We start from the raw sequence: 63434 nt of genomic DNA on the forward strand, positions 1-63434 counted from the left end.
CTTCTGTGTCAAGAAATATTAAAAGCTAAAAAAAGTCGGATCAAAGATCATAATGGAATTGCCTTAGTTTGATCAAGTTTGAATGAGATATTAATGTTTATAATTTTAAAAACTGATAATTTTCAACTGAAGTTTCTCTACATAGTGAATCGCTCAGTTTTACTGCAAGAAAACATGTAAAGGACTTCTCAGAAGAAAACTTTCCCAAACCTAGAGAAACCAGAGAAAATTTTACTCATTACTGATGAGATAAAGGTTTTAAGGATACCGTTGTGTAACGGTTGTCGCTATATTTGCACTGAGAGTCGCTTAGGCATACAGTCCCTTTAAATTATATTATTTTTCCTATTTAGATCTCCTGACATTGACGAGAACGGTATGAGGCGCGGGGACGGACCCAGCGGCGCTAAGGAACTAAAACCTGTCAAATTGTTGGTTGATTGATTGGTTTCTTTATGGTTGGTCTAATATATGGATTTATTGATGGTTAATTGATTTCTTTATGGTTGGTCTAATATGTAGATTTATTGATGATTAGTTGATTGCTTTATGGTTGTTCTAACATGTGAATTGGTTGATGATTGATTAATTTCTTTATGGTTTTTTTATTAGCCTGATACATTTTTTTAATGATTCATTATTTTATAATTTTTCTGATAAGTCCCTTAAATGTCAATTGAGAACTATAAACGATCTAATATGATGTGGGACACCCTGTCTAGTTTATATTATTAGTTATACATACACCTGGGCTCCTTCCCCTCCCCCCCCACTCACCTCTCATGTCGATACTGTAAATTATTGTTTCGACATAGATTGAGTGTAAACAGATCGCTAAACCAGTTTTTAGACACCGAAACCGAGTTCATGAGTGTATTCCAGATGGAATAAATAACTTCTCTTATGGGTTTAGGTTAAAAAATGTTATTTTCCTGTTTATTGGTGGATTTTAGAATACTATTACTAACTAATCTTAATCGTTCAATGTTTTTCCAGATTTTTAGATTATTTTTCCTTGATGTGATATTGAATATCAAGGAACATTATTGAATGATATCTTGCCTGATTGGTTTATTGAATGATTGGTTGACCGATTTGCGTCGGTATCTAAAAGTATAATAGATCAAAACTTATTGAGATTGATTGATTGATTGATTGATTGATTGATTGATTGATTGATTGATTGATTGATTGATTGACCGGTTTTTGTCGGTATCTAGAGTATAACAGATCTAACTAAGCGTATAGAGAAAGTGTGGGAGGGAGGACTGATCCTAAAGAATTCTCTGTTCCCTACTAAACTGCTGATAACGGAAGGAGATATCGATGTTGTGGACCAACTTATGAAGGTGAGCTCCTCCTGTTCTCCACCCCTCTTAGAAAGGGGCCGGGGTGCAGGGACGCCATGAGCCCGCAAAATGGTCTCGAAGTATCTGAATTCGCAAATGAATATTAAAAATGACCTAGCGCTACCTTTAGAATGAATATTATAATAGATATGTATTAAACAAAAATTGGAACACTTATTTGATATTTTAATAGTTATGCATTTTTTGGATATTTAAGAAAACGCTTTAATATTTATTTATTCTAAAATTTACGAATAGCGCCAGGTCCGAATACGGGGCTTGGAGACCATTTTGCGGGGCTCAATGCGACCCTGTACCCCCCCTCCCTATACCACCCCGTCTTAGTCCATGTGCACATATCCCCCCCCCCCCTCTCCTGATTCTAAAATTAGTTTTCTAACACCAGTTTTTGATAATTTTTTGCTGCAATAGAAACACATTGGGGTTAATAAATAAGTTTGACCTATTTCTCCCTTAATATCTATTTACCAGAATAGTAATGTATAAACATGGTGTCCCATATCATATAAGATCGTCAATGCGTCTGAATTACGGTTTTCGGGACAAATCAGAAAAAAAGAAGATTAAATCATTTTGTAAAATTAAATAAGACTTAAATGAAAATTTTCTTCTAGAAAATGCTAGGTTTTTAGATTATTATGTATTTATTTTGGCGTTAAAGCTTGGAGATAATCTAATATGATACGGGACGCTCTGTATACCCCTGTCCTAACTTATAAGAATGTTAGTTTACAGATTTCGTTAGAGCTATAAGTTTTATTAAACAAACATTTTCTCTCGGATTTTAACTTTTTTTCGCTACATTTTTCTTGCAAACTTGAGGAGCTAACAAACATGTTGGCTTAATCTTTAACTTGAGGGAGCTAACAAACATGTTGGCTTTATCTTTAACTTGAGGGAGCTAACTAACATGTTAGCTTAATCTTTAACTTGAGGGAGCTAACAAACATGTTGGCTTAATCTTTATCTTGAGGGAGCTAACAAACATGTTGGCTTAATCTTTATCTTGAGGGAGCTAACAAACATGTTGGCTTTATCTTTAACTTTTTAACTTGAGGGAGCTAACTAACATGTTGGCTTAATCTTTAACTTGAGGGAGCTAACAAACATGTTGGCTTAATCTTTAACTTGAGGGAGCTAACAAACATGTTGGCTTTATCTTTAACTTGAGGGAGCTATCAAACATGTTGGCTTAATCTTACTTGAGGGAGCTAACAAACATGTTGGCTTTATCTTACTTGAGGGAGCTAACAAACATGTTGGCTTTATCTTACTTGAGGGAGCTAACAAATGTTAGCTTAATCTTTAACTTGAGGGAGCTAACAAACATGTTGGCTTTAATCTTACTTGAGGGAGCTAACAAACATGTTGGCTTTATCTTACTTGAGGGAGCTAACAAACATGTTGGCTTTATCTTACTTGAGGGAGCTAACAAACATGTTGGCTTTGTAATATATTTAAATATACACCACTGCTTACTTTGCCATAGCGATATTTTCTAAAATGATTCCCTCCAGGTTGTTTTTTAATCTAATCCTTAAGTGCTTAGGGTCCGGATTCGCAAGATTTTGGTTTCTTTGATCCGGATCCGCAAAACTATGCGGATCCACGGATCCGGATCTAAGGGGCAACATATCGAAAAACTTGTTAACCCAAACCCAAATCTGAACTGTTGAAAAAAAAGATAATACAAATTTCATGATCTCTGAATGGTTCATCAAGTTGTATTATAAAAATAAGCGAAAAATAATTTGACAATTCTGCTTTGTAAAAAAATAAATCAGTAAATCTGAAAGAAATGTTCATGACCTGGATGCGGATCCAGGATCCGGATCTGTATCAAAATTATGCAATGTAACCCTTATTCTAGGACGAGGCTGGTCGACCTCACCTGAAGATCACCCAGAGGCTGCGGCTAGATCAGACCAAACTGGAGGATGTATCGAAACGTATTTCAAGTTCCAGTTCTCACGCCATTTTCCTAGCCCTAGCTCTTAGTAGTACACAGGTTCCACTAGCAGATACACCAGACGTTAACTCCAGACCTCTTAGGTGAGTTCGGTTGGGTTGGGTTGGTTTGATTGGGTTATATTTTGTTTGTATTTTATTTGATTTTTGATTTGACTTCTAATATCAACCTCGGCATCGAGTTTTGAATCGATTTCTAATAAAAGGTGACGATTAAATGATTAGATTTTTAAAATGATTAAATTTGTAATATGATTGCTTGATAGATAGATAGATATAGATTGTTTGATTGATTTATTGATTGATTGATTGATTAATTGATTGATTGTTTAGAAACCTTGTGAGCTACCTGAAGCAGAAGGAGGCAGCTGGAGTAATTACTCTGCAGTCCCAGCACTCTGAGCAGACAGGGGTTCTGTATGCTTTCCCACCTTGCGAGTTCAGGTACTATTCATTCTTCTTGTCATTCATTCTTAAATTCATTTATTCATTCTTTCATTCATCCTTTCATTCTTTCAGTCACTTATTCATTCATTTCATTCATATATTCATATTTTCATTCTTTTATTCATTCTTTCCATTCATTTTTTCATCCTCTCATTTATCAGCATTCTTTTATCATCATTCTTTTCTTTTGAGTGATCAGTCATTTTTTAAATTCTTATCTATGTTTAAACTGTTAATTTAAAAAAGGAAATCAGTTGAAATATTTTCAGACTATGTCTGTCAACAATATCTTTAATGCTTTGTTTATCTAGCTTTCATCCATGACAGATGAATATTAAACAAGACTTGTACCCTGTCGCCTAGCACATAAATTGGAAATTAAATCTTTGTTTTATTGAAAAGACCGTAATTTGTAATTTGAGTAGTTTGAACGAACTGTAATCTTAATCTGATCAAAAAATTTAAAGCTACTGTCACTTTCTGAATACAAAAGTGTTTAATTCCAAAAAATTCTCATTACTTTTAAACAAGAAATGTGCAAGTCATATTCGTTAAGAAACCGCAAATGAAAATGAACAGTTGAAAGAATCTAAAACATGAATATCTAGTTCATACTTGATTAGACAAAGGTATCAAGAGTACCTTTGTGAATCTAAGATGTCCTTTTTTCACTTGAAACGACGGTATAACGTGAGTTTAAATATTATTTTGTTTCAGTATGGGACTGTTACGACGTGAGTCTCCCGGTTTATCAGACGAGGGCAGCAAAGACGATCATCTCGTAGTTGTCGTTGTCCGTGGTGGGTGATGGGATGGGGGCCTTGATCAGGGTTTCCAGAAGGTGCTGGAACAGCCCTGCCAGGGCTCCTTACATGGACACACTGAGAGGGGGAGGATGCTGCCCCCGCCACATTGCAATGTTGTGCCCCCTTCTCAGTTAGAGTTAAAAATATCTCGGTTAACTCTCTGATCAAATCAAATCGAATTCACCTTAAAATTATTTTTTAAACTTGTTTTCAGCGTTTTCTTAAGGGCATGACATAATCCTTTAGAAAGACAATTAATGGATCTTTCCATTTTAAAAAGTTTGGCGGTTTTTGACCTGATCAAATGGCGGATTTCTTCCATGTCGTCTTTTCCCGCCATATTTTTGTCAAATCCCGCATTAATTGTGTATACTGTACGAAATCTCCCATCATTATATAATATTCTTTCTGTACAAATAATAAATCTGGAGCTCTCTAATATAACCTTTTATTGTTTGTGTGAATGTCTGTTTGTGCAGTGTCCCATGGAAATTAAGAGAAAGTGAAATTGAAAATTGCCTTCTTTTTCTGATAGTTTATAAATGACTAAAAGTGTACAAAATAAAGACTGAACGTCCTATAATGAGCTTTTGAAAATGTGGCCTGTTTTTATTGTATCTTCAAAATTTACTGAGGAATTGATTTTTGTACAAGTTAAAAGATTTCGATGGTTAACAAAAAAAGAATCGGGACAGATCTCTTTATATCTCTGTCAATTTTGAAGGTGCAAATGTAGTAAACCACATTTTTGAATTCTCAAGACTAGAAGTTCAAATTATTAACTGTTCACGCGCGGATGAATGACGATATAAAAGTTGTCACTTAATTCCCATGTTTATTGGGACAGGGTATGAAATGTTAATCGCCGTGAACGCAGTTTTAGAAAAAAACGATATAATTTCCAAGATTTTGTTAGAGTTTAGTTTTACAATATATTAATACTAAAAAACAAATTGGAAAAATTATCAATTCAACACGTCATTTTTTTATCGTATTTGCAGATAAAAAAGCCTTTTAAAATTATGGTGACAATACGGCAATAATAAAAAACGGTTTTTCAAACAGTTTAAAAATTTGTAAAAAATTAATATGCATAGTAGAAAGCATATCTATCAGTGGGAAGGATGAGAATTTTGAGGTGGCTCGGACGAGAAAATGAGGACGATGTGGCTCGGACAAGAAATTGTTGTGGTTGGCCTTCCTCCCTCCGGTGAAGTATCTTGGCAGGCTTAATAAACACCAAGTGGTCTAATAATAGCATTGCACAAGTTTAAAAAAAAACTAGGCCATTATCAATTTTTAATTTTAAGTATTTTCTCTTCGTATACATTATTTAACAAATAACGGATTTTTTTCGTGGATTTTCAAAATTTACTTAAATAAACAAAGTTTGGAGGCACATTTTTAAAATTACGAAAATCAAAACTTTTAGGGCACATTTGTGAAATTCGAATAATCTACATCGTGTATAACTAAAAGGAGGCCCGATCGGTTCAGCCATTTTGACGTTTAATGGACACAGTAAATTTGTATATGTATATATAAATGTAAAAGATTTTTTTTACATGGCATGACAAACATATTTTTCTAGATGAGCAGGATCCGCCAAACCTGAAATGGTTGTTAGATAATTTCAAAAGGTTGAGCCTAAAAGAGGTTATGTTTTGATAGAAGATGTATGCGTATTTTCTTTAAAGGGACTTATCTTTGAAAGTTGATCATTTTCAATAATGGTTTCTCAAAGCAGTTAGGAGAAAATAAGACACTTCCCGCTAGTTACAGAAACGACGATATCTTCCACATTGTTGGTCAGATAAAGAGTTGTGCTGCCCCTCTTCATGCTTTAAAACAACATCAAATACACAGGATTGTTTAAATGTCGTCTTCATATTCAACAGTTGTATAAGGATGGGAAAATTAACGATCATGATTTATTAGCGACACTCCATTAGATAAAGCAGGGCATGACCGATTTACCACGGTACCCTACAAACATTTCTCTGATCATCGACGGAAGAGCAACGAGGTTATAGTGTATAGAGTGATGATGTACGCTGATTTTACTAATTGTACAGGCCATAAACTAGACCGATAGCGTGCTGAATATTTGTTTATTATAAGGAGATTCTGGTCTAACCTTTAGTACAGGGTGTCCCAAAAAACATGGGAATTTAGTGACGAAATGGATATCGTCTTTGTTATGAATTAGCATTGTAATACCTAATTTCAAAAGCCATGTCTGCTCGAGTTTATTTTATGAAAAGGTAAAAGACTGTAAAGATGTGTCTATAATGTCTCCGCAAGATGAACAGTGAATTGACGGACTTAAGTTTACTCTGTTTCTGTACTGCAATTTTCTTGTTTTACTAAGTACAACCGTATGCAGTCAAAACATAAACAAGCTAAATGTGAACATAGCAGACGAAACTCTTACAGATTACAGCTTTCGCAGTAGGTATCACTATACTAAATTAAAGAATTATCTAAAAAGACGATATCTAATTCGTCACTGAATTCCCATGTTTATTGGGACACCCTGTATATCAATATTAGTAAACAGTTGTAAGTTTACAGTACAGCCAACTGAGCACACAGGTAGAGAACTATCATCCCCCCTGCGGGAGAGTGATCCGTTTTTTAACTGACATTACATATTTCGTTATTTTCGTAAATAAACGATTGTTTTTCCAGTTCTTTCGAAAAAATCTTTTATTTTCATTCGTTCGGTGCAAAATAAATTTTTTTTTTCAAGTTTGTTCGAACGACAGATTTTGAAAACGGTTTGAACAGGGATACAGACCCCCAATATATGCTGAGAAATGGCGAAGACTTTGCAATTCCACGATTACAGTACCATGAAGTGTACTGTCCGTTTGTGATTAAATCGGATATGTGCCTTGAAAGTAAATATGTTCCAGTAAGTGTACTGTCTGTTTGTGATTGAATCGGATATGTACATTGAAAGTACATATATTCCATTAAGTGTACTCTCTGTTTGTGATTAAATCGAATATGTGCCTTGAAAGTACATATGTTCCATTAAGTGTACTGTCTGTTTGTGATTGATATGTGCCTTGAAAGTACATATGTTCCAGTAAGTGTACTGTCTGTTTGTGATTGAATCGGATATGTGCCTTGAAAGTACATATGTTCCGGTGTACTTTCTGTTTGTGATTGAGTCGGATATGTGCCTTGAAAGTAAATATGTTCCAGTAAGTGTACTGTCTGTTTGTGATTAAATCGGATATGTACATTGAAAGTACATATATTCCATTAAGTGTACTCTCTGTTTGTGATTAAATCGAATATGTGCCTTGAAAGTACATATGTTCCATTAAGTGTACTGTCTGTTTGTGATTGAGTCGGATATGTCCCTTGAAAGTACATGTGTTCCATTAAGTGTAATGTCTGTTTGTGATTGAGTCGGATATGTCCCTTGAAAGTACATATGTTCCAGTAAGTGTACTGTCTGTTTGTGATTGAATCGGATATGTGCCTTGAAAGTACATATGTTCCGGTGTACTTTCTGTTTGTGATTGAGTCGGATATGTGCCTTGAAAGTACATATGTTCCAGTAAGTGTACTGTCTGTTTGTGATTAAATCGGATATGTACCTTGAAAGTACATATATTCCATTAAGTGTACTCTCTGTTTGTGATTAAATCGTATATGTCCCTTGAAAGTAAATATGTTCCATTAAGTGTACTGTCTGTTTGTGATTGAGTCGGATATGTCCCTTGAAAGTACATGTGTTCCATTAAGTGTAATGTCTGTTTGTGATTGAGTCGGATATGTCCCTTGAAAGTACATGTGTTCCATTAAGTGTACTGTCTGTTTGTGATTAAATCGGATATGTCCCTTGAAAGTACATATGTTCCATTAAGTGTACTGTCTGTTTGTGATTGAGTCGGACATGTCCCTTGAAAGTACATATGTTCCATTAAGTGTGCTGTCTGTTTGTGATTAATCTGATATGTTCTTGAAAATACACATGTTCCATTAAGAATATGTTTGTATGATTAGTGGGATATTAAAAGAAATAATAAATAAGATAAGGTGTTAACTGTACAAGGTAAAGTCATAACCAATAAAAAGTGGAATACAAGGCGTATTTATTTATTTATTTGTTTTGTTTTTAGTTTAAAACGTTTAAGGTTTTGGTATTTTTAAAAAATTCTTGTTCAGGGTGTCCCAATAAGTGATGGACCAAACCTCTGTAGAGTAAAAAAGTAGATGTTAGTTCCACATTTATTGAAAATATATTTCGGTCTGGGTTGACCCTCGTCAGTTCTTGAGATTGTTTCTGTCACAAAGGTTAAAAACAAACATTTTTTTCTTTCTATGTCTCATATAAGTAAAAAATCTGAACAAGTTAAAAAATATTTGCCAAGATGGGTTAGATCAAATATTTCTAATAAAAAAACTATAGCTGTGAAATATACCGATTGATTTCCTAAAAGAAATCATTTAAAATAATTCTTGTTGACTGGGCAAAGTTCTTATGGACTATGGAGAAACTGTAGGTTTTTTTTTTTGTTTAATGCTAATTCTAATTTTTTATTGCTCAAGCCCTAGAAATAAATATTGCTATTTCAAAATTTTTCCTTTTAAAAAAATTCAGACCAACAGCTTATTTTAAAATGGTTTTCACGAAAATCTGCTATTTTTCATATTTAATGAACAAATTAAGATAAAATTTGAAAAAATTAAATCTGAAAAATCCAGGAAATCGAATTTCGACTTGTAAACTGGGTATATGAACTCCTATATTTAGGAAGTGCAATGTTGAAGTGGGTATATAAAGTCCTTTATTTAGGAAGTGCAATGTTGAAGTGATAAAGGTCCTATATTTAGGAAGTGTAATGATGAAGTGTGTACATAGATGTACTAATGTTCAGATGTACTCAAAGAGGGGACTGTAACACAAAAAGTATGAGGCAAAGGAAGACCAAGTTAATATAGCTGAAATATGAGCTTTGAAGCTTTGAATGTGAAAATTAAAAAAAAGTGTTTACGCATAACCCAATAACCTCTCTGCAATTTTTTTTGGAGTCCCTGTACATTTAAATATTTATACATTTATGCATTGATCATTTTATATCTTATTATATACTTTGCTTGTCTGTATATATGTAAATATAAAAATATATATTATTGTATAAATGTAAAAAATAAATATATGAGTACATATTTGTAAAAATGTATGAATGTAATATGTATATGTATTAATGTTTAGGTTTCAGTATCCAAAGCACTGCAGATACTAGAGAGTAGAGTGGTGTTGATAGATAGATCGATAGATAGATAGATAGATAGATAGATAGATAGATAGATAGATAGATAGATAGATAGATAGATAGATATTGATAGATAGATCGATAGATAGATAGATAGATAGATAGATAGATAGATAGATAGATAGATAGATAGATAGATAGATAGATAGATAGATAGATCGATAGATAGATAGATCGATAGATAGATAGATAGGACCTGTGCAACTCCTATCCCAGGCTCCAAGCAGTAGTCAAGGTTCTTTGAGTATTAGTGTTGAGAAATGTAGTAAGCAGCACGATTTGCCTAGTCTGAGGAGCTCTGGTTGTGTTCCATAATTTCATCTGTAAATAATGTACATGTTTTTTTAAGTACAACCCTTATAATATATCTGAACCATGACGTTATGTATGTAAATAAAAAAGAAAAAATAGTTTGAAATTTCACCGCTAGATGTTCCCTAAATCAAACCCTGTACTAACTTTATATCTTCAACATGAAAACTTTAGTACTTTAAAACGTTTTCCAGCAGACAAATATAAATTATGTAAAATTGTATAAGTTCTATATTTTAAAATTTACACAACTTTGCTAAATCTGAAAAATTTGAGTTTAATAAAGCTCCTTTATAGAACAATTGTCGACGGTCGGGGTGGAAGTGAGCCTTCCAGGCCTTACCAGGCCTTAGTGCTACATATTTTATAATGATTCAAGTGTTCATGGAACACAGAATTCAAGTCTACTAGATTATCAGGAGGGCTTAAATTAATATTTTAAGTGCTACATGAGAACAATAATGCCCCCATTAGGGTTTCCACCGGAATTCCGGGTTACGGTTTACGTACGGAAATGATCCGGAAATTTTTTCAATTTCCATTATGGAAAAGGTTCCGGAATTCCGGAACGATTTTTTTTTCGTAAAACGGAAATTTCAGGAACGGTATTCCGGAATATCGTTCCGGAAAATCGTTCCGGAAATTTCCGGTTTCCGGAACATTTGGTACCAGAATTACATTAAAGTCTTACATATGTAAATACAACACCAGTTAGTAACACTAACAATATATGAATGGATGCCGGACGGTAGAAAAAGTTATACTCAATAATCAATATTCAACCGGAAACCGGAAATTTTTCCGGTTTACGAAATGGAAACTGGAAATTTTTCCGGTTTACGTGACGTAAACCGGAAAATTTCCGGTTTCCATTTATACTGGAATTATCCCGGAATTCCGGTTTACGCAACAAATTTCCGGATCATTCCATTTCCAAAATAGAATTTTTTTTCCGGAAAAATGGAAACCCTAGCCCCCATTAAGTGTATAAAGACGAATCTGTATATAATATGCTTACAGCATTTTTTGTTTTGCCCTCTGTATAGCTGAAGTTGGACGCCAATAATTCTTTATCTTCTCAAATCCTAAAGTGTGTTTATTTTCTCAAAAAAAATGGCTTAACATTTGATGATAGTGGAGATAAAATAATTGTTAAATATATTGCTTGCAGGGGAAGTGGATTTCGCAAAAAGATTAGCCTAGCTGTGGTAAAGCTTTGTGTGGGAATTTGTTCGAAATTTCACCGCTATATGTTCCCTAAGTTAAACCTGTATTAATATAGTATCTTCAACATGAAAACTAAAATACTTTTACAAGTTTTCAGAAGAAACTTACTCTATTTTGGTAATATTACAATACGAATAACTTTATATTTTGTCAAGCTGTAAAACATTGTCTGTAAAATAATCATGGTCACCCCGAATCAACCAGAGAGAGAAGCATTCTGTCTTTAGACTTACAGATTTGTTTATTTTATACTATTTCATTCAAAGTTTATATGCCAACAAAAAATATTTATAATAAAAGGCTATAAAATTATGTAAAAGGGGTCAAATTGTGATCGAAAGTCACAGTTTTCTGAAATATTGACAGAACCGTTAAATCCACGTGTGGTGCTCTATTAATTATTATATTATAGAGGACGTGAGTCAGACTCTAATAAAACGCATAAATAACTTCCAGTATATATATTTCTTATAACTTATTACTAGAGGGTTCAGAACTAGAGTCAATATCGATATCGCACGTGTAGACTGTAGAGATGATATCAGTACTAATGCCCCGTATCCGTTCTATATAATTCTGTTGAATCTTGTGGAACTAGTTTAACGCGGCCAGGCATCGTCTTCCACAATATTTTCAAATTCACAGATAGCAGGGGTGATATCTACATCTCAGTTAATGTTTGCTAATTTTTGAGGCTGTAGACTTTGAATTCACAGTCACTTAATGGAACAGAGTTCATAGCCAATTATTTCTATTAAATCAGCATTACTAAATAATAAATTTATTTGAGATAAAACCTTAAAATAGATGACATTTTAAATATAAAATACATGGCATTTTAAATCCAAAATAAATGACATTTTAAATCTAAATAAATGACATTTTAAATCTAAATAAATAACATTTTAAATATAAAATAAATTACATTTTAAATCTTAAAAAAATGACATTTTAAACCTAAAATAAAGTACAACAAATGTACAGGGTGTCCCATTAAACTGGAAATTCATTTACGAATTCGATATCGTCTTTGTTATGAATTAGCATTGTAATACCTAATTTCTAAAACCATAATATTATTAGGTCTGCTATAGAGTTTATTTAATGAAAACGGTAAATGGCTGTAAAGATGTCTCTATAATGTCTCTGCAAGAGGAACAGTGAAGACGGACAAGTTTACCTTGCTTGTATACTTTAGTTTTCTTGCTTTATTAAGTACAACCGTATACAGTCAAAACAAAAACAAACAAATTGTAACAGACGAAAATCTTACGGATTTCGCTTTCTCAGTAGGTATCACTAAACTAAATCAAAGAATTATTTAAAAAGACGATATCGAATTCGTCACTGAATTCCCATGTTTATTGGGACAACCTGTATGAAACCAAGATTGTACGTCTTATGAGCTCTTTAAAATGTGGTCAAATTGAAATCTGGACATATATATATATATATATATATATATATATATTTATGTATATTTCAGAAAACCCCATTTTGAAGATGGAAAAATGGCTGACCACATTTTTGAAATCCCAAGACTAGAGTTTCGGTGTTAATATTTTAACTGGGATACTACAGTTAAAACTGTAGAAAACTGAAAGACGACATTCAAGGAATGTTATTTGTATTTTTATGTTTTAATAGTAGTTTGAGAATCAAGTTATGAAGTAGAATGAGGCTGTGTATGTACACGACACAATTATTCTGGGTTTCATATCAATTAGACTATTTAATATAGCATTTAACACGAGTTTTAAACAAAAATCTAGAAAGCTTTGCAAAAATATAAAAACAAAGAGTAATCAATATTTATCTTGAAAATTATGAGAGGGATTAAATGCGAAAAACCCAGTCGTATATCGTGTGTATAAATTTCATAATAAAAAATAAAAAGAATAAAATTTTATTAGCTTATTTGCGTTTGTGTAATGTGTATCCACCATCCTAAATACCCTATATTTTAATTTATCTCTACATAAATCAGTAATCTCACCCTGCCACAGATCACCTGACAATCTCCTTCCTTCCGATCAACTCCTTACCTATCCAAAAACATAACTTGATATGTGTAACCAATTTGTTAACAAATTCAAGAAAACACGAAGACGATTACTACTGTGTAGCGAAGTTGACCGCGCAAGATTCACAATACATAATACTATATCCGCTCAAAATGTGTCTCCTCATGTTCCCACCCCCTTTACCGCCTCTACTTGTGGAGAACAGCGTCAGTTACCTTTAGAACGTCGAGATGTGAACACCTCCGATCAGGAACTACTAACTCCTTTATGATGATGGCGCAGATACTCAGTAAGCAGCAGACGTGCTTACCCAAAGGGTTCCCAGTTTATCATGTAAACCAGAGACAACATGAAGCTCCACCTCATGATAAAACCGCGATCACTGCCTACTAGGTTGGATAAGCCCTGCTGTTTCAGTTCCTGTTGATCTGCTCCACCAACATGAAGCTCCAACTGTTCCATTCCTTTCAACACTAATAATCAATGTTATTTCATTTTTAACCGTTTAGATACTCCCAATTAAGGGTCAATATTTTTAAACTTTGCTTTTATTTCTCATTTCATGCTATTATTCAATAAAGTTACCGAATATCCCTTTTGTTCTTTTATTTGTGTCAACACAATTATATTCAGTATAGTTAACTAACTTCGGGCCAACCACCCCTCAAAACAACCTACCCTGGTTAGGCGGGTCCAAACTTCATAGTAAATTGTGATTGCTTATTTGTAATATCTCATGCTTTGTAGTTGAATAAAAAAATGAATATGAATGAATGAGTCTAACATTAGTATTCCTATTCCACAGTTTTATGGGTCTACACTCTACTAAAGTTGTGTTCACGAAATAATTGCGGAGTGGTACAATTCTCATGCTTTATTGTATACCACAAAGAACTCAGTTTTGCCACAAAATCAAATTTTCTAATCCCTAAATCTTTGCAACTTGATGGACGATGGTGTAGACCTTTGTTATTTCAGACTTAGACTATTTGATCTAACAGAATTATTAGTATTAAATATAAAAGGTCTGCAAAATTGGGTTGCAAAGAAACAGTGATTTGCAAATTTGAGTTTGTGGCAAAAAGTTCGGATTATCGATTGTTTGACATCCTTTTCTTCAAATACAATAATTTGTTTACCTTTTAAACAATATTACGGAATAATTTGTTTACCTTTTAAACAATATTACGGAATAATTTGTTTACCTTTTAAACAATATTACGGAATTTTTCAGAATTAAACACACGCACACAATAAAGTAAATTATTTTGAATAAAGTGAATGATTCAAGTCTTATCTCGGCGTTTATTTTGTAATTTAGCTTCCTTCTTCAGTCTGACGGTCGGGCCTGCTCTTATCAGAGTTGTATAAATTATAATCCTTGAGTATATTTTTCACAGAAAATTGATAAGAAGAATTGTATTTCTTGAAATACTTGATTTATAAATAAAAATTATTCTTTAAGGGTTCATTGTTCATTTTCAATTATTGTTTCAGCAAATAACAATATTTTTATGTTATTTTTTCATCAAGAACTTTTTTTGGCAAATGATTTGAGTCTTTACAACAAACTCTGATTTAATAACCTAATTTTTCGCTGGAAAGAACTTTTATATTTTAAACTATAAATCCTGTTAGATCAATAATCTAAGTTTGAAATATCAAAGGTTTACATGGTCAGGTTGTAAAGGGATTAGATAATTTGAGATTGTGGCAAAGACTTGATTCGGGGACTATTTTTTTTAAGTGGATTTCTACAATTTTCGATTTAAGCTTTATATATGTTACTTTAGCTGCAAATATTCTTCTTTTTACATTTAACATTTTTTTTTCTCTGTTATTTGAGTGATCAAACTTTGATTTTCTAATCCTTATATCTTTGCAACCTCAAGGCGTAGACATCAGAATGAAAAACAATTAGAGTAAGAGGAGAGCAATTAGTTTCTATCACAAATTTTCATGTTTTTTGATGGATTTTTACAGCTTAATCATTAATTTGCTGGAAAGCTGTTTTTTTTCGGTGTTCATCAGAAGTTAGAACTTGAAATGTTATCTAATAAATAATAATCAAAATTTGTTATTTTTTTAGTGTTCAAACTAAGATATAGTTCTTTTAAAATGTTCTAAAATGTGGTTATTATAGCTGATCTGAAAACAAGAAAATGTTGTTTTATGTGTCTCTTGTTCTCTTTGCTGCAGTTGGTAAGTTTTATTTTAGTGGGGTAAACTTTTTAATTGTGTACTTCAGGGACCGTTGATTTTTTGTAAATTCACTTAGGCAACCTTATCCTAGCAACTATATAATTGGAGATATCGCTGTTTTCTATCTGAAAAAGTGGTACAGATCCTGTCTAGGGTTTTTAAAGGAAAAGAAAAATGGTTTGTGTTGCTAGGAATTGCTTTGTCAAAAATGCAGAATTCAGCACAAAAGCTTGCAGAATACTCAAGCAAATTTACTTCCGCTTGAAACCCTAATTCTGTCTTTCTGGAACACATATTAGCGAATACTTTTATGAAGAAATTAATTGAAAATTTTATATTTTAGATTAAAAAACAAAATATTCTTGAATTTCTTTACAAACAAAGGTTTAACAGGAACATGTGTAAATAAAATGTCACTTGAAACTCGTCAACCGGTTGGACTGTATTGGACTGTGTAAGAGAGTTGCACGGGGAGCCGTAGAACATTTGAATTTCCGATACGGGTCAACCTTTCCGGTCCCAGTTTGTACTGCACCGCACGGACATTGGGTTGAAAAAAAAGACAATCAACAGGAATAGCTGGTGCAAAAAGGTTGGCACGGGCTGACATTATGCTTTATATTGGTTCAATTTACTTTTACTAAAGGTTGAGAGGTGCGTGGTTGGGATATTAATTTACTAAAGGTTGAGAGGTGCGTGGTTGGGATATTAATTTACTAAAGGTTGAGAGGTGCGTGGTTGGGATATTAATTTACTAAAGGTTGAGAGGTGCGTGGTTGGGATATTAATTTAATAAAATAAATGGATCGTGTACTTAATCATCATCAAATAGTCTTTCTTCGTTTTTACAGTAATAATTTCACTTGAGTGTAAGAAAACGGGAAAATTTATTTGATAAAATAAAATTAGGTTTATTACAAGCATTTTAGAACATACATTTTCGATTTTATTACAAGCATTTTAGAACATACATTTTCGATTTTATTACAAGCATTTTAGAACATACATTTTCGATTTTATTACAAGCATTTTAGAACATACATTTTCGATTTTATTACAAGCATTTTAGAACATACATTTTCGATTTTATTACAAGTATTTTAGAACATACATTTTCGATTTTATTACAAGCATTTTAGAACACACATTTTCGAAATGCATTTTTATTTTTTTCGCAAAAAAAGCAAGACCCAAAAATGTTTCAGACAGAGGATTGACTGAAGAAGATCTGGTTTTTATAACTGGCGGTTTTGTTCCAGATTCAAACCAAATTATGGACAGTTATGAAATTTATACAGGTTAGTTAATACCAGTAGTTGGTGTTCAAACTTCAACAGAATATATAGACAAACCATCTTCAACATTTTTTTTTAAATACACATTTTTTCGTTAACACAGGTTTTGTAGTAAACCAGTTGAAACAGCTAGTATATGACACTCCTAGTCATGAAACTAGTAAACTGTAAACCCATGATGACTGTGCAGTGTGCACAGACCTTGCTTAAAAATTTAATTGACTGAATTTCTATTACTAATTTAGCTGATTTCTTTGATTTTTCAAATAAAATGGTTCATCAGTAATATAAAAAAAACTCCCTCCAGAAATAAATGTTTTAAACTAAATCTGTGAGTTTACAAAAGACCCGAAACTCTAAATCTTTCTAATACAGTAGCCGGTATTATATCAATGCAATGAAGACTAAACTTAATCAAATCTCTAACAATCATTTTTTTAAAATAGGGGGTTAAAAAATAAACAAAAAGGAGAAGTTGTCAATTACAACTTCGCGTTGTTATGTGTCTCTGCTGTTAGATAGATAAATAGATATATATATTTGACAAAATATTTTAATTAATAACAATTACAGGAACTCAGTTTTTACATTTTAATTTAGCCAGGATCTCTCTATCCATTGCTGGTAGTTTTGAATGAAAGGTTCTTTTGCAACGATAAATACATGTTAAATCAAAATAAAACTAAATGAAGCAAAAACAATTTAGAACAAAAGGAAAGCAACGTGATGTGGAGGAGAAGGAGTAGATAGAGGAAAAGGTATTGAAGAATAGAGAGGATAAAAGAAGAAGAAAGCAACGTGATGTGAAGGAGATGGAAAAGGAGTAGATAAGGAAAAGGTATTGAAGAATAGAAAGGAAAAGAAGAAGAAAGCAACGTGATGTGGAGTAGAAGGAAAAGGAGTAGATAAGGAAAAGGTATTGAAGGATAGAGAGGAAAAGAAGAAGAAAGCAACGTGATGTGGAGGAGAAAGAAAATGAGTAGATAGAGGAAAAGGTATTGAAGAATAGAAAGGCAAAAGAAGAAGAAAGCAACGTAATGAGGAGGAGAAGGAAAAGGAGTAGATAGAGGGAAAGGTATTGAAGAATAGAGAGGAAAAGAAGAAGAAAGCAACGTGATGAGGAGGAGAAGGAAAAGGAGTAGATAAGGAAAAGGTATTGAAGAATAAAGAGGAAAAGAAGAATAGAGGAATGTAAGGGAGGGGGGACAACCCAGCACTCAAAGTTTATATTGTTGTATGTTTTATTATGTCATGTTATTATTACTTGTTGATGTGTTTCTACTGTTTGAAATATCGAGATAGAAATCAAAATTGAAATAGATATACATATAAGACAACAACTGGACATTTTTTGTCCCACCCTATATCCTATTTTTTTCAGGGCATTTGGGAGAAAATTATGAGCTCTGTGAATATAAACTGGACAAAGTTAACGATGCAGCTGCCGGTTCAGCAGGTATGGTTTACAATTAAAAAACCTTCATTTTTGCATTTTTGTATCCTTTTTGTTTCTGTTTTGGGTCATATTTTTAATGGTTTTACAATTTTTTAGAATAAATAGTTTGCAATTGCAAATTTGATGAAAGCAAACTTTAAAATAATACAGTAGAGTGACATATCTGATTTAAAACAATTCCCATGAAACCTTTATCTGATCAATAGTGTGGAAGATATTGTTGTTTTTCTAAGTATAAAGTATAGAATTCATGTTTGTTTTCCTTTAGTATAAATATGCAAGTCACTTGTAAAGTTTTCACAATTGAAAATAATCAGTTTTCAAAATTATGAACAATGCCGAGTCCATTAGCGCCTGATCCAATCAGGGTTCAGTTATGTGTTTGGTGTCTATTCTGATCCAATAGAAATTGCATGGCGGTAACATCTATCTTTCTATCTCACATCATCCAATTAGAGATAAATCATTAAATCGGCGCTATACACTAAATGGAAATATTTACTTCTTCTGAAACTATAGTGATTAATATCTAATTTAATACAATTGATCAGACAAAGCTTTTTTTAAGGGTTCCGAATTGTGAATCAAGGGTAATAGAATTACACTTTAAATTGTGTGTCAACAGTTGGTTGACGAGTCAAAGGAATTTCAAGTGTCACTAAATCTTTAGAGTCACATACAAATTCAAAACTGTATGTTTTAAACCCTTAATTGAGTAACTATGAGGAGGATATCTTCGTTTCCCACTCCTGTATGCCGAGTTCATTAGCGCCTGATCCAATCAGGGTTCAGTCTTGTGTTTTGTGTCTATTCTGAACCAATAGAAATAGTTTGGCGGTAACATCTATCTATCTATCTATCTCATTATCTAATTAGAGTTATGAATCCTTTAACATTATAACATTAAATGGAAATATTTACTTCTACTCAAACTATGGTGTTCCCTTCTTTAAAAAACATATTCTGTCAAGTTCCTTCCTTTATTCTACCGCAAATATCCGCGGGTCATTTTTTTTATAAACAGCAATTATAACTCGGAAAAGGATTAAAATGTTATAATTCTAAAAGTTAATGTTTCAGGAATTTATCTCCCCAATCATGGATTGTTTATCTGCGGAGGTGTTAAAGAAGATGGTCGATTTGCTCAATGCTCTAACAACAATTTAGGTAGCCAAAATCGTGTTTCAAAGAAACATTAGATTGGGCCTTTTTTTCTTAGACTGTCAATAACCTCTACAGAAATCTTAAAACTATACAAACAAATATTGATAGTTTTTAAAAGTGACCTTTTGAAGAAAAATAGGAAAATAAGTAATGGAAAGATAAATCATAAGATTCTTGAGAAAAAAAGTAATCACTGTAATGATTACTTTTTCTTACTTAATTTTAAAATCTAAGAATATATAAAAATTGCTTTTGTTCAATATTTTTGTATATTTCAGAAGAATGGGCCTATTTTAACTATTCTTCTAGTACTGGTCTCCAAAACGGTAAACATGGATTGATCAATCGATCTTTGATTGATCAATCGATCTTTGATTGATCAATCGATCTTTGATTAATCAATCATTATTATTAAGAGTTGATATCGTGAATGATCATAGAATTCTGTTCACTGACTCGGTAAAAACTGGGATTCAAAAAGTTTAAGTCGAGTTTATGCACCCAGATTTCACCCAGTTAGTGACTGGAATTCAATAGTGGAAATAAAGTCGAGTTTAAGTGGAGTTTAGAACAACTAGTTGACATCTAGTTGTATCATCCACTTCTGTTTCCTGGGAACTGTTCACATGTGTTGATCTTCTAGGGAGCTTATCTTTAAATGTTTTTTCAAAACGCTATAATTCCACCACTTATATTTATTTATAACATTATTATTTTGGTTTTCAATACAGTTTTTAGACAGAAATTTGTCAAGTCTTTTTTAGATTTTATTTTGCCCCGAGTTCTACTCTATTTTACCGTTAATAGTTTATTTTAATTAAATTTTACAATATTTTTAAATTTCAATATGATATCAGATGAAAACATTTTGAGACTTATATATTTCTTGTTTTTCATTCTTTCTTCTTGATGGTCCATTCCTTGTCCATCCTTCATTCATACTTTGGCTAATTTTGAAAATAAAAATAAATGAATTTTTTTGATGTTTTTTGCAGCTAGCCAGATTGCAGAGGCAGAACTATTTTTTGGAGCCCTGTTCTACTCTATAACATGTCGCTCTTGCCAAAATAATTGTGTACTTATATTAAATGATTGTGTACTTGTTTTGATGCAGTCATTATTTCTAGATATGATAAGTTTTGTTTTATTTTCATTTAAATATTCTAGGATTATCCAAAAAATCCTGGATCCAATCATAAATAAACATACAGCTAATTTAACTTTGTAGCAAGGTGATTACTTTATAGCATGTCAATGATAAAAATCTTCATGAAGTAAGTGTGAATGATAGTGTACAGAAAATTTTTGACCAGGCTTTCCATGGAAGTGGCTGACAAATTAAATATCTATCTATCATATAGCTATAATGATAAAACAAAACATTTGTTTCGCTACTTAGCGATTTCCCTAAAGACCTAATATATGTACCGTGTGGTATTTCTCAGGATTGGATCGTAAGACTCCCTTCTCTCAACGCTCTTCATAATAAAAAGGAAGATAGTAAGGTTCCGAACGTTTATTTCTCTGAGCCTTCAATCTAAACAAGTTTAATAAACCCACAGAAAAAGCTTTGAGTGAAAATCATACAATTACAACAAATTATCCACTCAGGCATTAAAAAACTGTGGCTAGGAACCAATAAACATATACACAATTATCAATCATACTAGAATCAACCGATAAGCATAAATATATATAAAATAATTACCACGGTGATCCCAGAATTCTGAACACGGATAATACTTGCAAAACGAATAAACATATACTGATATAAATTTAACTACTACTCCGCGAGAAATCTTGCGTCTGCGCAGTCGGACTGTAAACAGTTCCTAAACTAGTTCTTTCACAATACATTCCGTACAGATCTTCAGGAGAAACTCAGAAATACGCAGGGGCGACAAGCAGACTTTCTACACGCAGCATGGCTCGCGTAACAACATTCATATATATGTTCTTTATGGTCGGCCAAACGGCTGGACCGAATGGGCTGAATTTGTTTTGGACAGTCATGGGTAGCCTGGGAGTGACAAACTTTTTTTATTACGGGCAACGCCGGGTCCTTCAGTTAGTATTGTAAACCCATCCAGAAATGTATACGTTGATTCTAGTTTATTCAACCCAAGCTAAGTTTTATCATGAGTTGAGAACTGGACAAACAAATAACAATGATTGTATTTAACCCGTTACTACTATTAACAAAAATTAAATGAAATTTATACAGGTGTCACTGAAAGTCAAATGCTTCTCTTTAAAAATTCAAAATTAGACCCAGGTAAATGATCCATATGTATAATGTGATAATGAAGCAACGTTAAAAAACACACAAAATTATTTTTGCGTATATAGCATTTTTTGGCGATTTTGTATAAATTAAAAAAAATAGGCTCCTTAAATGTTATTGGTTATATTTGAAAAGAGAGAACATTTCTCAAATTTTTATTTTCTAATCTCATTGTAATGTCAAATGGGATTTTTCTGATTTACAATCATTGTCCAATGATGCAAGCATGGACTTTATTTACGTCATTTTAAATTGTGTTTAATACTGATAATTCCTACATTTTTTTCACTCAGCAGAAATGCACAAAGTCAATTTTGCAGGAAAACTTTTCCATTGACAATAATCAGAATTTAAAATTTTTAACATTAATATGTAATTTATTGGTGAGAAAAAACTTTTAAGGGTACCGTTGTAAATCAAAGTTCACAAACATCTTTTTTTGTTGTTGTAAAATTACCAAATATCATCAAAAATTGAAAAAATAATGACAAAATATTTTATAAGGTTTTCTGCATATAGGAGGACAATCTACAGAAGGTAATCTTTACATTCAAAAAAAAAAACAATTTTTTAACATTTTAATAATTCAGTAAAAAACCTTAATAAGTTGAGTTTTAACAAATATTTTTTTTCTCCAGAATATCACAGTTCAGTCTTTGCTTTTGAGCCAAAGTAAGTAAAAAAAAGAACAAAAAAAGTTAAAAAGACTGAAAACGAGTATTTTCAAATCACCCTTCATTTAAACAAACCTTTGTTCACACTGGGCTTGGGTCAATTTGAATTTGAACCGGACCAACTCCTTGTACCGGCCTTAGCAACGTACAGGCCTATTCTTTATTTGCCCGGTTTAAACTTTCAAGGGGCGGCCAGACTTTTCATTGTATACGACCTACGCCATTAGCTTAGTCTAGTGTGTCTTTGTTCATCCGATGACAAAGGATAAAGGGTCACTTGAATTTCCGTATTCAGTCCCTTTAAGTTCATAGGTTGAAACTTTTGTCAAGGGATAAAAAAAAATTTTCCATTCTCAGATTGTTTCTACGTAAAATAGACAACCTTATTAGTTTTGGTAATTTAATCTAGAAATGCATTCCCATTCCAAATACAGCTTATTAGTCCGGAATAAAGATTAGTTAATAATCAATCATTTAAAACTTTGTTGTTAACAAGCAAAGACCTTCTCTACTAAATCAAAGTGTGTAGTGATGTCCATGTCAGGGTTTTTTGGACTTTATTTCATTTTAAGGTCAAAATTTTGCAAAGTGTAAGATTAAAAACTTTTTAGATTATGTATTATAAACATTTGGTTTTCTTACACTACAGAGAAAATATTTGCAAAAAAGTAACCAAAAACAAATGTGTTACAATTTTTTTAATTTTAATTAAATTTTTTTATTGTTTTACAATTTTTTAACTTTTAATATAATTTTCTAATTGTTATACAATTTTTTAATTTTTAATTTAATTTTTTAATTGTTTTACAATTTTTTAATTGTTTTACAATTTTTTAATTGTTTTACAATTTTTTAATTTTTAATTAAATTTTTTAATTGTTTTATAATTTTTTAATTTTTTATTTAATTTTTTAAGTGTTTTACAATTTTTTAATTTTTGATTTAATTTTTAAATTGTTTTACAATTTTTAGAATAAAGTAAACCTTAACAGAATACTTTTTTAAATAAAGTTTTATTTAAAATTTTTTTCAAAATAAACTAAAACTGTTAACAACACTTAAAGTGGACACACCTTTTTCTGTTTTCAACTAGTGTATCCCTTAAAAACTAATTTAATTTTAAAAGAAAGGGAAATAATGCTACAGCGTGGAATAAGATAGGATCATTTACCAATACAAATGAAGGCAGAGTGTTTGCTACAACCATTTTCAGGAACATGAGATTCATAACTAATTGATGATTGGTATTCAACCATTTAGATAGTTGCCTCTGAATCAAGGAAGCTTACACTTTTTATTAGAGATGGGCATTGTTGTTGTGAACAAAGAAAATGTTTCAAAACAAATTAAATTTGTCTTGAATGATGGTGTCGTCCAGAAAAATTAACGAACAATGAAAGAACGATTGTTCTGAAAATATTAAAACGATTGCTTTTTAAAAAACAAAAAAATTAAGGTTTGTTCAGTAACAAACAAAAAGAAAACTACATATTATTTTTTTTCGAACGAACAATGTTAATGAACAAATAATTTTACTGATTGAACAATCTAACTGAACAGACGATAAAATTGAACAATCCTTCAGAAAGCTAAATTAAAATTTTCTCGTTAAAAACGATGAAAATTAAAATTGAATTTGTAAGCACCCATCCCTACTTCTGATAGACATTTTGACCCAATTTATCCTTCTAATAAGTTGTGGACACCTTCCCTAGATGACCAGCCAAGTTTTCTTGGCTTACTTCTTTCCACTTCTAACCACACTTTATGCATAAATAAAGTACATCTTACTTTATTCAGACTTGACCATGATGGAATGTTATTTTCTGTAAGACAGGGGTGCCTAGTTTTTTTGAAAATTATTTCCCCTCAGAAGTTTTTTGGGGGGGAAACTTATTTGATGAGGGGGGGCTAATTCTTAAAAGCATACACCCTCTGCTACAAGATTACACTAAGCTAACATTTCCCTTCTTAAGTTTTTGAATCTTTATATGTTATATAGTTCTGAATTTAATAAAGTTGCGCACCTAATCTTCACTCCTAATTCAATAACAGCCTGTTATTGCATGACTGAAGTCAAATTTTGTGATGCTGATGAGAAGAATTGGAATTGTGTAGAATTTAAAGAAGAATTTAAACATCCTGCAGGCGTCACAACTATTAGAATTAGGAAAGCATTTATATGATAAATCAATGTGGGGATTTTTTTAACATCAATTAATCTTTTTAAATAAACTATTTCAAGTAAAATGAATGCTGTTAATTATTCATTTTAATTTTAACAGGGAGGTTCACTAGAAATTATGCTTACGGTCTCTTTAAAGTGAGTCTAAAGAGTAGATAAGCACAAAACAATTGTATTTATGCCTTTCCTTAATGAGGACAGCAGTAATGACGAGGAGGCAGCAGTTTTACTAACATCTAGTGGAAACTATTTGGTCACAATCAGGGGAACAATTCACACCTTTCAATATTTCACATTCTGTTTTGCTTTTAATGTAAAACAGATGATAATTGTCAACTGTGAAATTATTCACTCAATGCATTCTTTTAAATAAGGAAATCAGATCTTTAAAATTTGGACAAAATTATTGAATGTAAATTGAACTTTATATTAGAGATTGGAAATATTTGAAGCCAATATTAAACCTTACTCTTATCTCAGCTGGAGGACTAAGAAATGAAGGGTCCCTCGTGACCATCAATGAAGTTGCAACATATTTTGGAACTGATGTCATCAATGATGAAAAAGTGTATAATGCAGTTATTCAATATGATTACACAACAGATAAATGGAACAGACTTGAATCCACGGTATCGTCAAGACGGGATCAAACTGTTGTGGTCATTCCAGAATCATGGCTTTGTAAACACACAGGTCAGCCCAGTCATGTAATTTTTTCAATATATTTATTTTAATTTTTTATGAAACAAATTTATTGATACATGTATTTAATGCAGATCGCATATTATAATTTTTTCCAATCTTCTTGTTTTCTGGCTGTCCTGCTTTGCTTATTAAATGAGCTGCATACCCCCCCCCCCTCAGGATAGTTAATTATGCAGTTTTGATAGCTGACCAGGAAATTTGTAGTATTACAATATCAGCTCTTGAGTTTTAGTATTTATTCCAGTTGTGTTTGATATTTGTCATCTATACATTTTTATTGCTGACATTGTTGTATAATGAGAACTTCCCGTTGTCAGCTGCATTAAATGTATCAGTGTCTTGCAGTAATTTAGAACAAAAAATTAAAAGACCTCCTAGCCTTAACTGCATTTGGGTAGGTTTAAGGTGATTTAGATGTACCCACTTGGAAAAGAACACCTATGATACCAATGATGATCTCTCTCTGAAAGTTTTGATTAAGATTCCACAGCAAAGCAGTTTCTAAGTTCCACTATATCTGCTTGTGAAGTAGGATAAGGTTGGATTTAAAGAGGTAGGAGGATGAGGATGGGGTTGTAAGGGTAACCGGAATGAGATTTACCATAGTCCTCACTGTTAACATGTATTCCCAAGTGGACAGATTTTTTAAAGAAAATATAACCTGTTAAGCATGCTGTCCCATCGCTTTAAAACACAGGGAGTGTGTCTTTTGCCTATCATTGTCAGAGGTCTGCCATGAGTAGTCCAGTTTCTGTTGTGAGAAGGGTAAAATATCTAGATTACTATACAAGTACAACGCACATAGCGCCCTTTCTCTCAACAGGCTTAGAAAGCTCTACTGACACCCTTCCTCTGGGAGGTTCGGATACACACTGCCAGTCATGTAAATATGTTTTGCAATTTCTCAAAATGCTTGAAGTCAATTCCATCTTGAAATATCTCAATATACATATAAGAGCCATACATTATATCTACATATAAGGGCCTGAATGTAAGGCCATGGATTTCACATTCATGTAAAAAATGATTGTTTCAATATTCTTTTTAACAGAATTCGTTCTTTTTCACTGGAGAGATTTGTTGGTACATTATAGCTTTAATAGTGCCATCAATATTTTCAATTGTACTTTTTGACCCAGATTAAATCATGGGTTTCATCTTATTTTTTTGTAGATTACTAGGCTTTTATGGCGCTTCCTGCCCATCTTCTATTTAAATTGTTTCATGTTATTTTTGTTTACATTAAAAAACAAAGAAGAAAAAATTTTGCAGATTTTTAAAAAAAGATTTTCAAGAATTTAATTTTTTTTAAATTTAAAACCTTTAAAACATATTTTTTTATTTTTATCATTCATAAACCTTCCCTGCGGTCATGTGATGTTCCACAAGAAATTTGGGCCCGATCGGTTCAGCCGTTTTGACGTTTATTGGATACAAACAAACAGACAAGCCAAATTTATATATAGATTTATGTATCAAAGTTTTCTCAGAGTTTAATGCAAGTTGTCTAAGACTATAACAACATTGTACATTTTACATTTTACACTGGATTGCAATTTTCTATTTTCTAAATAAGAAAAAATATCTAATAATATTATTATTCCAGCTACTACAGCTTCTCCAAGCACTACTGCAGCATGTCCTATGGCCGGAACATGTTTAAAACAAGATTCTAGAGGAATACTCTGGGAAGCAAATTTTGGTGAAAGAGTGTCAAAGAACTGTTTTTTAGAAAGTCAAGGTAGCCATCGAATGCTGTTAAATTTATTCTTAAAAATTTTATCAACTTCTAATGCTCAACTATTTCTAAAGTGTTCATTTTTAGAGGAGGGTGCAGAAGCCTTTTGGTATTGTGACGGTTGTATTGGTGGGTTTAGTACTTCTGAACCAGACAGATCTGCTTGCATTGACCCATGGATCATGAATGTAGAGGAAATGCTTTCAAATGGATCATCTGCATTCAGCATATCTGTAAGTCTGGTTAATAACCTTGCCATTAACAAGGATTCATATGGTGGAAGCATCTTAAAACTTGGTGATGCTTTGACTAAAGTGTTGGATAAGAGGAAAAATGAGGATATTGATGACAATGACATGTTTACTTCAAACCTCATCAACTCAACAGATTTGATTTTTGGAACTTCCACTGGATGGAAGGAAATTGTGGTAGAGGAGGAGAGAAGTGGAGTTGTATCTAAGTACCTCGAAGCGTTAGACTATACAGGGTTTCTGTGGGCGGAAAAGAAGTTAACCAGATCCAGATCGGAATGTAATGTAAAAAATTCATTTCTTTTCAGTAACTTAAACTTAATAGCAAAAGTAGCTGAGGTGAATGAGAACAATGAAATTGAAGAAGAGTGTTTCAGCTTTGGGCCTGGGACTATTTGTATTCCTCTGACTAAAGTTCAGGTAATCATTATTATAAACAAATCACAACATCTTTAAATGGACCTTATGAAGAAAACACTTACATAAAAAATTCTCAAACAAATTTTGACTATCAATGTCAACCCACGGCTACAATCCAGAATACTATCAATGCCACTACCACTGGGTGCAATTTTGTTTGATATGTCAACCGGACAATAGCAATCTATTGATCAATGTCTCAAACAGGACTTGATCCACACACCAACAATCCCATGAACTATCAATGCCACTACCACTGGGTTTGATCTCATTTACTATGTCAACTGGGCAATAGAAATCTATTGATCAATGTTTCAAACAAGACACAATCTCAACTCAAAAAAAAAATTACTCTTAACACTGCAATCATAGCGAAGTTTCTGTATCAACTAACTTATATTTCTTCCGGTTAAATATGAATTGGGCCCTTAACAGTGTATTTACAAGTTATACCCTGTTATATATCAGGTAGTTAAGCAATAACAATATGGGTATAATGTCGAGTTCTATATATTTACCTACATTGAATGGGTTAATCACAATACATGATTATGCATACAGACCCTTTAACTATCTAATTTTCATGTCAGGAAAAGGACATGGTAAAGTGCAATGTTCTTGTGGCAACTATGATCACAACAAAAGAAGATAAGGAACAAGATTCATCATTCATTTTCCCAAATGCTTTGCCAAGTAAGTTTTAGTTTTTTTTTTTACTCACATGAATAATTATCTTTTTAAACTTTCTGAATTTATTTATCCTTCTTTAGATAATCCATACAGGGAAGATGAGGCACAGAACGAGAACTACTATGAAGGAAAAAGTGTGCTTGGCAAAGAATTAATTGGTCTAACAATTAATAACAAAACCCATCCCATCTCACCATCTGATGATAGTCCTATCAAAATTACATTTAATCATCAACTTTACTTGGTAACATTTATTCTAGATTAAAAATTGTTACAATATGAAACCTGAGCCGGAAACTATTGTATTGTGGATCAATGCTTGTTTTGGTAATCTGCAGATTAATTTAATTAATTTAAAGAGAAATGATCAGCCAATCAGAAAAAAAGAAATTTTATGTGCATTGGTCTGAACCAAGTATGGATATCAAAAAAGAGAGGATTAAGCAGAAAATCAAAAGTGTTCAATTGGGATTGAGGGAATCCAATGTAAATGTTCTCAGCTCTGATGTTTTTCTGCAATTATGCTTACTTAATTTTCAGAATAAGGAGGGTTGTTTATTTACCCCACGCACTCCAGCTTGTGTATTTTGGAGTCTAGAAACTAGCACATGGTCATCTTTAGGATGCAAGGTATTTAATCAAAACTAGCCTGTCCCAGCACCAGCACTAGGCCAAGAAATTTTCTTGACCTAGCCTAACCTAACCTAACCTAACCCTAAAAAATACAAAAAACCTGTCATTTGTCAAATATTGCATTGCATTAAATTCAGAAGATACATCAAAATAAATGTGCCACAACAACGACAAGTATATAAAAGTCATTATTGCTCAAATTAAAAACAAACGATTATATTCAACACTTATTCCTATGTAAAAGACTGTTTTTATTGTAAGCGACAATTTTTATAGAATCCTGCTAGTCTAAAAACTGATAAGGTCCATGTTAAAACCACCTCTTTACGAAAGAATGTCATTCACTCTCAGAAAATTTGTATCAATGGAAAGTAGAACCCCCCAAGGATTCAATGATAAGCCCTTGGGTTACGCCTTAGGGGTTTAGATTTCCATTGGTTCGAATATTTCTGAGAGTAAATGGAACATTGATTAAATAAATAATTTGTTAAAACAAAGCTATGAAGAGATAATTTTGAATTAAAACTGAGTAAGATGGATAGATCTGATAAACTGTGTGTTCATGATCAAACAAATCACACTCATTCTCTATATTTTTTCAATTCGTTCCCTCACGTTTGTTCCTCGTTAAACAACCCATTTCCTTCGTTTTTCTCTCAGTAATTTAGAAAAAATTGGATCTCGTTTGTTCTCATCTTAATTCATTAGTTTATTTTCTCTGATTGATCCAAATTGTTTACTCGTCTTTAGATAATATGTCTGAAGGATACCCATTTCTAATTGTAATATTATTATAAGGTTGATCCATTGTCTACAAGAGATGAGACTATATGCCTTTGCAATCATCTGACAAACTTTGGAATTATGCTGGATTGGGAGGGAGATGCTCCTGCCAATGATCAAAGTAATGCTGTCTTCCTCATCAACAAATACTTGATTTCTATTGAGTTTACAGAATGTACTGCATTTACGGGTTCTTTACAGAATTTTGTTGTGCGGAATTGCACAGAATTGCTTGGAATTGTGTGTAATTGTGTGGAATTGTGCAGAATTGCGTGAAATTAAAATCTACTTTCATTGGAAACCCTAACAGCATTGCATTTACATCTTTAGTGATAGAAATAGTTTCTTTCACTAATTACTAATATATTTCTGAAGAATGTACATGACTTTATTTCTAAGTTAATGTAAACTCATTGGAATTAACTATTTTCTATTTTCAGCCTTAAATGGGATAACTTCATTTCTTCTTGTTTTCTCATGCATCGCTTTGATTATGACAGAGGTTCTATTACGATGTCAGAGGTAAGAGATACAAATCATATAAAGCACAACAATTTTACAGATATCAAAAGCTACGAAGTTACACGTGTCCAAATCAATCAAATATACTGGATTGGTAGGACATATTAAATATTTATTAAGGAAGGATGCTAGAAACCAGCTCAGAAAAGTTGCTGAGACAAACAGAAATATTCTGCTTTTTATTGCACAGACAGCTTTTCTTTTTATGGCAGGTAAAGGACACTTCTTTTTTAATAAGTTTCAACCATAAATAACCCACAAAAGCTGTGATGTCTCATTTTTGAGCGTTATCAAAATTGCACAGCCCTCTGAGTTCTGCGTTTTCCATGGTGTATTCTCCCAAAAATTGGGTTTGTATTTGTTAACCATGTCATTATGTCTGGTAGCTCACTCTTATATACAGCTTTCTCCGTCTGGTCTCTCTGTTTATAAGCAGACCAGGAGGAACTGATTGATTGTGCTGCTTTCTCCATAATATATCCTTGATTAGTATATCCTCAAAAATGTATCCTCAATAGTGTATCCTCAATAGTGTATCCTCAATAGTGTATCCTCAATAGTGTATCCTCAATAGTGAATCCTCAATAGAGTATCCTCAATAGTGTATCCTTAATTAGTATATCCTCAATAGTATTTCCTAAATACTGTATCCTCAATAGTTTATCCTTAATTAGTATATCCTCTATAGTGTATCTTCAAAAGTGTATCCTCAATATTGTATCCTCAAAAGTGTATTCTCAATAGTGTATCCTCAATAGTATATCCTCAATGGTGTATCCGCAATAGTGAATCTATATTAATGCATCCTCCATTGCGCATCCTCGAAAGTGTGTTCTCATGCCCAGCTGCCATTAGAGACATAATTTTAGTAAGTGGATCCAGGATCCAAATCTGAAATAAAATTGAATGGATTCTAAGCACTTATGTACCCTTAGTACTAATTATATTTTGATAGGCAGTTACTCCTCTGTGTCCTGCACAGCGTGCCAAGTTTTTGGAGGGATGATTCACTTCTTTTGGTTGACATTCTTTGCATGGACAGGTGTAATTAGTGTGACAAAAAAGATGTACAGTGTCCATATATAATGAATTTGATCCACGTCTAAAATCCGCCAAAAACTGGTTTTAGTAGAGCGCCGGCTTAAATCTTGAAACAATGAATATGATTTTAAGTGGAAACAATTTGAGCCGCAGCTTACATTTAAGCCGCGACTTAAATTCTTTAAATTCGGTCTCAGGAAGATTAAGCGTAAGATGGCAATGACCGATTCACAACCGTAACCTTGAAACCTTTATCTTTTACTTTGCTTGTCTATTTGGGTGTCTGTCTGTTTGTGTCTAGTAAACATTAAAACGGCTGAGCCGATCGGGACCAAATTTTGTGTGGGACATCACATGACCCCAGGGAAGGTTTATGGATGATTAAAATTTCAAAAAATTTGCCTCCAACAAAATTAGATTTACATAAACCCGAGTAGAATCTTAGAGTCGGGAACCTAGTCTTAGGCGCCGGGCCGACTTTCTCCGACCCTCTGTTTTTGGAAAAAAATATCAAATTTCACCAAATATATGTAATATGAGCAAAAACCATTAAAATATTTGAGCATTCCTTTGAAGACAACGGATCACAAGCTCCAGGCAACCAAGACCAGCTAGTTCGTCGGAGTAAAGTAAGATAATTAATGAATTAATATTAAAAAAAAATTTGACAATTAAATAAAGATTTGATATTTAAGAAATAAATTCAGGCCTCGTGGATAAACTGCAGAATTAAAAATAAATCTGATAAAATTCTATAATTATAGACTCACTATAAGTTAAACAAATTGAAGACGACATCTGGGACGGTCCTTCAGTTCACGATGTACATACTGTACAGTACTGTTACACGTTTCCTCTCCCCACATGGACTCTCTCTCTCTCTCTATGTCTCTACCTGACTCTCGTTTACTACTCATTACCTTCTAGACCTCTACGCCGATCAGTTATTTCAGATCAGATATTACAGGATAGTTACAGTTTACTTATTTTTAAATTTCCTTGTATTCTTTAATTATTTTAAAGTGATTAATTAGTTAATTTCGTTTATTTATTTATTATTGCCTTTGTCTTTTACTAGTTTATTTATTTATTATTGCTTTGTCTATTACTAGTTTTTAATGCTCAATTTAATCTCTTTTAGAGATTTCTTTATTTTATAGAATTTAATTATCAGTTTAAACTTATTTTAATTTTAGTTAATACCTACGTTGTCTATTGCTAGTTATTGATTCTATGATTAGTCATCTTTTACTGTTTTCCCTATTTATCAAAATTAATTAATCAGTTTAGCTCCTTTGTTATAATTTATTCATCCGGTTTTTACGATTAAAAATTTCTTTTTGAACAGTTTTCTTTATCTTTAATTTTAATTCTACAGTTTTGATTAAGTTTCCCTTCTATCATTTCCTATCTCTTATTTATTTATTCCTTATTTCTTATTTCTTATTTATTTATTCCTTAGTCCTATTCTTAACTTTTATTATTCTTTCTTACCTCTTCTCTAATTTTATTCTTTTCAGCCATGCCTCCGGGTGTCCCTGACAGGACTGTTATCTCCAGTGCTACCTTTTACAACCCTGACGATCTCTCAGCAGAAGATTTTGTAGCGTTGTCCGTCAACTCGACAGCTGATTTCCCTACTGTGCTACTGAACAATATTAACTGGAACGGCGGCATCATAGGATGCTTATCTATTAATTAATAATTAGTTTCCGTTCATAAATTTATCCATAAATGAATCCTGTAAATCCACAATATGCTTAGAATGTCGTTTTTGTTAAATCTACTTATTGTAGCGTTGTCCGTCAACTCGACAGCTGATTTCCCTACTGTGCTACTGAACAATATTAACTGGAACGGCGGCATCATAGGATGCTTATCTATTACTCTCAGCCCGGACAACCTCAGAGTGGCTTCTGCCTCCTTTCACTTACTTGGTTCCCTTTGGACCGATAAGTCCTTCAGCACTGCCAACTACTGGACCACCTCTACTCCTACTCAGCTGGTCTTGACCATCGAGGACCTGTCTATATTCAAGTTCCCGCCAGGAGCTCTCTGTTCCGCTTACGTCAGCTCCTTGGACCTTGATTTCCGGTTCACTCAGGGTAACTCTAATGTTCCAGCAGCTCTCATGTCTCAAGCTGGTCTGTCAGAGTTCTGCCTAAGGGCTTTCTGTTATCCTACCTCTGACTCCTTTGCTAAGCTGGTTGTTCTACTTTTTCCGCTCTCTGAAACCCAACTAGCGGAGAACCCTCTCTACCTGGATCCTTACTTCCCTGGTATTCGCCTGTTTGACTCAGAGTTCTCCCTTTCTCCCCCCTCCTCGCAGTCCCCAATTGCTGCTCCTTGGGGCTTCCCCCTAGCTCCGGCTGTGTTCCCTGGAGCTAGCTGGGATGATGCGCCAGGCTTTCCTTCTGGCTTAAGAGTTAGAGTCGCCCTCAGTAAGCTCCTCAGAACGGCTATTAAACCTGATGTCAAGGCCAACCTTCTTACCTTTCAACAGAGGGTTGATGACCTACTAGAAAGAGGACCTGGAGCTCTACAAGTTAGGTTCCCCCTTCTTCTCTGGCCAGAGGCCTCTACTGTTCCTCCTACGGACCTTCCGTCTCAAGGTTGGGTTTCTTATTTTGTTTATTTCCTTAATTATTTCTTTTCCTTCTGCCCAACGTCCTTAGCTTTACAAATTCTAAGTCTTTTCCCTTGTACTTATTATATTTATTAATGTTGTTATCATTTATTATTGTGTCACCTACTTTACTAATATGATCCCAGGTCGATATTACAGTCTTATCCCAGGTGGATATCCACTCCCATATTCTTATCCCAGCTGGATTTTACTATCTTATCCCAGGTGGATACTACAGTCTTGTCCCAGGGGCATATCAATCCACCTATATATTATCCCAGGTGGATACTACAGTCTTATCCCAGGGGGATATCTATTTACCTATATATTATCCCAGGTGGATATTACATTCTTGTCCCGGATGGATATCGTTAACTATATATTATCGATTTTACAGTCTTATCCCAAGGGGATATCGACTCACCAATTTATTATCCCAGCTGGATATTACTATCTTATCCCAGGTGGATACCACAGTCTTATCCCAGGGAGATATCAATTTAACAATATTTTATCTCAGGTGGATATTACAATCTTTCCCAGATGGATATCGTTTTAACCATATATTATACCACAGTCTTATCCCAGGGAGATATCAATTTAACAATATTTTATCCCAGGTGGATATTACAATCTTTCCCAGATGGATATCGTTTTAACCATATATTATCCCAGGTGGATATCGAATTACCTATATATTATCCCAGGTGGATATTACAGTCATATCCCAGGTGGATATCATAACACCTATATATTATCCCAGGTGGATTTTACAGTCATATCCCAGGTGGATATCATAACACCTATATATTATCCCAGTCTTTCAATTATCCCAGATAGATATTACAGTCATATCCCATCATTATCCTACAGCTTTATTACAATTTATATCCTTTATGCATAACTATTTTGTTATCCTACTTCTCTGTTACAATTATATATATCCTTTAATGCATAACTATTTCTTTTTCTTACATTTCTTTTGATAATCTATTGCTCTTTCAGCTGCCAGCCTACCGACTTTTATCCCAGCCAAAATTACTGGTTCTTCTAAATATGGCCCAGCTGGACTTTTCTCTCCCTCTACATTTTCGCAATTTAACCTACAACCTGCTGTGGCCAGCTCTTTGAGCGCTTTAGCCAACCACTCACTATCTAAACAAACCTGGTCTTCCTACAAAACAGCAACAAAAATGCTTAAACTATGTTTTAAAGATCAGGACATTCCTTTCCCAATTCCTGAATCTTATATTATGACTTTTGTTTCATGGTTGAATGGCAGGAATCTCAGTGCTTCCACTATTAATTCTTACTTAGCTGGCCTTCGCCAATTGCACCTTACCAAAGGATTGCAAATTCCTAATATCAGATCTGATCTTGTAAACCAAATTCTCACTGGAAAGAAAAATGTTGATTTACTACACCCTGTGATTAAACCTACTCGCATCCCGGTTACTCCAACCATTCTTCGGATTGTAGATTGGTTCGGGCCAATCTAAATTTTGGGTAAATGTCAGGATTAAATTACTTTATCATCCCTTTCAGATCCAGAGTTACCCACAATGGATTAGACNAGGGCAAATTAAAACACTAAATAACTTATCAAAACCTAAAATCGAGTATTATATGTACATATTTTGACGTTCAAACTTGGAAATAATCTTAATATTTACAGGGTATACTCTGTTCATGAAAACGAGGCTAAGTCCATATCAAAGACGACATTGTTTTTTGAAGACGAAGTTAAGAATGCCGCGTCCACAAAGTATTATAAACAACGCACTGAGAGGGAAAATTCAAAATTCAAATCAAACAGTGCAATTCAGTCAGTTATTAATTAACTCAATAATTTTATCTTCATTATTAGTTCAGTTTTTGAAATGAATAACTAATGTATATAATTAATCGATTATTTTTCATGGACAATGACAAATTTTTACAATGCGTTAACTCTATGAAACCAGTGCAGAATGAAATAATTTACAGGTAAGCTGGGTCTGTCCTAGTGAACAAATTTTGGCCCCCCCCCCTCCCCCATCCTATCACTTTTGTACATGAGGAAATTAATATTAGTATTTATTTGTTAATATTTAGGGTTAGGTTAGGTTAAGATACTTTTTGGGCCGAGCGCTCCGGCCACGGATTAGGTTAGTTAAGACACTTTCTGGGCTGAGGGCTGTGGCTAGGACAGGCTAGGGGGCCGAGCGCTGCGGCCACATGGTCAATCATATCCATATCCATTTTAAAATTGAAATTTTTATTTTAACTGCATACTTAAATCAAGTTCAGTGTTTTATTTTAAAACTNCAAAAACTTTTACTATCATGAAAATAGTCGTCTTTACACAAGTGCAGACTAATCAATAGGGAATGTATTTTTTTTTGAAGGGAAGGGGTCAAGGCAACTGGAACTGTTACTTGTAGAGGCAGCAAATGGAGTAACCCCTGCTATTCAGGGCCTGAAAATATGTTCAGGGGTAATTACCCCTAGAATTCTAGGGGGGAGATTTAACACCAGGATTCTAGGGGGGGTATTTACCCCCAGGATTCTAGGGGGGGGGGTATTTACCCCCAGGATTCTAGGGGGGGTAAATAACCCCAATAACCCCCCTTATGTTACAGAGCTATCTTATTTAGCTTTATGGAGCTATTGACTTTGCAGAGCTATTAACTTGCGGAGCTATTAACTCGCGGAGCTATTAACTTTGCAGAGCTATGTATTGGGTTTAGCTGTGTTGAACTATATATTCTAGTCTGTTGATGTAGAGCTAGATATTTATAGCTAGCTATACAGAGTTAGATCTTAGTTAGATTAACCTTATTTAGCTTTGCGGAGCTATTAACTTTGCGGAGCTATGTATTGGGTTTAGCTATGCAGAATTATATATCCTTGCTTGTCTATGCTAAGATAGATATCTATAACTAGCTATTCAGAGTTGAATATATTTATCAGGCTATGTTATGTTAATAGTCTGATTTATGAATCGGTAAGAGTTGGGAGCTGCACTTGACCTAAGGTAGAAGATTATATTTGTATTATAATTCTTTCCAGATTACTACAAATGGCCGCTTAATAAATGAAGAACAGAAATTTTTGACCTTTATTTAAATGTGAATTCCAGAATTTTTAACGCCTGTTTTAATTGGTTGTTTTTAAAAACAATTCTTTAATTTATTTAAAATTTGGTAATGGTGATGGACCAAACCTCTGTAGATTAAAATAAGAAGATGGACAAAACTTTATAAATCAACAATAGATGGCATGAAAATCTGTGTAATGGGCATGGTAAACTGTGTTTGGTTTGGTAAGTGGGAGTTTTCTTCAATCAATACAGCCCTGTCCCTGCATGACATATAAGAAAACGATTCAGAATTAAACCGCTAGTTGTACCTAGTGGTTATGTTTCATATTTAGTTTTGTGTATTGAATTTCATAACACTTGAAATTATAAATAAAAAACCAAAATTGAATTGAAACTTTTTCGCCAACAGAAAAATTACGTTTCATTTTATTGCATGAAAAAGTGTTTCTAAAAGGAACAACTTGGTAAAAAGGAGGGGTATTAATAGGCCTAATATTCTGCTCAGTTTATTTTCTAACAAATTTTTTTAAGCAAACAATAAATATCTATTTTAGATATGATTAAAATAACTTTAATATTCTGTACATTCCTTTTCATTTTATTCTCTACCCAATCCTACCAATATCTATTATAAACCAAATTAAAATATATAGTTTAAACATTTTTGTTAAATCTTTAATTTTATAACATATAAGTGTATGTTTTATTTTAAGGATCCTAAAGAAGAAATTTGAAAAAGTAGATGCATAGTTCATTAAAATAAATAAAGATTTATCACAAATGTTTAAACTATATATTTTAATTTGTTATAATCTAATTTAATTTATTTATTTTATAAAAGCCTCAGTTGTGGACATTTCTATTACTTTTAAGTTTCTACATATGTTTCTCCTTGAGAGGATGGACAAATACTGATCTATTCGAAGCCTTGCCGATACATGAAATAACGGTTAATATATCTGATATCGTTAATTTAGTCTACTCTGTCGGATTTACTACTACAGCAGTGTATTCATCGTATCTGCGACAGGTTACTATGGGGGGGAAAATTTTGTAAATACTACAGCGGTTCAGAATTTCCGAAGTCGTATATACGACAGATGTACTATGGCGGGGAAAATTTTGTATATATACTACAGCGGTTGAGAATTTCCGAAGTCGTATATACGACAATTATACTATGGCGGGGAAAATTTTGTTTCTACTACAGAGGTTCAGAATTCCCCGCCATCGAAACTGCGACAATTGCACTATAGCGGGGACATATAGTATATACTATTGCGGTACAGTATACCCCCCGCCATCGCATTTACGATGGCAGAAAACCAACTCTGGCGAAGATTTAATGTTAGCTGGGCCGCTATAATTATTTCTGAGAATTAACCCATTAGTGATGAGACAAATAATTCTTTCTGATCTTGCTGAAATTCACAGGGTTAACTCATTATACTGTCCATAGAGTGTAGATCTATAGTTTCAATTTTTTTTCAATGAAGGGTTGTGGAGATACAAAACCCAGCACATTTTGTCCGTCTCGGCATCGGTCAAAATTGACCGGGTCAATTTTGACCGTCTGCAGCAGGAAGCAGTCAATTTTGTCCGTCTCGGCTATGTAGGAAGGATCTGGAATAAAACGAGACGACATTTGGTTTAAAAATGAAGGCGCTAAAAAATAAAAACCTTACCCAGTCAAAATTGACCGTCCCGTCACTAATGGGTTAATATGTACTTTTTTATTACGGAATTGTTTCGTATTACATAATTTCGCGCAATTACGCATTAATTACGCGAAACTAGAATTTCTTTTGTAAACGTAATAAACGCGTAATTACGCGTTATGCTCCTGCTTAAGTGAAAGAAAGTGTTACGTGTAATTACTGGAAACCCTACAAGGTGAACACAGGTTCCCTAAAAAAAATTTTTGTGAGGGGGCAGTTTTTACCCTCCTTAAATATTTTTTTTATTTTTGGGTAAACCCCGTCTTGAAAGAGTCCTGTACAAACCAGCAGGACGTTCTAGAAGACGTCAGTCAGTAAGAGAAATTTTTTTTGGGGGGGATTTTTTATTGGGGGGGGGGGAATACATAACCGTTTTTTAAATACACGACAGGGTCTAGATGTCCTGAAAAGACATACCAAGATGACGTCCTGAGCCAACGGGTGGGGTGGGGGGTGGATAACAGCCAAACATACTCACGATAATAAATACGGACGAACATAAGAGACCCCCTGCTCGGAACTTTCACATGTGTAACATGATACCAAGCGAATTGAACAGGGACGGATTCATGGTTGTAACAGTCTAAAAACCACTTGACTCTTAAGTAGAGATACAAGGTCTGGTTGGCGTTCGTTATTCTGTCGTGCGAGTCGTTTTACAACCCCTTTACAGGATCAAAGGTTCCTTACGGGTAATGGTTTGCAATTTTAATTGATGTTTGTGTGTTTTTAATTTGTTAGAAACACACAAAGATAAAGTTGTGTCTGAAGTCAGTGTGAATTAGATATACGTTTTTGAGAAGCATTAGTTGTTACAATTATACAACTTACTTCCACAAAGAAAACTAGATTTTCAAAACCTTTTTCTGAAATTATCTCGAGTAAATCTTCCTAAAAATTTATTACTGTGTAAAATTTTCAAAAACAAAACAGAACAAAATTAGGATGTACCGTAGAGTTTACAAAAATTGCAGTGTTCATAATTTTCATAATGTCAGGATTAGGAGATGCCATCATAAAATCATAATTGACATTATACTCTGGGTCCCAAATAAGGGTCTAAAAATGCACGGAAGTGAGTATAATTTTTATGTTGGATTAAAAGAAGTTACCATTTCTCTCTCTGCAATTTGAGCTGATGAGTCCATAAAGGTTTCCCAAGATGGAGATAGTAATATTGCTCTGAATGAAAGTCAACTACCATTTCGAATAGAGTCACTGTCATTAGCAGTTTGAAACAGTTCCCTCTTAATTTCAATGATATACTTCATTCTAAGTGCTCCATTGAATAATTAAGGATGTGGGATTTCATTCGCAATGAAAATTCAAAATATTTTTTTCATTGTGTAACACTTTTGCAAAAACAAGCAATAGAACAGTCATAACTTAAGAAGTTTTTAGTTAAAAGTTGAGGTGGAGATGGTTGGAGGGGTGATATTTCGCAAAAATATGGTCATAAGGGACACTTTAAATGCATGGATTCAAAGAAATAAAGTTCTAGCCACAAGTTTAGTTCCTTTACCCATTGCTTTGCTTTCTAACTTACCCCCCAAAAAGGAGACAATATTTCATTTTTTTGATAATGATAATGATACTTACCTGAGTGTGCTGTTAAATCCCAGAGATATAATTGTAGAGGCAAATGCCCAGGTCATCAGCATTATACTTCCAGAGTATACTAAATTAACACAAGATTTTGCAAATTTTTGCATTTAATTGTTGATACACTCATACAAATATCTAATTAAATAATATTTTTTGTTAATTTAAAATTGAGAAAGATCAGTATTTCAGTGGTGAGTAGAGACCTCTTTTTTGCGTAAAAAGGAACCAGTCGGGCATGGCTTCAGCATTCAGCAATGAAAAGGGCATCAGAACAACTATTATTCGGTCTGGCTGGAAAAAAAAGAATAATGTTACACCAACACTTAAAAACAATTCTTTGTGATTAAGTTTTACCTGAACTTAAAATGTTAATTAATTATGATATAATTATAAAAAAAAACACAAAACATTTAGTTTTGTTTAAAAGATATTTTGTATAGTTAAAACAAATGCCAAAGGATCGAGAGACTAGCCAGGTATGGTAGATTTAGTTAACGCCAATGGAGGCAGCAATTAAGAAAATGGTCAAAATTGGAAATTCCCGATATACCTAGGAATCTGAAGAATTCCCAAAATGCTTGGGAATAGTGGGAAATTCCACAAATACCCGGCAATCTGAGGAATTCCCCAAATTTATTTTTCAATTATAGAAAATTTCTCAAATGCCTAGCTTTTTATGAAATTTCCCAAATACCCAGACATTTTGGGAATTCCCCAAATATCCAGTCATTCAAGAAATTTCCAAATCTCAATAAAATACCACCCTGAAATTCCACAAGGAATTTGGGAAAATTTCAGGAATACCTCAAATGCCTGGGAATCTGGGAAATTCCCCAAATGCCTAAGAATTTGCCTAATTCCCCAAATACCAGGGAATCTGACTAATTCCCCAAGTACCTGGGAATCAGGGGAATTCCCCAAATTCTCTAGAAAATCTGAGGGCAGTTTATTTTTCAATCTATATATAAATTTGGCTTGTCTGTCTGTCTGTCTGTTTGTTTGTATCCAATAAATGTCAAAACGGCTGAACCGATCGGGCCAAAATTTTTTGTGGGACATCTAGGGACTCCAGGGAAGGTTTATGAATCATCAAAATTTCAAATATTTGTCTCCATCAAAATTCGATCGTCATTAAATTTTTAAAAATTTTGAAAATCCGCGAAATTTTTTGTGAAAATCCGCGAATTATTTTTGTTTTGTTTTACGATGTACACAAAGAGAACATGTTCACAATTAATTTAGGAGATGGCCACGAAGCGCCCTCTAAGACTAGAAAGAAGGGCGCGAAGCGCCTTGAATTTCTAGTTATAGTAAATTTCTCAAATGCCTCACTGATGTTATTTATGAAATTTGCCAAAAACCCAGACATTTGGGGAATTTCCCAAATATCCAGTAATTTGAGAAATTTCCAAAATCTTAAAATTTGTGAAATTTTGGGAATTCCCCAAATGCCTGGGAATCTGGGAAATTCTCCAAATTTCTGGGAATCTGGCAAATTCACCAAATTCCTTTATAATCACTGTCACGTCACGCAGAAATGAGACATTTTACAATGTGTAATTTCATAATAAGAGTAAACAACGTCTCTGTCAAATTTCACCAGATGGGATGATTAATTAAGAGGTGTCCATAGAAGTATAATTTTTGTTTCACAATTATTGAATAAAAATTGTTACAAAATATGTAAAGAATATTTTACTGAAAACCAATGGCATAAATAGGAACAGGTTAAGAAAAAAAGAACTCATCATTGGAAATATGTTATTTTAGATCATTTCACAAGGTTGATTCAAAGACAATTTTTAAAGAAATCTGTAAAGAATATTGTAGAAACAGTAAAAAAATGATGATAAAGAAATAATTCTTTAAGAAATGTGATCCTAATCAGCAAATTAGTTTGAAGAGTAATTGTTGTTATATTTTCCATCCAGGTTATTAAATAATCGTAAAACACAATTCTTTTCCATCCAGCTCTTAACCCTATCCCTGCTGGGGTACTTGAAAACTAGGATATGCTGGGGGGGTGAATTTGACCCCCCCCCCCTCTAAATCCCATGTTTTATTTCCAAATATGACAAATTATACATCATTAGAAAGCTTTTGTGCTCTACTTTTAGAATCTGCAAAAAAATTTGCAAATTTGCAAAAATTGAATTTTTTATCGCAAATCCAGTTATATAGTAAAAATGTTTGCAAAAAAATTTGTCCAAAAGATGAAAAATTATACATTTTGACCATGCCATTTTAAATATGCAAAAATTTTTGCAAAATTTTAAATAACCTGATTTTTAATCAAGAAAAACTAAAAATGTGCAAATTTCCTTTGACAGGTTGTTTGTAAAAAATTTGCAATTTTTTTCGCAAAACTTGTGCAATCCGTTTCCTTATGTCATGGGCTTTCCAAAAAGCTAAATTTTATCAAAATCTGACAAGTGAAAGTGGGTCAAAACAAAGATTTAGTTTGTTACAGGCAAAAGCAGTCATTCAGGCAGTGTGCCTGAGGACTCAGGCAGTTAGTATTAAAGCCCGGTCTAAGGCCTAAAGGGAGGGCTTTGGGTTTGTAAGAAAAGTCAAAAAATTTCAACAGCCTCACACCAATACTTTTTGAGCAGCAGGAATAGGGTTAATTATTCTTTCTGGTGAGATTTTACAAAAGAGTTTTTTGTTCTTACTCAGAAAACATACACCAAAAACGACTAATTGGTATAAAATGGATCCTAAAATTTGGCTTTGACCAACCTGCTTAAAACCAAGACTTTTTAAAATATCAGAAACAACTAACACAACCAGACTGGCCAAGGTTAAACTTAATTTGAAATAGGATTAGATTATTTGTTATTTTCTAAAAATTTTCAGGAAATTACCTTACAAGAATTGCAATCCACGTATACAGATCAAACACCTTTTTAAATAAATTTTTCTGTTTCTCTGCATTCTTAAATTTCAATGTTTCATATACATTTTAAATACTTACTTTGAAAATATTGTAAGTAGCAGATATTTTCTCTGGATACTAAAAAGACAAAAATTATCTAGGGATATACTGCGAAAAAAGCTCTGCTACCAAAATGAATAAATCTATCACAGGGTTATTACAGTTAAAATCATTCTGTTCCATTCTAGAACGAAGGCCTCTAGCTAGAATGTTCCTTTCTTGTTCCTTTTTTTCCCAATTGTTTCGTTCTTGTTCCGTTCCATCCAATTTTGTTCTCAGTCAAAGAACCATCATCCCGTTCTCTTCTGTTCTTGGTGTTCTTAGTCAAAAAACCATTCCTTCCCCTGTTCTGTTCTTAGTCAAGAAGATAGAAGGTGGGGCGGAGGGCAGGCTTGTAGCCAGGATATTACCAAGGGGGGTGCAACATGGTGCACTGATTTTATCATTTTTTTTTTAACAATGCTTGGTAATGGTTTGTGTTTACAGTGGTATATGGTTGTTTTTATTACATTGTCAATGCACACTAAAGACTAACCTTTTAACAAGTGCATTTGAGCTTTAAAGGGTTACATATTAGTGTCTGAAACTTTTAAGTTTACATATACAATATACATAAAAAATAAATGAATGCTACTTTAGCTTAAGGAACAAATGCATTATTTTAAATCAATGCTTCTTGTCCCTTGGCCTCATCATGATAATATTAAGATGAATAAAAAATAATACTAATTTCTAATATTTTGTTTAAAAAGAGTTTATTATTGACATTGAGATGCTGAGAAATTCTTACTCGGACTATATAATTGATTACTAGATTTTGGAAAATTATGAGAAACCATTTCTTTTATATGGGACTAGGGGGGTGCAAATTTGTCATTGCACCCCCCTTTCAGACATAAGGGGGATGCACCTGACCCCCTGGCCATGGGCCTGATGGGGGGGGGGGGATCCCCTCCCTCACAAGAGAAGGAGGCTGGGAAGGTTTAGAGTGGAGGGGGGGATAAAAAAAATCTCTTAATTATTTTTAGATGATTTAGAACGAATTCCTAATTTTAAATGCGTTCCTGACTTAAAATGTGTTCTTGATAATAACAGGTTCCTGATTCAAAGCGTTCTTTTTAAGCAATTTCAGTTTAGTTCCTTTAAGTTCTTTTACTAATGGTTTCAATATTTTTAAGAACAATAATAGCAAAGTGTTAATAACCCTGATCCTATATAGGATCATTAGCGGGATCTGTCAAGACCTTCTTAATCTTGGCAAGCTTGGATCCCATCCTCAGGAGGAAGGTCAAACCCTCTGATAATACCTTATCTTCCGGGGCTTGTTGAAATCACCGCTGTTCTTCCAGATACCTCATCATCCTCTGGACCTGTAAGAACAAGACCTCCAATATCTCCTCCCTTGTGTTATGGGGGAACTCAGGCAGCTGTGTTCCATGATGTTCAGGAGGATCCCAGATACTAGGGAGGTGGGGCGGAGTAAGTGCCCATTCATTAAATGGCTGAGGGGTCAGTCTCCAAAGTTGGGATACTTCCGTCCTCAGGCTCACTCTTGTCCTCGGAGGCTGGGGCTGTAACTATAGGAGCCAGGCAGCTCTTTAATGGAGGCAGATCTAAGGGATCTATCTCATCTTCATCATCATCTTCAGAGCTCTCAAGGTAGACTAGCTTCCTAATTACTGGTCTCTCTTTGCTCATTTTCAAGGGGACTCACCCTAACTCTAAATAATCTGTGCACTGTATAAAGCACAGGACCCAGAGTGGTAATGTGAAGGAGACTTGTGTCTACTGCTACTGCTTGGGTTGCACTGCCTCATATCTAGATCCCTCAGTGTATTTCAGGGACTGTTTACCCTTTTCTGAATCAGTCCTGAATAAGGACTACCCACATGCTAAAATCTGGCATCAGAAATATATTAAAAAACTCATTAAAATTTAGAGCTCTAAATGAATGAAGAAAATTAAAGAAAACAAATCTACTTTAATCTGAAATATGATATTATTTTAACTAAATTTCATCATTTTGCATTTAAATGCTTGAAGTAAAAAAAAGTAAGGAGAAAATCTAAGCAACATCTAAAGTTTCAATGTAACCTTCCATTCCATCAAATTTTATTCTATAGTAATAAAGAAACTTGCTCACAGAAACTTAATAATTGAATATACTTCAACTATATGTACACAAATATTACAAATAAGATAAGGTATACAAAAACACAGAGAGGTTGGAAAAACAGTGAACACTTAGCGGGATCATCCGCCAATTCTGGCAGAGGCATAAGAGCTTCGACCATCTTTCCTAAATGCTTGCTGATGAATAGATTTCCCTGCCTTACAAAATGGCAGAGATGGTATGTAGATAGTGTCAGATATATTTTATATCTCCCTCCTACACAGGACGAAAGGTAGAATTTCCAGAAAAATATTCTATAGAAACTCTCATGAATTTCTCCGGCAAATATTTCTGAGAAATTCTCAGGAATTTCTTGAGACTCTCACTTTATCACAAGAATATTTTGGGGGCAAATTTTTAAAATTAGGGGCACTATTTTCAATTTGGTATAAAATTGTGTGGAGGAATTTTTTAATCTTTATTTTGGGGGGCAAATTTTTCAATTTGGGGGCATTCTTTTTCATTGGGGGGAAAATTTGTGTGGGAAAAAATCTTTAATCTTTATATTTGGGGGGAATCTTAACTTTGGTGGGCCATTAATTCAGTTTGGGCAATTTTGCATGTGGGAAATCTGAAATTTCTTTTTTGGGGCAAATATTTTTTATTCAGAATCATTTTTTTAAAACAATATTCTTTTTAAATAACCATTTCTTAAAACAATTGTTTTAAATACATCATCAATTGTAAAGGTTCAAATATGCAATTCTTTACTGAAAAGAAAGGCATACACTTTCATCTAAGGGGAAGCCTTAATACCTTTGTTTTCCAGCCAGTAGTTGAACCTTCAAATAAAGGAGAAGACCCATCAATAATTGCTGATCTTTAGTGTAGGAGGGTTTTAAAATCAAAATTTAATTTCAAAATTTACTCAAGCAATGTGAGAACTCTATATTATATTAAGTTGACAAAAAAAAAATTTGATGGTTTGTCATCAAAATTATCTTTAGGTTTATCACATGGCTAAAGAATGCTCACAGCTAAAAAGACTAACCAATGAAAATCTTGTAGAAAATATAATAAAACCAATTGCCTTTCATATGTGTATCCAATGCAAGAAACACCAACATCTGCTTTACCATAGCCAACCTATAGAAAAACATAAGAAAATATTTATTTTTTTCTTATTATTATTATTTCAGAATTACCATTCCTACAACTCCTGTCCACTTCCCTGTTTCCTCATCAATATGTCCCCAGGTATCATTACCATTGATAAAGATAGTTTGCAACTCATGTGTTTCTATAAGTGTTATAATTTATAATTTTAAATTTTCTTTGCATTTTTATTAAAAAATTTAGCTCACCGATAAATGGTATCAAATAATAACCTTCATAGGTTTCTTTGTCAATGCGAAAGTGATCTGATGTGAAGTTATCATACCAAAAACACCAACTGTAATCATTATACCCAACTCTGCAATTATTCAAATTTTTAAAGAATACAAATAGTGATTAAATAACTAAGAAAGAAATATTTCTTGTCTTGAATGGCATTGAATTCCATCGCTTATACAGATCTACAGATTTAGTTTAATTCTTCAAACATGCAAAATTAACATTACTCAGCCCACAAATGTTTGAGACCTCTGCTCTGATCAATAAAATCTAAACTTAAATCATACTTTTTCTAACATTATAAAATTTATAATTTATTACACTATAAGTTGATGACCTGAATGTTTGGTTAAAGAATGAGTCAGGTTCTCTTGTAATAGGTTCTCCTCTGTAAACAACAGTAGAGTAATAGGTTGACCAGAGACCTTCAAACTTCTGCTTATGTATATCCCTGTAATCAATGGGATTCCTAGATTGCAGTACCAATGGTTTAAGATTCACTTACCAATAAGTAAAGGCAAGTGGACATTTTGTAATTATCATAAAGCGTGATAACTCTAAACAGATAACCATTTTAAATTGAATATTACAGCAATTTTAAAATCCTAAAAAATGAATTTAAATTTTTTTTTCCCTAAAGGATTCGAATGGTGAGCCAAATTATCTTGCAGAAGAATGAAAAGTGTTAGGGGATAGTTCAAGTTTACAACTTGATTACGCACTTCAACCTAAAAGAACATTAAAATGATTGAGGTGAATTGTCCATATTGTTATTGATTATTATTCACATTCAACAAAAAAAAGTAAATAAATTTATTTGTTAGATCTTATTAAAGAATTAAAATCCCATTTTACTTTTAAAGGGAGTGTTCGCGAAAAATTAAAGGGGGTATAGGCTTAATGCGATAAAAAAACCGGTTTTGATCGCTTCTAATCTTACTTCTATCTATTGTGTCTGTAAGGAGAAAATTGTTAAAGACGTCTCATACCGAATAACTTAGTGTCCATACAAATTGAGAAAATTGCAACATACGACTTAGACCATAAAAAATCAATTTAATTTCAAACAAATCATTCAGATATTACATTTACAACCTATAGTCATCGATTATCTTTCGCCACATTTGTACATAGTTGATTTTTTATACTAGTTTTAATTTTGTTTTTTAAAATAATATTTAGCTTACAACTTGTTTTCGAACATTCCAGGAAAATATGAAAATGTCGTCTTCATTACCAAAAATCCTCAAAACAGGAATAAATGTTTTTATGAGTAACTCTCAGATCATAACAATTAAAACATATTAAAAAAAATCAACTATATACAAATGAGGCGAAAGATAATCGATGACTTTAGGTTGTAATATCTGAATGATTTGTTTGAAATTAAATTGATTTTTTTACGGTCTAAGTCGTATGTTGCAATTTTCTCAATTTGTATAACGCTAAGTTATTCGGTATGAGACGTTTTTAACAATTTTCTCCTTATAGACGCAACAGATATAAGTAAGATTAGTAGCGATAAAAAGCACTTTTTTATCTCATTAAGCCTATACCCCCTTTCATTTTTCGCGAACACTCCCTTTAAGTGCTAAAAAAGGCACACCAAATATCAGATTCATTTCATGCAGTTTTTTAAAATAACAATTGTGGGTAACAGTTATTGATACAAATACCTCATTTGATATGATTATAATACACTTGGTGAATTCTATGGCTGGTTTGAAAATTTCAAGATCTGTCACATTCTTTAGAATTAATTGTAGATCTCCATCACTCACTACATTTTCAACCCTGAAAAAGAGTTTACTTTTGTTTTTTCTATTTAGAAAAGTCACTTTACATTTTCATTAATATTTCCATTCTTGGGGAAATGTTCATAAAATTATGAAACACAATTTGTTATGATTAAAATTAAAAAAACTTACCCCACATACATTGTTACACAAGATGCAGTTCCCTTCACTCTTCTACAGATAATTATCAAACTCATAAAAAAAATTATGAATACTTACACATGTAATGCATCTAAATCTAGGTTTATAACAGATTTTGGAATTTCTAACTTCATGGGAAAGTGTAGAAACTGGCTTTATCGATCGGGCTAAAGGTCGATTGGACAAGTCTATACTAAGAAATAACCTTAGAATAAAAAAAAATAAATTAAAAAAAAATAGGAAAAAAGGGAAAAGAGGGAATTCATTTTCACTGGAGGGGTTTGAAAAAATGCTTTTTACAATTTAAAACTTTACCCAGGGTGATTTACATTCCACTGGAGGGATTCAGATATCTTTCCAGGGGGTAATAATTCCACTGGAGGGATTCAGTTATCCTTCCTAGGCGTTTGTAATTCCACTGGAGGGATTGAGATGTCTTTCCTAGGGGTTCATAATTCCACTGGAGGGATTCATATATCTTTCCTGGGGGTTTATAATTCCACTGGAGGGATTCAGAAATCTTTCTAGGGGGTTTATAATTCCACTGGAGGGATAACTGAATCCCTCCAGTAGAATCATAAACCCCTAGGATGGATTTCTGAATCCCTCCAGTAGAATTATAAACCCCCTGAAAGGATATCTGAATCCCTCCAGTGGAATTATAATCCCCTTGGAAAGATATCTGAATCCCACCAGTGGAATTATAAACCCCTTGGAAAGATATCTGAATCCCTCCAGTCGAATTATAAACCCCGAGGAAGGATAACTGAATCCTTCCAGTGGAATTATCAACCCATAGGAAGGATATCTGAATCCCTCAAGTTGAATTATAAACCCCTAGGATGGATAACTGAATCCCTCCAGTGGAATTATAAACCCCTAGGAAAGATATCTGAATCCCTCCAGTGGAATTATAAACCCCTTGGAAGGATAACTGAATCCCTCCAGTGGAATCATAACCCCCCAGGAAGGACTGAATCCCTCCAGTGGAATTATAAACCCCTTGGAAGGATAACTGAATCCCTCCAGTGGAATCATAACCCCCCAGGAAGGATATCTGAATCCCTCCTGTGGAATTATAACCCCCCTGGAAAGATATCTGAATCCATCCAGTGGAATATAATTCATCCTGCTTAAAGTTTTGAATTTTAAAAAGCATTTTTTTAAACACCTCCAGTGAAAATAAAATCCCTCCGGTGGTCTCCAGTAGAATCAAAATCTTACTATGAACTTCTTTGAGTCGAAAAAATACAAATTTACATATAATTTGATAATCCTTGAAATCCAGTGAATAATATTCCATTTATTCTCCTCCTCTTCCATCGTACATCCAGCCAATATTGTGTCAAGGTTGAATAGGAGAGCTAGAAGCGATAGGACCTTCCGAAACTTCATCCTGCCAGCTTAATCTAAGTGTAAAATTATATATTAAAATAGCAATCTATCAGCTCAAAGCAAAGGATGAATAATGATAAATTTGTGGTCATAACTGTACAGCATAATTACAAACTAGGTTTTCTATTTTCAATTTTTTTTTTACATGAAAGATGAAAGATTTTAAAAAATTGGGGTTTAACATGAACTATATTATCAAACTGATAGTAATACACTCCACTGCAGTAAAAGTATAAGAAAATGTTTTCTTTTGACAAAGAATGCAAGTTTCAATCTGCATATGTATCTATTTGCAATCTACCAAAAACATAATCAAGATTATAAAGTTTAAAGAGCTTTATGATTTTTAATGATTATCATCCGAAACTCTTTTCAAATGGGTATTTTTAAACAAACTTTTTTTATCTGCTTTTTAAATCAAATCGACATTTACCATACATAAACAGAAATTCAGATTAAGATATTAGATATTGAGGTCCTAAATAAACTTTCCATCGCCACAAGGGGGCCCCCTTTTGAAATATTATCCAAATAGTTTAAAGTTTTGTTAAAAATAAAGTTTGAAATAAAAAAACTTTAATATACAAGTATTATATCCCTTTTTATTTACCATTATTTTCGGCTTGCATGGTTTAAAAGAAGGGTTAATTTTACCAATTCCAATTCCATGATATTTATTTATAAAATACAGTATGCATCTAGCTTTCAGAGGAGAAACAACTGGCTTTGGCTCTTCAAAGAGTACTCAGAGATACAGTGTGAGAGAGAGAAAATGGCAAACTAGAAAAACTTTAGCCAGGGTTGTATAGGGGGGTATACACCCCTGCACACAAATGAAAAACAAACAACAGAACTACAAGAAATATTGAAGGCTGCAATCTTTTAACGCTGTATTAACCTGGAGAATGGTAGTTTTATACCTAGCTGGATCAAGTATTGCTACTTGCTGTTTTAACTATACTCCTTAAGAACAAGCCTGGTTAACTGTTATTATTATCTGAACTCATTGAAAAGACCTTAATTCTTTCGATTGAATCTGGTTCTATATGTGTAAGCATCAAAGGAGTTCAGAACAGTCAGGTTCTTAATGATCTCTCTCCAGTTTCTTGTGGCTGGACAGAACCCTGTGTGGAATAACATGGCATTACGTACACCCTACTCGTAAAAATAGAAAATAATATTGCAGAAAGGGTGGGGGGGGGGTTTATCTCCTCCCCTTATACCCTTCCCCTTCCCTATTGCCAGAAACAAGGAAAATGGAAACATAGAAAGTAGAATCTTGATAGGTTGAGCACCATGCACTGTGATACCAGTTTATCTCTGCCGGTTGCAAGGATAAGATTGCCGTAGACGAGGCCGTATTCTGAAGCACTGTGTCTTGGATGAACTTTCAAGAATCAAGATTTTTTGTTGAAAATAGCCACTCCTTTTCGAACTTTTCTTATCCCATTTGTCATTTTTAAGGCGGAATTATGACACAATGAATATCCTCGTAATTTTCAAACCCTGCTTGGGGCAGTGACTTTTTTCAACCTGCAAGGATATTGAGGAAATTGTGTTTGAAGTTAACCTTAAACACCTAATATATAGTATGAATCAAGAGATTAGAATATTTAGATCATAAGAGAAGAACAGGAAATAGATGTATGATTAGATAAAAAAGATACAACGATCGGAGAAAAAAATTCACTGCTCTTTTCAAATTTTGTGAAAAAAATTAAAATTAAAAATAAATTGTTAACAGAAAATTATAAGATACAATGTATTACCTAACTAAAGCAAGTTCTAATCTTGTCTGCCTTCCTTCCAGTAATTAATCAAGAAGATAACTTAGGTAAAAGTTTGCCTAATTGAGATTTATTAACCCTATTCCTGCTGGGGGGGGGGTCAATTTGACCCCCCCCCTGTAGTTTTTTTTACATAACTTAAAATAATGCATGTGTTTGAACTACAGGAAATGACGTTATAATCATGGTAGTTAGAATGAACAATAGTTCAAACGATCAATTATAGTTCAAATGATCTTATATAGTTCAAACCCGGCAGCTTGGTTCAAATGCAGTTCACCAATTAAAAAACTGATGATTTTCAAAGAAAACGTTGAAATGAGCAAATATTTTGAACTACTGGATGTGACGTCATATTAGTAGTTTAAACGATCAATGGTTCAAATGGCCCAAAATGGCAGTATAGTTCAACTGTCTTCAAACGATTACGAAAATCTGCACCGATAATGATAATTGATCTTATTTGTTCATAGAGATGTCTGAATGTCGTCTTATAAGATTCTGCTCATTGTGTCGGTAATGTTACATCGTCTATACGCAACATCCCCTCTACTGAACTTATGACCTACAAACTTTCCGACCTACTGCAATATCGTACCTATGTCAGCTGTTTACTTTTGTATTATTTGAGGGTTAGGTTAGGTTAACACAATTTCTGGGACGAGTGTGCGCGGCCAGCTGACCTAGGGTAAAGGGGGCCGAGTGCCGTGGCTAAGACAGGCTAGGGGGCCGGGTGCTGAGGCCATAAGTCATACAGCAGCTTTAAAACCACGTGCTAGTAGATTGGACGTGCAAGTTTAGCGGATTTGGCGTAGGTCAGAAGTGGAATATAGCGGAATTGCGTAGGTCTAAATGTACCCATCATATTGTATCTTCTCAAAATCAGCTGATCTGTACCGGTTTCATTTTTTAAGATAATTAAGTTTGTAAACAAAATCGAAAATAATTTGGGTGTTCTGGGGCGGCATAGGTGGGGGGGGAGGGTGCCAAACATCTCTAGGAAATTATGCCAACATTTGTCGATACAGCTTGTAGAAGTGTTGTTGATCATTTTGGTTCGTTTTTATTCTATATGCGTTGCTTTGTCTGTCTGTCTGTATTCTCTGTAACCAATAACGTCAAAACGGCTGAACCTCGACAGGCCCTAATTTTGTGTTGGACCTCATGTGATCCGGCAGGGAAGGTTTATGGATGATGGAATTTTTTAAAAATTGCCTCCATTCAAATTCTATTTTTGAAAATTTTGAAAATTCATAAATTTTTTTTAATCTGCAAAACTTTTTGTTTGTTTTTGTTTTACAATTGACATAAAGAAGATGGGCTCAAAGCGCCCTAAAAGCCTAGTAAAATATAAAAACACTCTGTTTGAGCTTGCTTCAATTGTTGTACAATTTGCAGTTTCTTTCTCCAAAAACAGAAATAAATCCAAACATAATCGTTGTATGACGTTCGATTTTGCAACATTATTTGCTCGTTTTTGTGTCAAAATTTGAAAAGTGTCAGAAATCCAAATGATTAGAACAAACAGTTTTGCTAACAACACTATAAATGTTGTTATTTCTAACCTCTCCGTCTTAAACCCCAGTTAAAATCTGATTAATCAACTGAATTATGCTCTAACGAACTTTTACAATTTTTCAAAACGTTTTTTTTTAAATTTTAGATAGAATATCAGAGATGATTAAAGAAGAAATAGATAAAGATTACTCAAAAAAAGATATTTTTTATCAAGAAAGATATCATTCCTCCTCGATATTTACGAGCCTCCTTCTCAAAAATTGGGGACATCCCCCCCCCCCTTCCCGTGAATATTGGTGTGGAGTCCCCTCTCTTTAAAAAATGCAGGTCAAGACTATAGAGAAATTTCTAGGCCCTTATATTTGATATTGAACATTGGTTTATACAAAAGTTTTGTTCGAAGAAAACTTGGATCAAGGATTGGATCCTCTAGCCTTGATCCTGTAGACTAGATCTATTGTGGTTATTGTGAGTAGCTATTAGAGAAAATCATTTGAGAGCAAACTTGTAATGATTGTGACCACGTGGCAACATAAAACAATCTTTTGGAATAAATATGTTGAAAATAAACATACAAAAGTAAGATACGATTGTAATGATTGTGGCTTCGTAGAAACCAGAGCTGATTACATGAAGAAAAAAAACCAGCTGAAGGGCCCGCGGAATTTATTTCAGCCTATGTGACCCCAGGATACCAATGGGTTTCCTCCAAAAATTTCTGGCAATTCTGTCCAGTCGTTTGGCCAGCCATAGCTTACATATATATTTATATATATATATAATTAATAAATATTTATTAGATTAATATTTATATATCATATGTAAATTTAGCTTGTCTGGGAGTCTGTTTGTTTGTATCCAATAAACGTCAAAACGGCTGAACCGATCAGGCCCAAATTTTGTGTGGGAACTCTCGTGGCCCCAGGGAAGGTTTATAGCCAATCAGACTTTAAACATGTAATCTTAAAATATTTTTATCCTTATAGTTTTGTAAAATTTTAATATTGCGCAAAAAAATATTATAAAATCGGCAAATTAAAAAAAAATTATTCTGTATAAAGAGAAGATGCTCACAGATAAAGCCACAATTTAAAGTGGAACAAGAAGATGGGCGCGAAGCGACCTAAAAGCCTAGTGTATACATAATAATGAGCGCAGATATACACCAAGAAATATCCTCGTTCTAAATGTTCATATGCTGCAACTAATGCAGGGATTTGAAGTGACGCACGTTTTAAGAGTAAGCACATAGGAGAGAATTAGTCTGAGTCTGAGTCTTAGTCTGAGAATTAGCAATGAAATTAAACACAAAGAAGCAAGAGATCCTTCTTTTCAATGTGAGTTTGCTACTACTAGAGCAGTCAACATGAAGAGACATGTTAAAATTAAACACGCAGGATCAGTGAGATTTCCCTGTTCTAAATGTGAGTATGCATGAAGGAGCGAGATATCCTTGTTTTCAATGTGAGTTGGTTGCAGCTAGAGGAGACAAATTGAAGAGACATATTAAAAGGCTACACGAATTGCTTAAATTTGAGTTGGCTGAAGCTAGAGTAGACACATTAAAAAGACATTCTGAAAGTAAACACGAAAGAGTGTAAAATATCTATGCTATTAATGTGAGTTGTCTTAAGATAGAGCATACAAAATAAAGAGACATGTTGAAAGTAACATGAAGGAGTGAGATATCCATGCTATTTATGTGAGTAGGCTGCAGCTAGAGCATACAAAATAAAGAGACATGTTGAAAGTAACATGAAAGAGTGAGATATCCTTGCTATTAAGGTGAGTTGGCTGCAGGCTAGAGTATACAAATTGAAGACATGTTGAAATTTAACACAAAGTATTAAGTTATAAAGAAACATGTTGAAATCAATCATGAGGGAGTGATTTATCCATGCTATTAATGTGAGTAGTCTGCAGCTAGAGCATACAAAATAAAGATACTTGTTGAAAGTAACATGAAGGAGTGAGATATCCACGCTATAAATGTGAGTAGGCTGCAGCTTGAGCATACAAAATAAAGAGACATGTTGAAAGTAACATGAAGGAGTGAGATATCCTTGCTATTGATGTGAGTTGTCTGCAGCTAGAGCATACAAAATAAAGAGACATGTTGAAATCGACATGAAGGAGTGAGATAGCCATGCTATTAAGGTGAGTTGGCTGAAGGCTAGAGAAGACAAATTGAAGATATGTTGAAAGTGAACATGAAGGACTGAGATATCCATGCTATTAATGTGAGTTGGCTGTAGTTAGAGTAGACAAATTGAAGAGATGTTGAAATTTAACACAAAGTAGTGAGATATCCACGCTATTAATGTGAGTTGGCTGCTAGAGGAGTCAAATTGAATAGACATGTTGAAATTTTACACAAAGGAGTGAAATGTCCATGCTATTAATGTGTATACTGTATATGCTGCACCTCCAGTACAGGGTCTAATGAGACACAAGGATTAATCTTTTTTTTCAAGGGAGTTTCGTTATGAACTGGCTTAAGTCCTTAGATATTTTAAATATTATATACTAGGCTTTTAGGGCGCTTCGGGTCCATCTTCCATTTCAATTGTGAACATGTTTAAACATGTGTACATTGTAAAACAAAACAAACAAGTTTGCAGATTTCATCAAAAATATTGTGGATCTAAATTTTTAAAAAATTTAATGAAATTCCAATTTTGTTGGAGGCAATTTTTGAAAATTCAGTCATCTATTAACCTTACCTCGGGTCACGTGAGGTTCCACAAAGAATGTTGACCTGATCGGTTTAGCCATTTTGACGTTTAGTGGATAGCAACTGACAAGCAAAGTATAGATTACCTTTTCTCATTATTTTATGAATGGCGTCGTTACCAAATTCCTAGATTATTATTTTTAAAAAAAATAATAATCTAATTGGTATTTTTCTTTAATCAATATAAGATAATTCCACCTTCCAAAGAATTTTTATATTTCTTGTTTTGCCACAATAAATTTGATGCTCTCACGTATTAATTCATAATCGTGACAAGATAATTCATAATTAAATTTCGCTGTAAAGTTCAGTGTATAAATGATGATTTTATTTTGTAATAGGACCCAACATGATATGGTACTTTTTTTCTTCAAATATTCGTGTCATTTCAGAACATATGGGACAATTTTGTGACAATTATAATGGAAACAAAATTTCCTTTTTTTCATAAAACAAAATTTGTAACTCATTTTTTCAGAATTTGAAAAACTTTAAAATTTGAAAAAAATAAATTTAAAAAAATTCATTAGGTTTTAAAAAAATGAACTTTAAAGTGAAAACAATTTTTTTCTCCAGTGCACGTGAATAATTCTTGCATAAATTATGTTCAAGTTTCCAGAAATAAATTATGGATATAGGACATTTTTGTAAAGTGCCTAGTGGGGGGCTTCAAAAATATAAAGTAAAAAATACTTTCTGCAAAGAATCTAATATGTATATTTTCAATGCTGGAAATGGTGTCATCAGTCATCATTTATATGCTCTATTTATTTTTCAGATAAAATGACAGAGATTATGAAGAAAGAATTAGATGTCAAGAAGTTTGAGATAAGCTCTACTGTAGAGGAAACATGTTTTGTTGTTATACCTGAAGATGAAATAGAAATAAAGCTGGAAAATACAGAAATACAAGGTATGTTCTAAATATATAAAATAGTAATCTTGTTGTGTGCCTTTGGATGTCCGATCATAACTCATGAACACCTGGACCGATTTGTCTCAAGTTTTGATTGGGGAACTTGGTTTTGAGATTTTAAGTTGACTGGGTCGACTTTTTAGGAAAAAATAGCTAAAATCGTAATTTACGACCAAGCTCGGTAAAAAGGCGAGAAAGTATATATGAGTACCATTGTACATCTTGTACACTTGATAGTAATGCATTTACAGAATAAAGAATACAATCCTACTTTTGCATTTTTCAAAGGTTCGGGGGAGTAGGTGTCAAATTATATATTCTTAAAAAAATATCCCCCCACCCGCCCCCTCCTTTTGAAAATGAATTTTTTTTCAGAAGTTACGAGAAAATACAAGGAATGCGATTTTTTTTGGCGGGGGGCTTTCATTTGCTGAATTTTTGAAAATAGATTCAATTTTGGGTCAAAAGAATAAAAAAGGATAATAAACTTGCCTTTTTGTGGGAAATTTTTCATGTTATCCAGATCATTTATTTCCTCCCGGAGAGGGGGGGGGGGGTAATATACACCCCTAAATATTGTCGAATTCAATCTTAAATTTTTTAATCTTTCGTTAACAATCTTTTCATTGTTGCAATTGTTTTTACTCAGTGTATTTCATAAATTTTTGTTCATGGTAAGATAAGTCTGGTCTTCATAGATGGGCCTTTCTTACAGATTATTTTTAATGTAATTGACTATAACTATAATTGCTTTACTGCACGAAATTCAGAGCGCCATTTGCAAACAACATTTTGATAATGTTGTTAAAGTTTTTTAGAAAATAGAGAGTCGAATCAATATCTTTTATAAATAAAGAAATGAATAAATATTTAGTTAACCAGCATTTTGAGGCTGAACAATATTGTGAAGCAAACAAGAAATAAATAAATAGATGAATTAAAACATTAATGAATAAATGAAAAAAAAAAATATTAATAATTAGCTAAATGAAGGTGTCGGCACTGCTGGTGCTATTTATAAAATGGTAAAAATAACCCTCGCGTCGTTAATAGCCATAAATCAAAAGTACATAATATACTCAAGGAGCTAAATATATCAGTTTTCAGGCTTGCTTCACCTCAAATAAAGTGTAACGAGTTGGTCGGTGGTTAATAATATGCAAATACCTTCCAACAATCTACTTGACGTATATAAGATTAATATTCTATATTTGAACTATTTCAGGAGAAAACACTGATAACAAATTTGATTTTAACTATTTCAGGAGAAAACACGGATAACAAAATTGATTTTAACTATTTCAGGAGAAAACACGGATAACAAATTTGATTTTAACTATTTCAGGAGAAAACACGGATAACAAATTTGATTTTAACTATTTCAGGAGAAAACATGGATAACAAATTTGATTTGAACTATTTCAGGAGAAAACTCGGAGAACAAATTTGATTCTCTGCGAGCTGTTCCAAAGATAATCGAGGAAAGTCAAGATACCTACCCCTGTCTTGAATGTGACTATTTTGCAACTACAAATTCAACTCTAAAGAGACATATTGAGAGTAGACACGAAGGATTAAGATATCCTTGTCCTGAATGTGAATATGGTGCAACTACTGCAGGTTCTCTGAAGATTCATGTTGAAAACATACATGAAGGATTGAGATATCCTTGTTATCAATGTGAGTTTGTTGCGACTTCAGCCAGAAATCTAAAGATTCATGTTGAAAAAGTACACAAAGGGGTGAGATATCCATGCTCACAATGCAAATATGCTGCAACTACAGCAGGTGATTTAAAGAGGCACGTTGAAAGTAAACATGAAGGTATAAGATATCCTTGCTCTGAATGTAAATATGCTGCAACTCAGAAAAAAGACTTAAAGAAACATATTGAAAATAAACATATAGGAGTTAGATATCCTTGTAGTGTATGCGAGTATACTGCATCCGACACAAGTAACCTGAAAAAACATGTTGAAAGTAAACACGAAGGAGTTAGATATTCTTGCGTTGAGTGTGAGTATGTTGCAACTTCAGCATATTATTTAAGAAGACATATTGAAAATAAACATAAAGGAGTGAGATATCAATGTTGTAAATGTGAGTATAGTGCAACTACAGCAAGTAATCTGAAGATGCATACATCAAGTAAGCATGAAGGAGTGAGATATCCTTGTTCTCAGTGTGAGTTTACTACAACTAGAGCAAGTAGTTTGAAGAAACATCTTGAAAATAAACACTAAATTAACAATCTGAGGAGAAAGTTGACAAATAAACATTTCAGTTATTCATCCCGGACTTAAATTAACTTTTGAAAATTCCACCAAGTGATATTATAATTTTTTTTCATCAGCACAATAGTTCAATGTAGATATGATCTGTTTGATTAAAAAACATATATTGATAACTAATTGAATAACTGAAATATAATTGAAGCGAGCGGAGGAAGGTATGCCTCATGAACCACAACTATTTTCTCTCCAATCCCACTTATTAGCTTTTTGTCTTCCGGCAGTCACTAAACTGAGCTCTACAGTGCCGCAACATTTTAGTCTTCCAGTCATTTTTTGCTTTATATTTCTTTCTTTTTTACGAAAAATGATACCTTAAAGGGAGTGTTCGCGAAAAATGAAAGGGGGTATAGGCTTAATGCGATAAAAAAGCGCTTTTGATCGCTACTAATCTTACTTTTATCTGTTGCGTCTTTAAGGAGAAAATTGTAAAGACGTCTCATACCGAAGAGCGTAGCGCCCGTACAAATTGAGGAAGTTGGAACATACGACTTGGATTGTAAAAAATCAAATTAATATGAAACAAATCATTCAGATATTACAACCTATAGTCATCGACTATCTTTCGCCACATTTGTATAGAGTTTATGTTTTTAATATTTTTTATATTTGATTTTTTTTAGAAAACGTTTTAAAGGGATTTCGAAAAATGTGAGTGGTGCGCGGCATTCTTAAATAGTTGCGCAAGCGACAAGAGAAAAAAGAAATTAAAAACAAATTAATTAAAAAATATTATAAAATATAAACTATACACAAATGTGGCGAAAGATAATCGATTAATTTGATCTTTTACAATCCAAGTCGTATGTTCCAACTTCCTCAATTTGTACGGGCGCTACGCTCTTCAGTATGAGAGGTCTTTAACAATTTTCTCCTTATAGACGCAACAGATAGAAGTAAGATTATTAGCGATCAAAAGCGCTTTGCCTGTACCCCCTTTCGTTTTTCGCGAACACTCCCTTTAAACCTCAAAAATGAAATAATTCTAAGAAAGTTGGACAATATGATAAAAATAGAACAAACAGGGGGAAATGTGGTGTTTAAAATCCCTTAATCTTCGTGCTGGTGATGGTAATTAAATTTTCGGCTAACAAGTATAAGGTGTTTCTGCTAACAAGTATAAGGTGTTTCGGCTAACAAGTATAAGGTGTTTCGGCTAACAAGTATAAGGTGTTTCGGCTAACAAGTATAAGGTGTTTCGGCTAACAAGTATAAGGTGTTTCGGCTAACAAGTATAAGGTGTTTCGGCTAACAAGTATAAGGTGTTTCGGCTAACAAGTATAAGGTGTTTCGGCTAACAAGTATAAGGTGTTTCGGCTAACAAGTATAAGGTGTTTCGGCTAACAAGTATAAGGTGTTTCGGCTAACAAGTATAAGGTGTTTCGGCTAACAAGTATAAGGTGTTTCGGCTAACAAGTATAAGGTGTTTCGGCTAACAAGTATAAGGTGTTTCGGCTAACAAGTATAAGGTGTTTCGGCTAACAAGTATAAGGTGTTTCGGCTAACAAGTATAAGGTGTTTCGGCTAACAAGTATAAGGTGTTTCGGCTAACAAGTATAAGGTGTTTCGGCTAACAAGTATAAGGTGTTTCGGCTAACAAGTATAAGGTGTTTCGGCTAACAAGTATAAGGTGTTTCGGCTAACAAGTATAAGGTGTTTCGGCTAACAAGTATAAGGTGTTTCGGCTAACAAGTATAAGGTGTTTCGGCTAACAAGTATAAGGTGTTTCGGCTAACAAGTATAAGGTGTTTCGGCTAACAAGTATAAGGTGTTTCGGCTAACAAGTATAAGGTGTTTCGGCTAACAAGTATAAGGTGTTTCGGCTAACAAGTATAAGGTGTTTCGGCTAACAAGTATAAGGTGTTTCGGCTAACAAGTATAAGGTGTTTCGGCTAACAAGTATAAGGTGTTTCGGCTAACAAGTATAAGGTGTTTCGGCTAACAAGTATAAGGTGTTTCGGCTAACAAGTATAAGGTGTTTCGGCTAACAAGTATAAGGTGTTTCGGCTAACAAGTATAAGGTGTTTCGGCTAACAAGTATAAGGTGTTTCGGCTAACAAGTATAAGGTGTTTCGGCTAACAAGTATAAGGTGTTTCGGCTAACAAGTATAAGGTGTTTCGGCTAACAAGTATAAGGTGTTTCGGCTAACAAGTATAAGGTGTTTCGGCTAACAAGTATAAGGTGTTTCGGCTAACAAGTATAAGGTGTTTCGGCTAACAAGTATAAGGTGTTTCGGCTAACAAGTATAAGGTGTTTCGGCTAACAAGTATAAGGTGTTTCGGCTNTCAAAATTTTCAAAAATTTAATGAAGATCGAATTTTGATGGAGACAAATATTTGAAATTTTGATCATTCATAAACCTTCCCTGTGGTCACGTGATTTCCCACAAAAAATTTGGGCCCGATCGGTTCAGCCGTTTTGACGTTTATTGGATACAAACAAACAAACAGACAGACAAGCCAAATTTATATATAAATTTAAATGATATGCTAATTTTTCTACACTTTTAAGGTAGAAATATCTTAATGTTAATGTTGGCCAAAAAATCAACTAAACTTTGTCACGAAATTTTCAAATAAAAACCTAGATATTTTGTTTGTAATTGTAATATCGAATTACCAAAATAATTTTAAAATTATGAACATTTTGAACAAGATGTTTATATTTTTAACAAGATATTTGTACTTTCGATCCAAGATGTTTATAATTTCGAACAAAATGTTTGTAATTTCGAACAAAATATTTAGCAATTGTAAAATGTCTCACTTTCGAAAATGCGGTTCCTCAATCCTCCTTGGTGTACTTTTTTGATATACATTTAAGTCAATTGTCTTAAGACTTAATGTCCATATGTACGGTAATAATGTTTTTTAGCTTAGAGTCAGGTGGCACATCTTAAAATGTATTGTATAAATTGTAGCTTGCACTGATTTTTAATGATTTCAATTTATAATTACTGTTCCCGTTCATATATTTATCCTTCATTGGATCCTGCAAACCCGGAATATATTTAGATGTCGTCTTTGTTACAGCGAGCTTTTTGGAAGAAAAACATATTTTTTATAGCAAAAGTACAAGAAAGCATAGGGGTTTCGGGATAATTTAAATATATAAATACATTCTATAAACAGCTATATATATATTTATAGAAAAGATCAAGGGACGCTTTACTTTACTTAAACATAACTTTTGAAAAACTTAGAGACTTCTCTCAAAAAAATTCTTAAGCGTCCAAGCCTTATTTGACATAAATAAGTGGTTTGTGGAGTAAACTCATTTTGGCTGACCTCCCCCTAATACACATCTGCTTGAATAAAAGAATAATATATAGTTTTAAATGTCGTCTTATTTCCAGCGCTTTTTCAGGATTTTGAAGGAGAAGGCTAAGCGGGAAAAATAATGACTAATGAAAATAAAGGTCCTGGCTATTTTCTAGTCCATTAAAATAATACAGTAAGTATAGCATGGTTCCATTGCAACAACTCATTTTGTAAAGTATTTGATTGAATGTAAATTCAATTGTAAAAATGGGATTTGGGGCTTAACAATGCATGAGTTATAAACATAGAGAATAGAATATATAGAGAGGAATTAAAAGAATCTCTCGGTATGAATTTTTTCAGTCCCTTTCAGCCTGAAAGGGAGTTCAAAGTGTACAAATCATGTAAATGTTCACAAATTATATGCAGTAGAGTACATTAATACAGTCCCAGCTAGCAAAATAACCGATTTCGGTTATACCGCCTCGTATATATAATATACGACAGGCTTCGCCAGAGTTGGGCAGAGCTCCGATCATCATGTCCGATGTAGGTCCTGGCGGTATAGTAAACGGCACCCACCCAGATCTGTCGTACATACGATGTAGTATATACTACAGCGCAGAT

At 33.2% G+C, this 63434-nt stretch overlaps 6 protein-coding genes across 10 annotated transcripts in view; 4 read left to right on the forward strand and 2 right to left on the reverse strand.

Annotated features, from left to right (window-relative positions):
• Positions 1-5030, forward strand: part of LOC111714283 (putative RNA-binding protein 15) — a 13938-nt gene extending 8908 nt beyond the window's left edge. For all 4 annotated transcript variants that reach the window (XM_023489352.1, XM_023489354.1, XM_023489355.1 and 1 more), the window contains exons 8-12: positions 354-411; positions 1221-1349; positions 3241-3422; positions 3672-3782; positions 4503-5030. In XM_023489352.1, the coding sequence (XP_023345120.1) occupies positions 354-411; positions 1221-1349; positions 3241-3422; positions 3672-3782; positions 4503-4593 (571 nt within the window). In that variant the 3' untranslated portion in view covers positions 4594-5030. The remainder of the gene's footprint in view (positions 1-353; positions 412-1220; positions 1350-3240; positions 3423-3671; positions 3783-4502) is intronic.
• A 10514-nt stretch (positions 5031-15544) lies between these two features.
• On the forward strand, positions 15545-31554 carry LOC111714280 (latrophilin-like protein LAT-2). 2 transcript variants are annotated; one of them, XM_023489348.1, is made up of 21 exons: positions 15545-15653; positions 16859-16951; positions 18330-18404; positions 19485-19571; positions 19847-19894; positions 21793-21843; positions 22357-22389; positions 22491-22524; positions 23653-23739; positions 24529-24696; positions 24913-24975; positions 25145-25404; positions 27023-27157; positions 27242-27825; positions 28416-28518; positions 28596-28759; positions 29056-29145; positions 29947-30052; positions 30372-30453; positions 30574-30665; positions 31409-31554. In XM_023489348.1, exons 1-21 carry the CDS (start codon positions 15614-15616, stop codon positions 31537-31539), a joined length of 2526 nt encoding a protein of 841 aa, XP_023345116.1. In that variant the 5' UTR covers positions 15545-15613; the 3' UTR covers positions 31540-31554. The 2 variants fall into 2 exon arrangements, with proteins under 2 accessions (XP_023345116.1, XP_023345117.1); XM_023489349.1 differs by having other exon boundaries at positions 24916-24975.
• Positions 31555-32974: 1420 nt separating this feature from the next.
• LOC111714281 (uncharacterized) lies at positions 32975-34250 on the forward strand. Its single transcript, XM_023489350.1, has 2 exons — positions 32975-33176; positions 33366-34250. The coding sequence occupies exons 1-2, from the start codon at positions 33017-33019 to the stop codon at positions 34214-34216; spliced, it is 1011 nt and encodes a 336-aa protein (XP_023345118.1). The 5' UTR covers positions 32975-33016; the 3' UTR covers positions 34217-34250.
• Positions 34251-39280: 5030 nt separating this feature from the next.
• On the reverse strand, positions 39281-46451 carry LOC111714282 (uncharacterized). Its single transcript, XM_023489351.1, has 9 exons — positions 46390-46451; positions 43500-43538; positions 43390-43427; positions 43265-43331; positions 40729-40816; positions 40520-40598; positions 40033-40102; positions 39872-39979; positions 39281-39811 (listed from the first exon to the last, which is right to left on the reverse strand). Exons 5-9 carry the CDS (start codon positions 40790-40792, stop codon positions 39692-39694), a joined length of 441 nt encoding a protein of 146 aa, XP_023345119.1. The 5' UTR covers positions 40793-40816; positions 43265-43331; positions 43390-43427; positions 43500-43538; positions 46390-46451; the 3' UTR covers positions 39281-39691.
• Positions 46452-46593: 142 nt separating this feature from the next.
• Positions 46594-48940, reverse strand: LOC111714279 (uncharacterized). The gene is made up of 7 exons (XM_023489346.1): positions 48897-48940; positions 48645-48762; positions 47474-47696; positions 47306-47419; positions 46938-47047; positions 46779-46873; positions 46594-46719 (listed from the first exon to the last, which is right to left on the reverse strand). Exons 3-7 carry the CDS (start codon positions 47539-47541, stop codon positions 46594-46596), a joined length of 513 nt encoding a protein of 170 aa, XP_023345114.1. The 5' UTR covers positions 47542-47696; positions 48645-48762; positions 48897-48940.
• Positions 48941-57087: 8147 nt separating this feature from the next.
• Positions 57088-59659, forward strand: LOC111714285 (zinc finger Y-chromosomal protein). The gene is made up of 2 exons (XM_023489356.1): positions 57088-57252; positions 58681-59659. The coding sequence occupies exons 1-2, from the start codon at positions 57123-57125 to the stop codon at positions 59496-59498; spliced, it is 948 nt and encodes a 315-aa protein (XP_023345124.1). The 5' UTR covers positions 57088-57122; the 3' UTR covers positions 59499-59659.
• Positions 59660-63434: the final 3775 nt, after the last annotated feature.

The sequence above is a fragment of the Eurytemora carolleeae genome, unplaced genomic scaffold (genome assembly GCF_000591075.1).
Source record: "Eurytemora carolleeae unplaced genomic scaffold, Eaff_2.0 scaffold1506, whole genome shotgun sequence".
Lineage (NCBI taxonomy): Eukaryota > Metazoa > Arthropoda > Copepoda > Calanoida > Temoridae > Eurytemora > Eurytemora carolleeae.

What these genes read in the sequence shown, in the direction of transcription:
- LOC111714279 (XM_023489346.1), bottom strand. Translation starts at nt 47,541, where the DNA reads ATGGTTATCTGTTTAGAGTTATCACGCTTTATGATAATTACAAAATGT. An exon ending in TTCTTTAACCAAACATTCAG is followed by an intron (nt 47,048 to 47,305) that starts GTCATCAACTTA and finishes GAATAATTGCAG; the next exon opens with AGTTGGGTATAATGATTACA. An exon ending in TTATTTGATACCATTTATCG is followed by an intron (nt 46,874 to 46,937) that starts GTGAGCTAAATT and finishes TAACACTTATAG; the next exon opens with AAACACATGAGTTGCAAACT.
- LOC111714280 (XM_023489348.1), top strand. Translation starts at nt 15,614, where the DNA reads ATGTTGTTTTATGTGTCTCTTGTTCTCTTTGCTGCAGTTG. An exon ending in TAGTACTGGTCTCCAAAACG is followed by an intron (nt 19,895 to 21,792) that starts GTAAACATGGAT and finishes AAATTTATACAG; the next exon opens with GTGTCACTGAAAGTCAAATG. An exon ending in TTTCCCAAATGCTTTGCCAA is followed by an intron (nt 28,519 to 28,595) that starts GTAAGTTTTAGT and finishes ATCCTTCTTTAG; the next exon opens with ATAATCCATACAGGGAAGAT.
- LOC111714282 (XM_023489351.1), bottom strand. Translation starts at nt 40,792, where the DNA reads ATGCCCTTTTCATTGCTGAATGCTGAAGCCATGCCCGACTGGTTCCTT. An exon ending in GGATTTAACAGCACACTCAG is followed by an intron (nt 40,103 to 40,519) that starts GTAAGTATCATT and finishes ACTTTCATTCAG; the next exon opens with AGCAATATTACTATCTCCAT. An exon ending in CAATTTTTGTAAACTCTACG is followed by an intron (nt 39,812 to 39,871) that starts GTACATCCTAAT and finishes ATAAATTTTTAG; the next exon opens with GAAGATTTACTCGAGATAAT.
- LOC111714285 (XM_023489356.1), top strand. Translation starts at nt 57,123, where the DNA reads ATGACAGAGATTATGAAGAAAGAATTAGATGTCAAGAAGTTTGAGATA. An exon ending in GGAAAATACAGAAATACAAG is followed by an intron (nt 57,253 to 58,680) that starts GTATGTTCTAAA and finishes GAACTATTTCAG; the next exon opens with GAGAAAACTCGGAGAACAAA.
- LOC111714281 (XM_023489350.1), top strand. Translation starts at nt 33,017, where the DNA reads ATGCCTCCGGGTGTCCCTGACAGGACTGTTATCTCCAGTGCTACCTTT. An exon ending in CTGGAACGGCGGCATCATAG is followed by an intron (nt 33,177 to 33,365) that starts GATGCTTATCTA and finishes GCGGCATCATAG; the next exon opens with GATGCTTATCTATTACTCTC.